The sequence below is a fragment of the Parasteatoda tepidariorum genome, chromosome 9, assembly GCF_982258835.1.
Source record: "Parasteatoda tepidariorum strain Cologne lab strain chromosome 9, Ptep-v5.0, whole genome shotgun sequence".
Lineage (NCBI taxonomy): Eukaryota > Metazoa > Arthropoda > Arachnida > Araneae > Theridiidae > Parasteatoda > Parasteatoda tepidariorum.
The window spans coordinates 92569124-92641212 of record NC_141763.1 but is presented as its reverse complement, the minus strand read 5'-3'; the positions used below and the strand labels follow the sequence as shown (position 1 = coordinate 92641212).

At 30.1% G+C, this 72089-nt stretch overlaps 3 protein-coding genes across 6 annotated transcripts in view; all 3 read left to right on the top strand.

Annotated features, from left to right (window-relative positions):
• Positions 1-7061, top strand: part of LOC107451528 (flavin-containing monooxygenase 5) — an 8549-nt gene extending 1488 nt beyond the window's left edge. Inside the window, exons 3-5 of the mRNA XM_016067664.5 lie at positions 1560-1879; positions 3853-4152; positions 6058-7061. Of these exons, the coding sequence (XP_015923150.3) occupies positions 1562-1879; positions 3853-4152; positions 6058-7044 (1605 nt within the window). The 5' untranslated portion in view covers positions 1560-1561 and the 3' untranslated portion in view covers positions 7045-7061. The remainder of the gene's footprint in view (positions 1-1559; positions 1880-3852; positions 4153-6057) is intronic.
• A 35266-nt stretch (positions 7062-42327) lies between these two features.
• Positions 42328-63231, top strand: LOC107451571 (DNA transposase THAP9). Of its 4 annotated transcripts, XM_087152366.1 has the most exons (4): positions 42343-42731; positions 46168-46252; positions 53198-53396; positions 59006-61140. In XM_087152366.1, exons 3-4 carry the CDS (start codon positions 53307-53309, stop codon positions 61019-61021), a joined length of 2106 nt encoding a protein of 701 aa, XP_087008492.1. In that variant the 5' UTR covers positions 42343-42731; positions 46168-46252; positions 53198-53306; the 3' UTR covers positions 61022-61140. The 4 variants fall into 4 exon arrangements, with proteins under 4 accessions (XP_071042244.2, XP_087008492.1, XP_071042245.2 ...); XM_071186143.2 differs by lacking the exon at positions 53198-53396 and having other exon boundaries at positions 42328-42731; positions 59006-63231; XM_071186144.2 differs by lacking the exons at positions 42343-42731; positions 46168-46252 and adding an exon at positions 51808-52068.
• Positions 63232-69838: 6607 nt separating this feature from the next.
• Positions 69839-71066, top strand: LOC107451580 (uncharacterized). Its single transcript, XM_016067731.4, has one exon. It carries the CDS (start codon positions 70240-70242, stop codon positions 70930-70932), a length of 693 nt encoding a protein of 230 aa, XP_015923217.1. The 5' UTR covers positions 69839-70239; the 3' UTR covers positions 70933-71066.
• Positions 71067-72089: the final 1023 nt, after the last annotated feature.

Here is a 72089-nt window from a genome sequence, read left to right as displayed (position 1 = left end):
TAATAGTTAATCAGTATACTTATATTTATTTACAGTTTTGTTTTATGGCTAGACAGTAGTGTTTACATCGTATTTTTAAACATCCAAGAACAAACTTCTTAAAGAATATAAAAATGAAGCGTTAAATTTTATGATGCATTCTTCTTTTATGATTTTAATAATATTTTGTACAAAACTTCCAATCGTTATTTTTGATTTATGAATGAATTTTTTATTTTATATCATAAAGATGTAATAAAAAAAAAGACTCACGGCAAGTTAAAATGAATGTAAATAATGAAAATTTAAAATAATTAGTCTTTAACACCAGGTATCTCAGGAAATTTTTCTTTTGTTTTTTCCAATTCAAAAATTTCTTATAATTCAATTTGAATTATTTGAAAGTTTTGTGACTTTTACTTTTTATTATGAGCAATTATTATCAATTTTCTTAAAATGTTTAGTCTTCAAAGCACGTAGTGATTTGTTTTTGATTAAATTTTAATTTTTGAATGTATTAAAACACTTTTTTTCGTGTTGATATGAATGCATTTTCAAGATAAAACAAGTGTACTCAAAACTGACTAGTTTAAAAACGAGTTTTCAAATATTCCTCGGAAGTTTAATTTCCTTAAGTTTGTGCAAAAGCCCTTGGTATCAAAACTTAAAAGACCATTTAGGCACGAAAAAAAAAAACTTTATTTGTTTGCCTTAAAAAACTTTTTAACCATTTGATGTAAACTCACGCTTTTTTTTTCTATGGCCCCTATTCATAACCTAATCCGTTGATTTCCTTTTCAAAATAATTAGTTTTTTATTGTATTTTTATCCAAAATTTCTTTCTATGCATATATACTCACTTTTTTTATTACATAATTAATTTAATAAAAGGTTTCGAATATGCTTTAAAATCAATTTATATAATTTTGTTTGATTCAAATTTGGATGGGATTCTAGTAACTTTGCTTATAATAAAGAAAATTTTAACATCTTGCCTATTTTACCATTTTGGGTAACATAGCATCCTATTTGAAGAGCTTAGTGGAAGAAACAGGAAAGTAACATTTTAATGAATTAGAGTTTATGAGCTTTGAAGTTTATACGTTCCTCTTTTTTGTTATTTCGTTTAATCTTTATGTTTTTAGTATATTTGGGAAGACATAACCGATAAGAGTTTTGGTAGTGCGTATTTATTTGACCCTAATTCTTTTAAAACGAAGAATTTTTAATCTTTTTTGTGCGTAATATTTGCGTGTTTTCGTGGAGAGTTTTTAGTACTTTTCAACGAATATAATTTTGTGGGTAAAACTAATATAAATATGCATATGTTTAGGCTTATAATCACGAAATAAAATCTTCAGCACCCTCAATTTTGAACAAATTGGCATCAAGTTTTCCTTATCCCTACTAGGGACAAGGTAAAATTGTTGCTAGAGTATCTTTCTTCTTTTCACTATTGTTATTTTTTTTTCTGCATTCAAATGAACACAAGTATACGAAATTTAAAATAATTATAATTAAATAGTTTTACATGCTGTAGTACTTATTTTTTAACAGAATATTTATTCTTTTACTTGCAGATATGAAGAAAGTGGCGATAATCGGGGCTGGGTCTTCAGGCTTGGCCTCTGCTAAATCATGCAAAGAAGAAGGAATAGCTTTCACTATTCTAGAGAAATCGGGAAAAGTTGCGGGACTCTGGAATTTTCAAGAAGATAATGGACAAGCGAGTGTAATGAAATCAACTGTCATTAATTCTAGCAAAGAAATGAGTGCTTTCAGTGATTTTCCCCCACCAAAAGAGTTTCCTAACTATATGCATAACAGAAAAATGTATAAATACCTTATGATGTATGCTGAAAAATTTCGACTCTTGGAGCATATAAAATACAATCAAGAAGTAAGTATTTATATAATTGTACAGTGCACAGAAGAAAAAAAAACGGACCACCCTGAATAACTTTTGATTTAATGATTGGATCTTCACGTTATAATATTCAATCTTAATGGTTCGAAGGGGTGACCTCAAATATGCTAAAAGTTGAAAAATTTTAGCACACAATTATAAAATTTGTTTATCCAAAGATAATTCCATGCAAAAAATACATTTTAGTTAATATATATTATTTTATTCAATAATAGTTGAAAGAATTTTGAATTGTAAGCTCTAAAATTTTTTAAATCATTTTAAGGTAAGTCATTTTACGTAGCAAATTACAAAATTTGAGCGAAGTTGGTTGAATAGCTCCTGCGAAATCGAATTTTAAATGTAAGACTTTTTCTAAAATTTGATTTCCCAGAAATTATTCAATCGACTATTTGATGCTTCGTTTTTTTTTTTTTTTTTTTTTTTTTTTCTCACTGTACAACTATAAGCCACATTTCTAAACCAGAAAATCCTTGTTATCAAAATAACATGTTAATGTTAAAATAGGTAGTTATCAATGAAATACGGTATAAATGAAAAAATCAAATTTACCCAAAAATTACATATTTGGGTGGAACTTTTCTTTAATTTCTCTACATACATTATATATTTCAAGGGGTATTGAACTGGAGATAGATCGTTCTCTGGTTCAGATTAAAAAATTACGATCTGTGGAGGAATGAATAGTGTGTGATAAGGTCCTCCCTGTGAAACGGGCTGTGACGTGTGTGCGACTGAATTCTTACTCTTGGTCATAGATGGCGCTTGGTCAAGAAATTCACCCTCTGCCTTAAAAATTCACTTGATATCAAGCAGGCTTGCTAGTATTGGCAAATTGCATAAGTAGAGTAGTGGTAGCTCAGGGGATGGCGCGTTCATCTCCCAATGAGTTGAACTGGGTTCGAATCTGCTTATCCTGACGCAAAAGTACAGGAATTCGCTATCTGTTTGCCTCTGTCTTACCGCTTGCCTCCTTAGTGCGAGTCTTGCCTTATAATACGTTAGCTATTATTATTATGCTCCGTTGTAAGTTAAGAAAGGACCATTGCGGTATAGGATTTAATTTAGCATCCACAGCTGCATGTAGTTCTATTTTATTTCGTTATCCAAACTATACAAATATGCATTCAAAGCTTTTAAAGTTATACTTCAAGCAGAAATTTAATTCATTTACGATGTGTATAGCTATATATATAGCATAGTATTATTTTAAAAAAAGGTTATAGTTTCGTAGTCTTACTGGAATCCCAGACTTGGCGACTTATTCCGATAAATAAGGAAAACATTCGTTCTTGAGAAAGAAATAACTTATCGATGTTGCAAGATCATTGGCTCTTAGCAAGACATGCTCTTAACAAATCATGAAAGAGAGAAAGAATTTTTACTTTTGTTTCGCTGTAGATGAAAATCGTCTTATAATCGTTTCTTTAAATGCGAACAGAAAGACGTATATTTTTTTACGATTTTTTAGATATCATTTTTATTAATTCTTATTGCTTGTTAATTGATTATTGTTGTTAATAAGAAAGAAATCAAAAAGGAGGCTGAGCAAACAACGCCGTTTCAAGTGTCGACGATGTTGACCTACGTTCGCACTAGCTTTTTTATGTAAAATAACATGGTTTGAGAACTGATGTCTATTCTTTTATTAAAAGCAAATTATCGGTCATTTAATTTATCTTATTATCGGTCATTTAATTTATCTTATTATCGGTCACTTAATTTATCTCATTATTGAATTTATCTTATTATCGGTCACTTAATTTATCTTATTATTGAATTTATCTTATTATCGGTCTCTTAATTTATTTTATTATTGAATTTATCTTATTATCGGTCACTTAATTTATCTTATTATTGAATTTATCTTATTATCGGTCACTTAATTTATTTTATTATTGAATTTATCTTATTATCGGTCACTTAATTTATCTTATTATTTGAAGGTTATCAATGTAGTTCAAACTCCAGAGTATGATGTCACAGGAAAATGGATAGTCACATCTCAGAACACAGTCAATAAATCTATAGAGATCGAAATTTATGATGGGGTATTGATTTGTACTGGACATCATTCCCTCCCTTATACTCCTAAATTTCCTGGACAAGAAGAATACGCAGGAAGAATTATCCATACTCATTCAATAAGAGTTCCAGATTCATTTAAAGATCAAAAAGTTCTGATTATTGGAACTGGAAATTCTGCATTGGATGCGGCAGTGGAGATTAGTAATGTTGCTAAACAGGTACAATAATTTTTAATTTTTAACTGTTCATCATCAATGCTTATAACTTACCCAGACATCTTGGAGTTTTTAATTAGTTTAAGACCGCCGAAAGAAAAATGAAGCTCTTCCCCAGGCACGCAAGCTCCGGATAACTTTTTTCAATTAGTAGCCTGTGGCCGGCAGAATCTAATTACTTAATAGCCACCTTTTCCTCAAACCTAATGAGTCTGTGACTGATAACGATCGGTCTTTTTCATTTAATAGACATTTTTTGAAAACTTCTTTTTTACTTGATTTAAATTATATTTTCTTTTTTAAAAATTAATATTATAAATAGTTAATGTAACAGTAAAAATAATATAAATAAATAACAAAATTGAATTGAACATACTGACTTTAAAAAAAACTTTATTTAAAAATATTAGGAAATTTCAAAATACATTTAATGCATCAGTTGCCGTTAAAGTGTATAATTTAGTTAGATATTTCATAGAATAACCAAGTTATTTCATGAAATAACTAGACTGGTCAGTTAAAGTATTTAAAGTAGACTGGTCAGGTAAAGTTTTTTGTGGCATAGTACAAAACATCGCAATATTTTTTTGCTGTTCGAGCCTTCATTTTTAACTCGTACATTCCTGAACTTTAAAAAATTTAAAAAAATTATTCTTGACAAATTTATTTAAAACTGAATATTTTCCCTATCAGTAAAATAATTTGAGTCCTCATCGGACCAACATTCGCGAATCTTGACTCATTAAGGGTTTAAAAAGTAGTTATTTTTCCGATATTGGCCCAATATAGAATTGTCAGATTCACTCGATATTTTACGTCCACTTTACAACTAATATATTGGCCCTATATAGAAATATCAGATTCACCAGATGTTTTACGGCTACTTTGCAACCAATACCGGCCCTATGTAGAATTGTCAGATTCACCAGATATTTAATATTCGCCATTCAGCCTATATGGGCCATTCTAGGACCAGTATTAAAAAAAAATCTAGTCATCCCAATATAAATACGCAAGTGGGCGACCTTTGTGCTAAAATACAAACTAAGGTAAACAACGTTAAAGAGCACAAAAATATTATTAAAAGCAGACAGCTGTTTCGGGTGCTCAAAGGGCAACCTTCATCAGTGCAACAGAAAGAAAATTTCTGTTGTCCTTTGAGCATCCGAAACAGCTGTCTGCTTTTAATAATATTTTTGTGCTCTTTAACGTTGTTTACCTTAGCTTGCATCCCAATATAGCTCCCTCAGTGCATGTTCTTAACGCTGTTTTTCCGTGCTCTGACGCCAAGGAAAATAAAAAAGCCATAGTTTAAGTGCCTTACACATGAAGCAATGCGGTGATTTTAAATTATATATATAATCTTGCCTTGAAGAACTATATAGGCTTTAGAACACGAAAAACTTAAATATTTTAAAAGTTATTAAACTTTTTTAAAAATCTGCAATTAGGGGACATTTTCCTACCTAGATGAAAATTATTAAAATCACTGCCTTATTCTCAATTTTTGCAAATTTTTATGAGCCTAGGTAATGCTTCACTAAAGTAGGTTTTAAATATTAAAAAATTAGACCACAAACGCTTTTCATTTTCACAAAACTGTGGCTATTTTCTCCATATCGTAACATTTTGCGCCATTTTCAAAATAAGCGTAGACGACGCTGGCTTTAGATAGTCTAAACTTGACCTAACAGTCCTGAGAAATAGTTGCAAACTCGCAGCAATTAAAAAAAATAGCCTATTATTCGCAAAAAAGCATCATTTTAAATTACGACGGAGCCTTCGAAAAACAGCCAAAAGGAGCCAATTTTGAGCCTAACTGGGGACAAGGTGAAATTGTTGCTAGAGTTACAGTAAATGTTTGACACTTTCTTTTTTAATCTTCGAAACAATTCACTTTATTTATAGGTGTACTTGAGTACAAGACGAGGAGCTTGGATCATGTTCAGACTTGGACCAAACGGCTTACCAATTGATACCCAGTTATTAACGAGAGCACTTGGAACGCTGGGCAATTTTGTTGGGTGGTCACTTTCGAACTTTGTTTTAGAACTTTACTTAGACAGCAAGTTTAATCACGAATTATATAATCTGAAACCGAAACATAGATTCAATGCCCAGCATTTAACAATCAATGATCATTTACCAAATAAAATTCTTAGTGGAACTGTCATTGTAAAAAGTGATGTTCAGAAATTTTCAGAAAAAGGCGTCATTTTCAAAGGGGAAGAAAATGTTACAAAACTGGATACCGTCATTTTGGCTACGGGATACACAATTAAGTTTCCATTTCTCAAGGATGAAATAGTAAATACGACCAACAACAAAGTAAATTTGTACAAAGGAATTTTTCCACCAAACTTGAAGCATCCGACGTTAGCTTTAATTGGTTTGATTCAGCCATTTGGTGCTTTGTTTCCAATTTTTGAAATTCAATCTAGATGGTATGCTCAGTTACTGAACGGAAAAGTGAAGTTTGCGGACAAGAAAACAATGATGTTAGATATAAAAAGGAGAAATCATGAAATCGAAAGACGTTATGTGTTGTCGCCAAGACACACGGTACAGGTTGATTTTATTCCATACATGGATGAAATTGCTTCTCAGTTTGGAGTAAAGCCGAATTTCCTTAAAATGGCTTTAACAGATCCATTGCTGTTTTATAATTGTTATTTTGGACCATGTACTTCATATCAATATCGTCTTGAAGGCCCGCATAGTTGGGCGGATGCTAGACAAGCTATACTGACCACCAAAGAACGAATTGTTAAAGCTTTGGATACTCGCTGCGATACGAAAAAAAGCAATACGACAGAAAAGATAATTTTTATGTATTTTCTGTCAGTTATGATCTTATGTTTTTTATGTTTTCTAATATTTCGTGTTATTAAATGAATATTTTTATTATCTTATACGTGTTTGTTTTTTCAATCTAGAATTAAAAATTTGTTAGTATATTTACAATATCCATACTGCGATGACTCCACGTAACTGCGACAGTTACAATTACTAACTTGAATTCTAACTTTTCATTCGCCCAGGTTTTCATGGTTTCTCGCCCAGGAACAATGTTTTCATGGGGCACATTAGGACCCATAATCCTCATAGAACAATCCCTGACGTCTGTAAGCTACTTGAACATAGTTGCAGACCAGGTTCACCCATTCATGGAAACAGTTTTTCCTGCGGGGGATGGTGTTTACCAACAGGATAATGCACCATGTCATAAGGGTCGAATCGTCATGGATTGGTTCGAATAACATTCCAGTGACTTTCAAATCATGTCTTGGCCCCCAAATTCACCTGACCTTAATCCAATAGAACATTTGTGGTCCTACTTGGAAAACCAAATTCGTGCTGCCACGTTACCCCCTCGCAATGTGTGGGAATTACAGGATCAGTTGGTGAGCGCTTAGTACCAGATACCCCAGACTACCTATCAGCACCTTGTGGAATCAATGCCATGGCTGATGCTAGCAGTCTTGAGGGCTAAAGGTGGTCCTACATGTTATTAGCAGGATGGTCATAATGCAATGGCTCTTCGGTGTATATATATATATATAACTAAACTTAGTGGCGCGACAGCCCATAGGGGGCCTAGGCCTACAGTGCCCATCTCAGTTTTCATGATCTTGGGCTCTGGGGTGCAGGAGCAGATGTTCCGGTCAGGTGGTCAGCCGAACGCGAAACCCCCAGTGTTTGGTTCCCAAGCATGCTTGGTACTTATTTATCATATATATATATATATATATATAGATAGATAGATAGATAGATAGATAGATAGATAGATAGATAGGCCCCAAAACCCTACGACGTTTCTTTCTTCTTCTTTTTTTTTGAAAACTAGAATGACGAAACATTATTTAGGAAATTCTTTTCCTCTGAGATGTGGCGATAGTTATTCCATCACATTGACGAAATGCTCGCTTGGAGCATTTACCAGGAAATGGCTTCGTCAAAAACGTCAGTAAGTTTCGTGAAACGTGAGCATCCAATTTTTACAGTGTTGTTATAATCTGCAGCACCCATTGCCATGCTGATGGGTTTCTGCTAAGAGTTCATTAGTTTTGTGTAATAATGTCGTGTTTACTTTAAAATGTCAATTCTCTCAGTATCTGCGTTTAAAAAATTTAACGCAGACACTTAAAGTACTTTGTACATTCTGTAAATATTTCATGGAACTAAATTATTTATGAAATATTTACAAAAACAACAAGAAAGAAGATAGTCCAGTAAAAAAACAAACAATTACATGTTTATATTGATGAAAAGCTAAAACTAATAATTAAATAGAAAGTACGAAGTATTTCCAACACTTTAATGTAAGAATTTAATTTAGCTTACCCTGTGTCGTAGGTTATACGTTAACACTAGGTTTCTTGAAAATGAGTTTGCAAAGGCATGATAAAAATTAAGCACTTCTAATAGTCTGTCTCGCTTGATAGCATGAAGATCACAGTAAGTGAGAGCTCTGACGTTCGCGCATGATTGACCAATGGAAGGCTCTTTCCAAAATGAGTCTCCAAATACGTCGCCTTTACCTGTAATATAGTTGAAATTTTATTCAATTAATTGCTAATAGGGAACATTCTAAGGTTTTATAAATTTAATGAAACCTCTTCAATAAGTAAAGTCTTTAAAATTTATAACAATTCCAATTCTTGTTGCAATTTATAAAAAAAATGTTTTGTTTCAAAAGGCATATTATTATTTAAAAAAACTATAATGTGCATGTCGTAATCACTTTTGACATTTAGGTAAATAAAAAAAAATTATGGTGGTAACTTTTGGTTTGTTGAAAAAGTTGATGATATTCTGATATATTAGTTTGCCGAAGGTGTAAACTTCTGGTATTTTGAAGAAGTTGATATGATATATAAGTTGAAGAAGATATTTATGAGGTATTTCAATTATTCATTATTTTATTCCAATGTGATACAGGCTATCAATTACATATTAAACACCATAAACTGCTAAAAGGAAAAATCAAATTATGATAAATAATAAAAAAATGTTTCATTTTTGAAAGATATGCAGCTCCAAAGTAAAGAGAAATATTTTTTTCTATGTACATATGAATTATTAAATATGAAAAAAATTGAAAAATGACCCGGAGGGTGTGGCTGCAAGGCTAAGCCCCACAGGACACCTCCGTTTACCCAGGAATAAAAAGAGCGTCATTTATACGTTAGAATAGTTTTCGCCAAGGAAAGTTAAGAAATCAATGTATTGGCTATTAATTGATTTAATTTATTGCCAAGACTCTTTATATATTGAGTATAAGGTTCAATATAAATATATATATATATATATATATATATATATATATATATATATATATATATATATATATATATATATATATATATATATATATATATATATATATATATATATATATATATATATATATATATATTATATTAAACCTCAATACTAAACTGAGTATTAAAGTTCACTATTAGCACAAGCTCTCTGACCCAGTACTTTCATGAGTTATTGATACTTTTAGTAGATATATTCATTCAAACATTCAAAAAAATGCAAAATTTGCATTTAGCTTAACTCAAAACACCATCATCGCTCGAAAAAGCTAACTCGACCATTTTCTAGATAAATGTATCTACTAGCAAGTGGAAAAGAAAAAACATCGGTAGTTCGTCCCATTTTCAAGAAAGAAAATACCAAAGGTGCATAATTTAATGCTTTATTAGAAATCACATCCCTCCTCCATTGTGAGACAGTAGTTTTGGATTTTCTCCTTTAAATAAATTGAAAACAAAGTTATATGATAAGAACTTTCTCTGTAATTAAAAGATTTAATTATAGAACAAAAAGCACTAAGGCACTATGCAATAAAAAAACTTAAAAAAAAGCATGGTTGACTTAGTAGAATAGAACCCTTCTGAGGCATCAACATGAAGACTGCAAGGGGAGCCATCCTTAAATAGGAAAAAACAGGAGAGGAACAAAGTTTGGAGAAATTCTCCTAAATAAAAACATGCTAAAAGTATGATTCATCTGCAAAAATCACATCTGAAATCCTTAGGCTCCCGAGATCGAAGATGCAAACTATTGTGGGCTTCATCACTGGGCATTATCATTACAGAAAATACCTTCATAGAATGGGACTGTCCCAAAAAATAAAATTAACATTAAAGGGTCCAAACAAAAGAGCGCTCTTCGGACCAAACAATTGGGACCTTATTTCCCAGGTTGAGGCTACTCCCTTACATTTTGGAACTTAGAAATCCTAACCGGTCGATAAAAAAGGCATGTCTATTCAGAGAAAGTACACTTTTGTGTATGATTTCTTAACTTAAAATATCGTCTGCACTTATAAATTAGCGTATTTGATATCACCCCATCGAGTCATTAAGATTGAGTTCAAGAACGTGAAAATCCAATCATTAGATCAAAAATTATTCTGGGTAGGGCGTGGTTTTTCTTCTTTTTTTTGCGCATTGTATATTTAGGTAATAAAATTGTACCAAGTGTTTTCCAATATAATGGACCTGAGCCGAAATCCACATGGGGTGACTGGTGGTCAATTTTTAAATCGCCAATTAATATATATAATCGCCCTGTAGCCGGTAGCGTACAGTCCGCAAAAAAAAAAAGATATCACCCTGAATAACTTTCGTTCTAATGATCCGATTTTCACGAACTAAGTGTCAATCTTAATGGTTCCTGGGGATGACCTCAAATATGCTAATTAATTAGTGCTAACTATTAATTAAGTTACGAAATCAGACACAAAAACGTACTTTCTCTGAATAAACATATATTTTTTTTTACATATTTGGAATCTAGACACTTGAATTAGGGGGGGTAGACAAAATTTTAAAACAATTGGGTCGTAAATTGGGTTGCAATAAAGGTTTATATATTTGGCGATAGTCCAGAAAACCGCCAAAAAAAGTCGCCTGCGCAAATAAATATTTTAAGATAACCCTTGACTGATTCAAAAGAGAAACGCTTAATTTTACTAGGTTGCTAGGCAACCAATTTCTGACTGTAAAAAAATTGAAATAATGTTTTGTGATTGCTCTGAGAGGTTTAATTAATAGTTAATAGAAAACACCTCGAAGTTTCTAGGCAATAGACAATTTTTAAGTTCATTTATGTCCAAAAAGCAAAAAAAAATAAATAAATAAATAAAATAAAAAATTCTTTTAATCTCTTTTGAAAAGAAAATTTGAATCGATTTATAAGTTTTCAGAATTTAAATACATGAACTTTTTATCTGATATTATTTAGATTATGCTATTTTTGCTATGTTTATTCGAGGATTTCATACTAAAATCAAATTAACATAACTTATAATAGCTATATACAAAATTTTAGGGATAATGATTTTTACAGCTTTAATCGAGTCTTCTAGGCATGAAAGTTTGAAGAAAAAAAAAGTGCATGAAAAATAAAATGTAGATTGTATAGTAATTCTAATGCACATTCACAAGGTTTTCTGTAATTTACGATTTCTTTTTTCTATAACTCAATGAATTGCTGAATGTTTAGTGGCATTTTAAAAACATTGAAATATGTTATGTTTAAGAATAAGATATTGAAATAATATGTTGCATATTGTATGATTCATTGTTTAAAAAATTGCTTCATTTTGCTAGATATTTACGTTACATGGTTTTCTTTGGATAAAGATGATTAGCAAATAGCATCCACATGTTTCGATACATTCTGAAACTTACGTTCGCAAATTCACCATAAAATGTCGCGCACAGCATATTCTTCAATTACGATAAGCTACATTTACCACCAAATACTGCTACTATGATTATTTTTGTTATATATATATATATATATATATATATATATATATATATATATATATATATATATATATATATATATATATATATATATATATATATATATATATATATATATATATATATATATATATATATATATATATATATATATATAGACATCAAGAAGTATTTTCTTTGCAGTGATAACACTGCTATTGATACCACACATAGCTATTACAAAGTTCGTTCAATTTATGAGCTGTTGAAGCTATACACAAATTTGGCGCGTTTCGGAACTTTTATTTTGATGAAAGAACGGTTCGTTATTTTGGAAAACCCGATTGCAAAATGTATATGAAAGAGAAATCCGTTAAATTTATATATATATATATATATATATATATATATATATATATATATATATATATATATATATATATATATATATATATATATATATATATATATATATATCTGATATGATACTCTCTTTTTAAGATACTGAAATGGGGGCACGAAAACTTAAAAGATTTTTTTTTTCCTAATGCCCGCCTGTGTTAACATCAGTCAATTCAGGCATCTACAGGGCGACAGATATCTGTGTGGCCTAAGGATTCCTAACGAGCATCAAACATTCTCAAAATTAAGTGTTCATTCAGTGGAAAATTTAGTGTTTATTCAATTTAAGAACTGTTCCTTCACTTGGTTATCTTACTACTTATTATTTAAACCACCAAAAGCTTAAAACAATATTATGTAAGTTATCTAAATTTTTTTACATAATTTGCATTTAATAACAAATATGTCGACATGCATTTAATAACAAATACGTCATTTAGCTAAAATTACAAATTTTGAAATTTTTATGATTTTTTTTAAAGACAAGCTAAGCTTAAGTATTCCTTCACTGGTTAGTTTACCCTATAAGATTTTGAGAAATTTGCGATGTTGTGAGAGATGCTTAAAAATGTTGACTGCGTATTTTTATTAATATTTATAAAATATATATTCAAGAAATTGATGAATATTTTATTCCAAATTTATTCATTCGTATGTATATTATTGAAATTTTATCAGTTATTGAGAAAAAAAAAAAAAAGTAATCACATTAAAGAAGCACAATCTGTTGTATAATCATATTCTATCAGAAGCATGCTTTTATAAAACTCCACATTCTCTGAATAAAATGTATTTTATTCAATAAAATGTTTTATTCAAATTTCTTTACTAAATTGCAAATAGAATTTTAGACGACTAAAGAAGAAACATCGTATTTTATAGCTTAAAAAAATAAAAATGAAAAGATAAGCAAACGATCATTAGCGAAAAAAATATGAATGAAATTTTATGCTAAGCGCGCGAAGTCAAGTTCCTCGCAAGTTTATCACATTTTAATATTAATCGCTCCATTTAATCATTTCTTCATTGTCGCCAAATTATTTTTTTAAAAATAATTAATTTTAATTTTTCTCAGCTTCTAATAAATAAAAACAGTTGAAACTTTAGATTTTTCAACTGAAAAATATGTAGATTAATATGGTATAAAAAAATTCATACCTTATAATTCAAAAATTTTTCATCCTTAATTTAATTAAATAATAACAAATAATTAACAATTATTAAAAATTATTTTTTTCGTGAAATTATCTTTGGGTAAATGAGTTTTATGACTGGGTGAAATTTTCTTCGAATTGCTTTATTAGTTTTTAAAATATGACTAAAAACGTAAAAAGTGAAATTAACATTAAGGGGTACGAACTTTGGATCGCTCTCCTGACCAAACTATGGGGACCATATTTCCCAGATTGCGGCTACCCCCTATATTTTGAAGGTTAAAAATCCAAATATGTAAGAAAAAATATATGTTTATTCAGAGAAAGTACGTTTTTGTGTCTGATTTCGTAACTTAATTAATAGTTAGCACTAATTAATTAGCATATTTGAGGTCACCCCCAGGAACCATTAAGATTAACACTTAGTTCGTGAAAATCCGATCATTAGAACGAAAGTTATTCAGGGTGATATCTTTTTTTTTTTGCCGACTGTACATTAATTTCACCCCATAAAAGACAGTTCTTCAGCGCAATCAGAAAATCCACGTAAACGATAAAAAAATTCAAAATTGTGATTTTTATAGATTTGGTATTTTTATATAAGTTACATATTGCAAAGAAATTTTTTTTTTTTCAAAAATAAGTTGTTTTTTATGTTATTTACCTGAAATTCTATTTTAGCTTTCATAGCATTAGCAACATAAAAAAAAAATATAGTTGTTTCCATTTCACAACAGAATACCCTTAAGTTTGATTTTTTCAAAAAGAATTCGCCAGACCGGCTCAAAGAAAGGTTTGAATCCGGAACGGCAAAGATTAAACTATACAATTTGTAAAAAGTGAAGCATAAAAAAATTTGATAAAAATCAACAAAATATTTAACTCGCTCGAACAAGCATTTTATGGCTGTGTAAAAGGATCTTCGATTTTTATCAACTCTTGTCAAAGATTATTTAATACTTAAATGAGGGGAGAAATTGAAAAGATTTTGGCGTGAATAGAGTTGTTGAACGGCAGAAATCTTGGCGGTAAATATTTTCATCGCCTTTCTTTATGAAGAAGCGAAACAGTCGACTTGCTCTGTTTCTCAGGAAGAAAAAAATGGGTACTTATTGCATTCCATTTCAAATTCCTATAATGCGTGTAAAGAGAAATCGGAAAATTACAAACCGGATTCTGAGGCTGCATTCTTCTTCAGTATAATTGTATTTAATATTGTTACATATTTTTATAACTGGCAACAAATTAATATAACAAAGGAGCAATTAGTGAAGGTACATTAACTTTACTGTTGAAGCAAATTTTAAAGTCAAAGCTCTGGAGTTGGTTTGTTAAAAAATAGTTCCTTCGGATTATAGAAAAAAAAATGAAGTTTCTGAAGTTAAAAAAATTATTTAGACAACTATTTGAAACTAAGTTAACTTAAATGCTGCTCAAAATAATATTGTGATAATTACTGACATTTCAACTTATCACATTTGAGCGTTTTTGAACTAATGAAAAAGAACACAGAAAAGTTTTGAAAAATCGATAAGGAATTATTAATAAGCATAGGCGTAGCGTTAGGGGAGCAAACTTTTTATTTTCAGAACACTGTTCGTTTATTTTAAGTTTTCTAAATATGTGCATATTTACTATATAGGTACATATTTTATTTTATAACCGTCGTTGAACAGCTGACCCAATTTTCGGGTTTACGACTACTAATGTCCCACTAGCCTTGTAATTTTGAACCCAATCCAGAAGACAATGGAAGTCCTAGATCAAGTTTAGGGAGAAATTTGCCTTCGTGGAGAAATTTTTGATGGAACTAATGCGCATTTGCGTTACATGGAGAGGAAGACCGCGAGAACCTCCCACGGTTAGCTTGACGGCAAGGGGACTCTAACCCATGATCCGTCTACCACGGAGGATATTTCACGTCAGCACTGTGGTCGGTGCAAGCCGGATGCGAAATTTGTATCGACCAGCCATCGCCGGGATCGAACTCCAGTTCACCGCATTGGAAGGCGAATGCTCTATCCCCTGAGCCATCGCTGCTGTACTATATACATATGTATTTATTTGTATAAAAATATACAAATGATACTTAAAATAATTAACTGTTTTCTAAAAAAAAATTTATGACCCGTCACGCTACGCCTAAGTTAATAAAATATTTTTTGATTCATAAATTCCGAATCTATTTCTATTTATCAATGTAGGAAAGTCAATTAAAAATTTATGCGATCGAACATATGCATCGTTAGTAATACTTTTCTAGTTTCATGAATATTCACTAAAGAATCTCCTTGTAATATGTGCGAGTTCTAGCTCTTTTTTTATAATGACAATTAATTTTTTATAATAGTAACTTTTAATAATCCCATCAAAAAAATAATTTTAATAATTATTTATTATTTAACCATATTTTTTTTATATTTTATGTAATAACAGTGGAAAAAATTTCAATTAAGTAGCAATACAAATTTTTTACATCATTTTAAAGTTTTTTACATCATTTTAAAATTACACACTATAAAATGATGCACAAATTTGTGTAGGTACCTGACCTTTCGAAATGTTTTTCGACTATTATGAAAGAAAATCATAAAAAAAAAAAAAAAATTTTATTAAAAATTATTAGCATAAAATTTCCTTTGGATAAACGAATTTTATAATTCGAGAACATATTTTTTACATTTCGGCTAGCGGATTTAAATCCGTTAAAAATATAGTATATATTAAAAAAATATATATATTTATACAAGAAAAGACGTTTTTGTGTCTGATTTCGTAACTTAAAATATCGTTTGTGCTAATTAATTAGTATATTTAAGGTTAGATTGCATATTAAGATATTGGTATATTTAAGGTTAGGTTCACAAATAATTTAAATTGAGTCCTACTACGTTAAAATCAGATCATGACACAAAAGTTATTCAGCATTAAATGCATTAAAAATAAATAAATAAATAAGTAAAGTGGAATTCCATTTTTCTAACACCTTATATTGAGACAAAAAAAAAACAGCTTTACAATTAAAAGAAATACTTTAATTGTTTTAATTCTTTTTTCCTACATAAACAATAGACTAAACATTTATTGTTGTTAAATATTAAGACAGTTGCCATTTTACAGAATGTAAAGTAGTAATTAAATTTTCAAACCATGGTATGTTACAAAATTAAAAATCGAAATTTTCGCCTAAGATTATGGATATCATTTTTGATTTACTCCATAATTTATATAGAGTATTTGAAACTGATCTGCCTCATCCTTGGATTTTAATAAATTTTAAAAATAATGTGCAGTTTACACTCATTTTAAACAGTTTTTTTTATTTTCTCTCGTATACCTTGTTTATTTATACGATTGTTATCAAAGGAAGAAATATAAACAACAACAGAATTTTTGTCGATGCCTTTCGGATTACGGTAAGATACTTTTTTTTTTCCACTTGAGATTCACACTAGCAATGAAAATGTAGTTGTCCATTATAGTTTGTCTAAAGTAAGAACTCCCCTAGCCATTTGTCTAGACCAGTGGAGGTGACTATGGTAGTTGGGTATAACTATTTCAAGTAGGGTTGTTGGGTCGCTGTTTAGGACATGTTTCGGGTAGGCGAGAGAAAGGGAATCTTTTTCTTCAGTCTATTGTGTTAGCCTTAGAGGGAAGAGAAGCTACCCTCCCTTAAATGAGCTATTCTTGTTTCCATAGCAGCAGACAACCTCAGACTTTGTGGCGGGGGAATTCTTACCGTAGACAAACTATAGGACAACTTAGGTAAAAACTTATTATGGTAGACAAACTACGAAAAAAAAATCGAGCTTTATAATTACATAATTCATGTTATGGTACACATCAAAAGTTTTAATTGAGTTACATAACACTCTAAACTGCCGTTCAATTAAAAACCCAGTGTAAGAGACAAAAAATTCAATGTTTTTATATATTTGGCATCGCTGTATGTTAAACGATACATTGCAAAAAAAAAAAAAACGAAAAAAAAAATAGAATAAAAAATTCAAGAATACATTTTATTTTACTTTTTTGAATTCTATTTTAGTGTTCATAGCATTAACAATAGTAGGAAAATAGCTGTTAAGCCACTTTCCTCAAAATCAATCGTAATCAGCACTTATGATTGTCGTTTATGCAATTACTCGGTAGGTAGTATAACTAATTAGATCCATTTGCCCATAAAGATTAAAAATTAGTATTTATTGAAAAATGTGAAAAAGCTAAAATGATATTAGTAAATAGATTCAACATAGAGATTAGAATGCGGGGACAAAATAAATAAATAAATGCGGAAAACCGAGAAAGTTAGAACTGAAAAAATATTACATTAAAAATTAATTAGCTAAAAATTATAAAATTTTAAATAAAGTCAATTCTAAAAGAGCAAAAAATATTTTTTAATTGATGAACAGTTATAATGTCAGTGCATGAATCCACAGCACAGCGTGTAAATTTGAAATTTTAATGTTTAAATTTAAAAAATTTGTACAGACACTCTATGTTATTTCATTTGAATACCACGTATTTGAATTCCATACCAAGCGTAGAACAACAAAGTTAGTACAATAAATTTTTTAAATACGTGGAATTCGACGCACAAAACTATTTTTCGCTACTATTTTGTAAATTCTGAAACGTATTTCAAAGCGACAAATTTGTCGCCTATGCACCTCATTTTAGTGACATTTATGGAACATTTGGCGACAACTGTTTACATTTTATGGTATATCAATGCTAGAAACCAGAACAAAATATAATTGCTACCGGCCACAGGGCAACTAAATGTAACAAATGGTGATCAAAAAATTGTTTGCCAATCGGTACCTGATAGCCACTTTTTTTCGTCGAAAATGCACCCCCTGTGAATTTTATTATTATTATTATTTACTTAATTTTTTAAAATATGGAATTTTATAAATATTTTTAATACCTAAAACTTACTTATTCCACCCCTGTTTCTTAAAATTTTTTCTTCAACTCTGGGAATTTACCATGTTTTGAGAAATGCTTCAAATTCCTTACATTATTAATGTTCATTCTGTTTTAAAATTTGCAATATTAATAATTTAAAAACATCATTTAAACTTTTTAATTTTAGAAAAACCCATCTTTTTTAAAAAAGTAGCCTCAGGCTAGCAAGGGAGATTTGTGATTTTGCTACATATTCCGAAACCATATTGCGACACTCACCAGTGCTAGTCATTGCTACCCATTTATTATATTTTTTTCTCCCTTAAAAAATCGATTATTTCCATAAAAAAACAATAAACGTTTTCTAAATTATATAATTAATGTAATTTTATTTAGGAACAATTTTTACATAACATTTTTAATTTAGGAACAATGTTAACATATTAATCACTAAGAAATGAACAATTGGGTACTTGCAACTCGAGAAGAAGACGATCACTGATACACAGACACGTAACCTATGACCACAGCGCCAGCTGATCGTTTATAAGCAAGAGGGCGTGTTTAAAGTCGAGCTAAGTTTCGCCACATAGGTTAGAATGTTAATTAACGTGAAATTAATGAAATACAACGCCGTATTGCACATTAAATTTGTTAAAATCTAATTATATCTCGTCTACATGTTTTATTTAACTTAGATTTGATATTTGTTTATGTATTTTATTGTGACAGTGATATATTTTTGTTTCGTGTACCTGGAAATTTTAATACATAATTAGTTTGTTTATGTTCTTTGAGCCTGTCTTTGAGTTAAGAAATATATAGTGAAAGAATTAAAATCTTTGTGAAAGAATATAGAATGTGTCTCTTAGGAAAATTGATACTTGACCGGCTTGTCTTACTCGAAATAGTATGGAAAGAACATTTGCTAACATAAAAAAAATATCACGTTTCAACAACCAATCAGGATCGAGATACTTAACCCTCGTCACTTGTAGGTATCCAGTTACCTATATGATCTTTGTTTCGTGCAATTTACGTTAAAAGAATTTTTTAGCATCAACCAAATAAGTTTTCATTAGTTGAAACTGAAATAAACTGCGAAAAAACGACAAATGTACAGTTTTGAATTACTTACTCAAAACCATAAATCGTATAACTATATTGCTTTGAAATTTTGAGAAAGTTCTATAGAAGCTCTAAATATCATCAAGCACTATTTCTCCCACTTTAATAAAGCCTTTATTTTTCATTCGTTTCTGAAAGGTATAGTGCTGTCGAATAATAAATACAGTACAAAAAAAAGTACAAGTTGCTAAGTACAAAAAAATATCAGGAAAACAAAAATCAAAGATTTAACCTTAACTCAAAGATGGCGAGGAAAAGGTCTCTTAAGTGTTTTTCAAAGTTGTTTCGCCTAGGGAAATAAAATAAAAATCTTCAGTTTTGACGCCTTTACACTTCACGTAAAGCTATAAACTTAAACTATAAATACATCTTATTGTCATAAAGAATTATTAGGGCGTTAGAATGTGAGCTGTAGACAAGATTTCTGATTGGTAAATAAAAAAAGTAAACATCGTGCGAGGGATGAAAGTTTCTTTATTCACAACTCCAGAAATATTTCGTGGTATTTCTCTGGTCACACAACCTCATGAATAAACTCACCAAATCTCAATGCGTGATGAACCTAATGAAAAAAAGAATTCTGAAAAAATATTGCTTTCAAATTATTGAGAAGCGCCGGTTGCCATAGCAACGCATACAATAACGACTAGTGAGCACTGTTTTTGCTTCTGAACAGAATAGATTAATAACTTAACAAGCGTCTAGGGGCAGGACGTTTCCATAATACAAACGAACCAAGGAAGTTAACAAAAGGGGAAAATAAACTCATTATCGAGTAAACGTTGATGACTGGGTGGAGCACTTCGCACTTGCTTCTCAAAAGATCGCACTTATCAAATTTTAGCAGTGTTCTCTCTATTATTTTTTGTTATTTATTTATTCAAATTTTTATTTATTATTTTTTTGTGTGTTGAGAAACATATAATAGCAACAAAAAAAATAAAGAATTTCTTTATTGACTTTGTTGGGACACTGGGAAATGAATTTTTTGATCTCTAAAGATCGTTTTGATCCAGAGAGGGGTTGTTCTCAAATATCAGGGGGGAGGGGGGGTTTCAAGAAATTCTGTTCACGTTTGATATGGAAACAAGAAATGTGGCATCAAACATTCTGGTTAACATTTTTTAAAAAAATAGTGAAAATCAGCTGCTTAAATGCAATTATATTAATTATTTTCATATTTTATTAATTATTAGTATCATTTTATTTTATTTATTTGTACAAATTAAAACTTGTTGAATATATTTTGTCACATTTTGCAGATTTATGTTTCACACCTTCCATTGCTGATAGCGAAGAATACAAAATAATTAACATCAAGCAATCTAAATATGTATGCTTTAGAAAGAGATGGTTCAATGCACCAAGGAGGCGAATGAAAAAAAATCCTCAAAATCTTCTTTCTTTCCGTTTTAACATTATGGAATCGTCCTCCCCCCAGCCGCTTGTAATAATGCAAATGTCTTAAGAATTTTTAAAGTTTTTTTAAAAAACGCCAATTTGGCAACGTTTTTCCTCGTGGACAAAAATAATCAAAATCAATGAATCTGAATTTTTGAAAATAAGGAGCCCAGATAATGTAACGTAGGAGTAATTTTTTTTTAAATAATAAAGAATTAGATTACAAACGCTTTTCATTTTCACAAAACTGGCTTTTCTTAATATTGGCTTTTTGCACCATTTTTAGAGTTAGCATACAGAGCGCTGTCTAACGGTAAGGTAAACTTGGCCTGACAGCCATGAATAACTGTTGCAAACTCACAGCAGTTTTAAAAATGATGTATTATTAAAAAAATAAAAATAATAAACTTTATTTTATTCATGGACAAAAGCCTTTGAAAAGCAGATTATTTATGGAAAATAAATTGTATGACGACAACTTTCCTTTTATCTCCTGTTCGAGAGTCCCGCAGTGGACTGATCGTTAAGACACGGTTCCCAGCAGATCACCGAAGTCAAGCATCACTGACTGCGGTCAGTGTGCGGGGGAGTGACCACTTGGATCAGTCTGCGTAGGGACCGAGGGTGTGCGGTATGGGTCCTCGTTAAACTGTTCTACCGTAAAGTGCTCGACTTCGCGTGCAGGTCGTCGGGCTACCGAAGCGGAGGTGCCATCCCCTCTGCAGAGGATCAAAATTGTGATGGCATGTCTTCGGATCATCCTCAGGGATGATTCCCAGACCGTCGCCAATAGCCCATTGTGCAGCTCTAGTGCGACATAAATGAACAAATCAATCAATCAATCTCCTGTTCGAGAATCATTAACGAAAGGAAAATGACGCAGCTCAAATATACAAGTCGCAGTACTAGCTGTTTATTTAAATGTTTATTTTTGACCAAATTATCTACTGCAATTTTCGCAGTAGAAGATCATGTAGTAAATTTGATCTTTTAGTTCAAGTTGAAAAGAAAAAAATTAGCTTTTTTGCTCCATTTTTAGTGTTAGCATAACGGTTAGGTAAACTTGATCTAACAGTCATCAATAACTGTTGCAAACTCACAGCAGTTCTGAAAACAGCTATAAATAAATAAGCAAAAAAAATAAATAAGTAAAAAATAAAAAACGTTATTTTATGCGTTGACAAGAACCTTCGAAAAACAGATTAGCCAAGGAAAAAGATACGAGAACAATTTGCCATTTATTTCCTGTTCGAGAATCATTAACAAAAGGAAGACGACACAGCCCAAATAAACAATTCGCACTGCGAGTTGTTCATTTAAACGTTTATTTTTGTTGAAATCCTCTACTGCGAATTTCGCAGTAAAGTATTTGTTATCTCGTAAATAAGTTCGTTTAGTTAACTAGAAAAAAATCATTCCATTCATTAAAATGAAGACGCTTGGCATTGCTGGATCATGTAGGAAAAATGAACAAAAATAAGATTTTGAGAAAACGCTTCGGCAGCCCAACGACCTGCACGCGAAGTCGAGCACTTTACAGTAGCACAGTTTAATGAGGACCAATACCGCACACCCTCGGTCCTTACGCAGACTGATCCAAGTGGTCACCCACCCGCACACTGACCGCAGCCAGTGATGCTTGACTTCGGTGATCTGCTGGAAACCGTGTCTTAACGATCAGTCCACTGCGGGACTAGATAATTTGATAAAATGATCTAACTACAATGAAAATTCCAAATTGAAAATCCTAAGGGGGAAAAAAAGAAGATTTGAAGTAACATAACTAGCCAAGACTCTTTGCGGAATGTAGCGCCATGAAAGAAGAAAAAGAATATGCAAACATGATTTTTATTTTTTTTTTCCTCTTCTTTTCAGATCAATCTCATAGCTACTAATATCCTATGGAATATGCTTCTAGCGCTGATTTACTTCCTTACATGTTCCTCTTATGCGGTAGTCACATTTGCAAGCGTTACAATATTGAATTTTCTAACTTCTTCAAATCAGCCGACAGACATGGTGAATAATCTGGACCTTAATGGAACACTGAATGGAAACGGACGAATGGAACCACGTGAACAAAGTCTGGACTCTGGACAGACAACGCAAAGAAGTAGTTAAATGGCCTGGGGAAAAAGAAGGTAAAACGTAAACATAGTCTATTTCCACTATGATGAACAAATGAACCATAGATATAGTGAACAATTGGTTAGAATGAACGTTGAACATTATTTAATAATCAGATTAAAAATTTCGCTTTGAGAAAGAAATACGCTTGCAGAAAACCTATCGATAATTACCTAGTTAATAATTACCTAGCAAATTACGTGCTATTACAATCACTATTTCTAACGATACTATAGTTCGTTCACCAGGAGTTGGCACTTGGCTCCGCCTTCATCACGTGATATCCGACGATACTATTTCGCTACTTTTGGGAGAAGAATGTGAACAATCCTGAACACGGTGGCTATTTGGCGATCGTATGATAAAAATATTTATTTCGCAATCTTTATGTGCATTTTTTAACATTAAATATTTCATAAATTTGATGACATTTCTCTCTTTTGAGTGAACAGTTTATCCATTTTGAGACATTTTGATGAGAGAACAGCAGTTTTTAAATTTAAAATATATTTAATTCGATAGAGCAACGAAAGGTGCAATAGAATTCAGTGTTTGCGTTTCGTACGCATTAAGGCTTGTCTCAATTTCAAGCGCGGAGATATTTCTCCTCTTACTCCCGCTTTGAAATGAACTCAGCGTCAAAAGAGATGGAGCCAGGTGACAACTCCTGGTGAACGAACTATACTAAATATATTTTTCGAAGATTTTCGATGCAGTGAACCATCGTTTTTGGTGGACTTATTACTAGATCCGTAGATAGTAGTTGTTCTTGATGCTTATACCACTTGTCAATTCCAGCAAGCCTGCTTAAAATCAAGCGAATTTTTAAGGTAGAGGAAACGTTTCTTGTATTTTCAGTGGCGCATTTTATAGCAAAGAATATGACTTTAGCCACACATACACGTCATAGCCCATTTTACAGGGAAAACCCAATCATACTCTTTTCATTCATTCACAGATCGTTATTTAGACCTGAACCAGAGAACGATCAATCTCCGATTCAGTACCCCCAGAGGTGTTGATTTGTTATGGGAGCTTGAAGGAATTTGTGACTCCGACAGATTCACCGAGCAGCAGTCACCATTTAATACACGGAGATTCCTCAAGAAGCGGAATTCGAACTCATGTTCTACGAATATGTTCTACCTTCACGAACACGAGCCCAACGTCCTGCCAACCAGACATTTAAATAGTTAATAGACTTATAGTGTGATAGTTATAGACTTATTATTGGGTCCGGAGACAGTCCGACTAATAATCATGCATTCTTTGCTGTTTTTAAGCTTTTTATTTTGCTGTTACTTGATTTTTAAGACTAACGAATATTTAATGCGCCGAAACGACATTACTTTCCGGTCCCTCTAAAATGCTATGTAAAATAGCGTGACATGTGACAAATAGGGCATTGCTTTTTGTGTCATAAAACATTGCACTTCATTTTTTTCTCCTTTGCAGCCTATTTCAAATAGATATTTTTAAGTTGTTCAAAATAAAAGCGAACGTAATGAACTGTTTCATTTTACGATAATTTTATCATTTATATTTCATTTTAAGGAATTTTCACTTTTTTTTTTCCCTTGCAGACGCGGATAAGTACATAGGTTAGTAAAACCCTTACCCGTATAATCCGCGTCTGGCAACTACTTCCAGCCAACCTCAATCAATTATTTAAAGTTTCAAAAGAGAGGAGGTTACAATTTTGTTTACAAATATACAGAAATATTAATTTGTTTACAAATAGACAGAAATATTAATTATAGTTTAAACAATATATATATGACATATAGAAAGTGACAATAAAGGAATTTTGGAAAGTAAATTAATATAAAGGAAGAAAAAAAAGGGTAATAAAAAAAATTATATATGTATATATATATATATATTTAGTTCTCCATTAAAATTTTGATTTATAGGTGTTAAATAATAAAAGAAAGTAATTAAAATGTTATAATAATAAAAAAAAAGTTAAATAGAAAAGATATGCACAGTATTTACAACATATAGGTAGGCATTCCAAAATATATATAATTTTTTTTTATATATATATATTTAAAGTTTTAGAATATTATCATTATCAGAAAGAAAATTCATTACTAATAATAATTTGGTTTTAAGTATATTGTTAGTTATGAATTGTTTTTGCCAAGTTGGTAGATTAGTGATATTCGATGCACGAGTATGCCATGAAGCTGTATAGATGCATTCCGTAAGATAGTGTTCTGGAGTGCCCAGAAGGCCGCACGTGCAGTGATCATTATCTGAGATGTTTGGATATTTAAAATAAAATGGAAAAGGACCATGCCCAGTTAGAAACCAGATTTCTTGTTTAGATGGTATCGTCTTAAAATGATCTACTTTATTAATAATTTTATATAATCTTCTTCCCTTATCTGAATTGTTCCAATAAATTTGCCAAATTTGTGATACAGAGTTCTGAAGTTGATTCTTAAGATGTGAAATCGGGAAGGGATATGAGTAACTTTGTTGTTTAGTTGTCGATAATTTAGCTAGGGCATCTGCATTTTCATTACCTAAGGAACTTTCACTGTAATTTTTTTTAATTTCAGATTCTTACTGCCAGTGCCTGATTTATCATAAGTTCAGAAGTCCGGAGAGGCCCAGACATAGGGCTGCCAAATATCTGATGTCCTTCTAAGTGTTTACAAATAATTTTTGTGTGTTTTTCCTAAAAAATTGTCTATTAGAGTTAAAAGTTAGCAAAAATTAAAATAATTATAAGCTTAAATTTACTAATATATCGTGATTTACTTGCATTCTAAACACTTTATAATTAAACAATACCATTTAGCTTAACCATTTAGCTTAAAGTAACGACCAGAGGACCCTTTTTATATCTGTGTATAACCGTCGTTGCACAACCGACCCAATTTTTTGGTTTACGACTACTAATGTTTAACTCAGTAGACTTATAATTTTGGACAGAATCCAGAAGACAAGTTAATTCCTGAATCAAGTACTGGGAAAAATTTGCCTTCATGGAGGACTTTTTGATGGAACTGACCAGCATTTGCGTTACGCGGAGGGGAAAACCTCCCACGGTTAGCCTGGCGGTAAGGGGACTCTAACCCACCACAGAGGATATTTTACGTCACCACTGCGATCGGTGTAAGCCAAGTGCGGAATTCGTATCGACCAGCCATTGCTGAGATTCGAACCCGGTTTACCTCATTGGAAGGCGAAATCTCTCTCTCCTGAGCCACCACAGTTCACCAGGGGGCCAATGACAGTTCTGTGTCTAGATCAGTCTCTGCTTACTGCAAAAACAGTAGGCAACGTACTTGAACGTGGTTTTTAATTGATTAATTAAAGTGATTTTTAAATAAATTTCTTCTTATTTTGTCAGTCCCGCAGTGGACTGATCGATAAGACACGGTTCCCAGCAGATCACCGAAGTCAAGCATCACTGGCTGCTGTCAGTGTGCGGGAGGATGACCACTTGGATTAGTCTGCGTAGGGACCGAGGGTGTGCGGTATGGGTCCTCGTTAAACTGTTCTACCGTAAAGTGCTCGACTTCGCGTGCAGGTCGTCGGGCTGCCGAAGCGGGGGTTCCATCCCCTTTGCAGAGGATCAAAATTGTGATGGCATGTCTTCGGATCGTCCTCAGGGATGTTTCCCAGACCGACGCCAATAGCCCATTGTGCAGCTCTAGTGCGACGTAAATTAATTACAACATCTTATTTTGTTAAATTAGTTCTTCAAGGATTACGCAAACTAGAGAGACAATCGGGTACTTGCAACTCGAGTAGGTAAGTGATTATACCAAAACCATGTGGTTTAAATCGGATTTAATTGGATACCTGAAAGCGACGTCACGCGTGTGTGTTGAATCTGATTGAATTCTGAATCGATTTACCTACGATGCAGTAATCCAATTAAAAATATTATACTTTAATAAAAACCCTTTTTTTTCTGTTTTAACTCATAAAGAGGATTTAAATTAAGGTGTTGCGAAAGACATTTTTCAAAGAGAAAAATTTCTTTAATTTTTTATTTTTTTTATGAATAGTAAATTTGTTTGGTTTCCGTAGTCTTTTTATTTCTTTATTTTTTTTATTATTATTTTTCATTATTGTTTATTTGTTTATTAATGGACTTTTTTTACGTTGGCTGAAAAGTAGAAGTTTTGTAAGTAGTAACATAATAGTTTATTTTTATTTAATGTTAAATTATGTTAAACTGCAGTAAACTGGTACTTGTACTTCATACTGGGTACTTGTAGTTATAAAACAAATTTTACATGCCTATAACAATAAATCATGTATACAATAAAACAAAACCTTACTTTTAAGTGGTTACATGTAATTTAGATAATTTTAAACTAAATGCAGTTTACTACCCTTGCAGTTTAAAATTTTTATAAAAATGTAAAAATAATGTGCTGCTTTCTCTTTTTTTAATTCTATAACTCTGATTGTGCTACATAATGCTATGAAATGTAAGCTGTCACTGACTTTTACTGGGCAAATAATCGAAATAACTTTTGCATGCAGATTACTTATAACCGGAATTACTAATGCATATCAGTAAATATTAAGTTTTTACCAATTTTTAAATTTGATTTCTAAATTAGTTCGTCGTTTTAAAAAACTGAGTTGGCTGTCACATAATAATGTTGTTGTTTTTTTTTCTATATTTGATCTAATAATATTTTAAGCAATAAATGTTTTATTACTTCCAAAGCTATTCTGGACAAAAAAAATAAAACGTGATTTTTTTTTTTTTTTTTTTTTTTTTTTTAGCTGCTGAAATAAGATTTTTGCCAATTTTTTTTTTCTTTCTTTTTCGTCGTTTGAATTTGCACTCTAACTTTGGGAGATAGTTTATTTACACCTTCCTTAAAGCATAAGAAAAAGATTTCTACTTTTTTGTTATAAATATGAAAAAGCGTGAGAAAGAAAAAAACATTTACGATTTTCATTTTAAAAAAAAATTACTTGCTCTAATTTCGAAAAATCTGTAATACTTGAACATTGACAATAACGTTTCGCAAAACAAACATAAAATATATTTTTCGAATAAATAAAATTGTTATTTTATTAATTACTTTAATTAAATGGTTTAAAATAACTAAAATGTAGTTATAAAACAAAAATAAATCAAAATTCTTTTTGCTGTAAAGATTTTAAGGAATTAAAATTTATTAGCTTCATAATTTTTATTTATTTATTTATTGTCCTGCGGTTGCGCGAAAAGGTTCAAGTATTGAGAACGCTTATACTTTAGTCCGAGCTTAGTAAAAAAGTTGAGAAATTTAAGGGATGATAAATTTATTTTCTCTTACGTTATTCGCCCGATAGATGTCGCTAGTATTTCCAAAAGCCCTATTTCATTTTTTCTTACCTTCAAATCAAATGATACCTCGGGAGAAACTTTTCATAGCAAATTCTCTTTCACCTAAGTCATTTAACATTTAAAGATTAGGTAAAATGAGTTCAGACAAACTTTGAGTAAGCTATGAAGCGGGGATATTTCAGTATCGTGATCTGCTGCGCCAAATACAATCGCCAAGGTGCTAAATAGATTTCAAACTTGCAATTTAAAAAAAAAAATTTAAAAAACTTGTTGATGTTTGTCTGGGGGTGGCTACAACTTAGACCTACCGAGATGTTTTTTTTTAATTTATTTATTAATTTTTTTTATAGAGTTTCTTGCGGGCCAATGCCCGGAAGTTGCCAGGACTTGGTGATTATTCTGCCACAGATCACGATATGGAAATCTTCCCCTATGAGGTTTCAAATACTATGATAAGAAATTTTCAAAATATCAAAATTAAAATATATTTGAGAGGATAACTAAGGATTACGCAATGGGAAAGTTCTCTTCCGAAATTCTGTTAGCATTTTGATGCAAAAAAATATATATATATACATATTTTTCTTAGCCATTGAAACTTTATAGCTTACTCTAGGTTTTCCTGAATTCACATATTCTATTCTTAAAATTTTAAGTTAGTTTTCCAGGCGAAAGCGAATTTGCAATAGAACGTTTCTCTCGTCCTCTTCAGCGAAATCTCAAGCTATTTTCTAAACTATAAAAAGTTTTAGTTTCTGTTTCTAACTTGTTAGTTTTTGATAAACTGGATTCATGACGAAATTCATGTTTTATTTTCTAACTAAATTATTACAAATAGTACTATTTTATTAATTTTTATAAAATTTAAATTTTAACTGAAAGAAAACTTGACGAAGCTGTAAGCATTTAGAACTTTTCTCTTTAAAAAAGTTATTTATAAATATAAAGAAATTTTTAATTATAAAGAAAATCTAATTTTATCTAAGAATTTGGTGATTTTTTTAAAGAATATGTCTTAATAATAAATAAATCTATTTCATCAAAGATTTTTATAAGTCGTTATAACACGGGTGTTATGAAAATCAAGTAACAGAAATATATTTTTGAGGAACAACTTCATTGCGTAATTTTTTATTTTATTTTATTCATTTCTAACAGCTTCAAATCAAAAACTGGAGTTAGTAAAAAATCTGTACAATCTGTTAAATCTGTATAACATTAAATAAATTTTTTTATTATTACACTTAAAAAAAATGTTTCGCCAAGTTTTCCTTTTTTTTTAGTTTCAGACGAGAAAGGAGACGACACTATGCACCTTTCTAATAAAATTCAAAAACAAAAAAAAGAAGAAAAAATTAGCATTAGAATTTACATATATTTTTGTATTAAATTTTTAAACATGAAAGACTATCACCGACAGATTTAGATTTTGATAAGCAAAAGTTCGAAACCGGTATGCGATAATTTAAGTTTAGGACATAACAACAATAGTTTCAAATTACCAAAATTAAAAAAATATTTTTTAATTATCATCAACGAAAATACATTCGAAGCAATCGTAGTAGGATGATGTAGGATGATGTAGGAACGAACAGTCTAAAATATTCTTATACAGTCTACGATTTCGCTAATATCGAATATTCTTTTACAGTCCTCTCGATTAATTTAAAAAATGTTCGGGCTATTAATTCTTTCTTCTCACCGTCAAAAAAAAGTGGCCTACTTCACAATTTTTTTTTATTGTAATAATATCCTTTTAATATCCATCGGCAATCCTAGAAGGAATAGAAAAAAATTCCACACCTAATTCCAGACGATAAACATTTGCCTTGTGATGAGTGTCCAGCTATTTCTGAAATTGAGGGTAGGAAACACATTCCCACCCTAAAGGTGCAATAGTCCCGACAGCGAAACGTGCTGTCCTTCCTCTTGACCCAGATCTTTAGGTGAAAACAGACCCCAGTTTCGGGTCAAGATTCAAGAATGTATTGCGTCCCACTGGGTCAATAAACCCACATCTACCTTCATTCAAGAATCAAAATTCGTGCACGTTTTTCCACGACGTCACATGACGCAGATTCATTGACGATCATTCTATTGAAGTTGTGAATTATATTAGCAATTTGCAAACGATTTATTTCTCGGCACATGAAACTTACGATGTTGTTGTGGAATCAGCTGATTTTAGAAATTGACGCAATTGAAGTAAACAAGCATGTTTGATTTGATTTAGAAAAAGTAGAAGGGAATTACATCATTTTTCTGAAACATTATAATCGTTTGGTACTGGAAAAAGATCGCGTGGAATAATTTTAATGTAGAAATAGAATTTTTGTTTATTCCAGTAATATAAAACTGCTTGTCTTTAAGTCCGAAAATTAATAAGAAATATGTCCACAAAAAAAAGAGTTTTCAATTTTTCCACAACTTGCTGTATCTAAAACAGATCTTGTGAAATTTTAAAATAAGAAAACGATTCCCCAAAAAATTGTTTATTTTATTTATTTGTTAATTTTCTTTCTTTTTTTTTCTTCTTTTTTTGCACTTGCTAAAAAAACTGCTTTTTTTTTAAATTTAAAGTATTTTTTTAATGAAATAAATATTTTTTTTTAAAAAAAAATCTTCAATCGAAATGTAAGTTGCGTAGAATGTTCAAAAATCTTTTACGTAAACTTCTTGGGAAATATGGGTTTAGTAAGTAACTGCGAAACATTTGATTTTTACTAATTCCATATACTCTTTTAATTTGTTGCAAAATCTTTAGATCATTGTCCGATTGCACTTTCTGTAAACTATGATATTCCATTATGCCTATCACATTAACCTAAATTGAGAAATCAAATTTTTTCTTCTTTAGAAAATATTCTACTCTTACTTTCAAAAATTTGTTTATTTTAATCCAAATTTCCTTTCTGAATTAGTCAGATTTCGAAATATTTTTAACACGTGGTGAAGACAAATAAGTTAAAAATTAAGAAATCCCAAAATTATAACTCTCTGTCTCTCTCTCTCTCTCTCTCTCTCTCTCTCTCTCTTATCTTTTCCTTTTACATTAGATATTAACAATGGGTGATAAAATGACAATAAATTCTGCACGTAGCATTGAATAATTTTTTTAAATTTGCGTTGTTAACAAGTACCTCCTGTAGATATTTGAGGGCTCTAACTAGTCAGAAAAAAAAATCGAAATTTTGATTGTTAGATTCCATCAATATAATAACTCTAAAACGAGTAATAACAAAAATGATAATAAAATGAACTAAAAAAAGGAATGAACAAAAGCTTTTTTAACTGGAAAATTAATTTTACCTGGGGCAAAATTCTATAGTGCTGGTTGAGGCGGAAGGACACAGTTATATATTTATTTCACGTTTACAAGTTTACATATTATTTAATCACTTCATATCCATTCAGTAAACAGTTCATCTGCTGTATTTTTCAAAAGTGCACGAGAATTAGCATAAACTTTATCCAAGAAATACACGAAGCAGAAAATTTCGAAATTATATGCTTAACGCATGGGTGGAAAAATGACCACTATGCCTTTCTCCGTGAGTGGTCTTGTTGATAATCAATTCAAAAGAAAAGGCTTATAACTTTGGGATGTATATTTTTATTCCATTAACAAATAATTATTGTTATTATTTTCGGAATGATGTTTTATTAATGATGAATTTTTAAGAAGTTTAAATAAATGTATGGTTCTGATTTAAAAAAGCAAACAGACAGTTTTATATATCTCATTATTTGAAGTTCAATAACTTACAAAAAATTAAAATTGCTTCTACATTGTAAGACGATACAAAATTGCGATTGGCCTTTCTTTGAAGCATGAAGCTTTGATAAAACTTTTCAGGACTATGGTGAAGTCAGTCAACAACAAAAAAAAACGTAAACAGAAAGCGTAGTTGAAAAAATTTGCTCCACGCCAGTTAGTTAAAAAAATGTGTGCTTCTTACCCTTTGAAGCAGAATTTTCATTAAACATATTTTTCATTATTTTGTATTAATTTAGATCAATATAAGCAAAAAATATTATATTTAGATTTTCAATAAATTTTGGTTATTAAAGCGATTTCTCTATTTCCATCAAAGCTTAAATTTTCTAAACATGTGGCTATCTTTCAAACAATAATTTTTAAAAAAAAAATGCTCTTATTTGCCGTTATTTAGATATAAGAGAAACAATAATTCATCATTGAGAGGCATGGTGGCTCAGGGGATAGAGTGTTCACTTTCCAATGAGTTGGTTGGTTGATAAGAATTTCGCACCGACCATGTTGTTGACGTAAAATATCCTTAGTGGTAGACGGATCATGGGTCTCCTTGCCATCATGCTAACCTTAGGCGGCTTTCGTGGTTTTCCTCGCTATGTAACCTAAATGGGGTTTAGTTCATCAAAAAGTCTTCTAAGAAGGCTAATTTCCCCCAATGCTAGATGCAGGAGTTCCCTTGTCTTTTGGAATGAGTTAAAAATTACAAGGCTACGGAGTTAAACATTAGTAGTCGTAAGCCCAAAACATTAGGTCGGCTGTTCAACGACGGTTATAACATAAAATACCTCTGGGGATACTTATCTAGGAGTTCCCTTGTTCTCTGGGTTGAGTTAAAAATAACAAGGCTACGGGGATGAATATTGATAGTTGTAAACCCAGAATTGGGTCGGTTGTTAAATGACTGTTATAAAACAAAAATCATGTCAAAAATAGAATAAAATAATTAATTAGAGCTAACTAGTATAAAGTTATGGAATCAGATACAAAAACGTAATTTGTTCTCTGAAACATAATATGTGTTCAGAGAGCACCTTACATTTTTCTCTGAATAATACCTCTTTTTTTTCTCTCAACAGATCCGGATCTTTATCTTTCAAATTTAAGAGCGAGGTATGCTGAAGTCAGAAAAATGGGATACCATTTGTTCAGTCAGGAGATTGATCACAATTATTTTTCATAATTATTTATTTTAATTTAATAATAATAATCGAAATTTCTTTAGAATGTATTGCGTACAAATTCTTACATCATTTTAAATAATGCAATTCTAATTGACATAATCTAAAATTTTATAAGGAATTAAATTCTCAAGTAAAAATAAATATTCAAAAGACGACTATTTTCGAGTTTTATTATTTCTTAGAAAATTATTTTTGTCGATTTCGTCTTAGTAAAATTTTCCAATTTTAAATTACTTAGTTCAAATAGAAGTAAAAATATGTGTTCCAGATGCGGTCTGTTTGTTCGAGCATTATTAAAATGATCTCACAAAATACTACGATTTGTTTGTTCAATCATTATTAAAATGATCTTCAAAAGAGTAATATTTGTTCGAACATTATTAAAATGATCTCACAAAATGTTACGATTTGTTTGTTCAATTATTATTAAAGCGATCTTACAAAGAGTTCTACTTGTTCGACCATTATTAAAATAATCTTACAAAACGATATGATTTGTTCGACCATTATTAATATGATCTCACAAAATGTTACGATTTGTTTGTTCAATCATTATTAATATGATCTTCAAAAGAGTTCTATTTGTTCGACCATTATTAAAATGATCTCACAAAATGTTACGGTTTGTTTGTTCAATCATTATTAAAACGGTCTTAAAAAGAGTTCTACTTGTTCGTCCATTATTAAAATAATCTTACAAAACGATATGATTTGTTCGACCACTATTAAAATGATATTTGTTCAATCATTATTAAAATGACTTTTAAAAAGAGTTCTATTTGTTCGACCATTATTAAAATGATCTTGCAAAATAGTAAAATTCGTTCGACCATATTTAAAATGATCTTATGAAACAGTACGATTTGTTTAGTCATTATGAAAATGGTGGTCTTAAAGAATGGTACTATTTGTTTGATTAATATTAAAATTATTTAACAAGATAATTTACAAGAATTTTATTAATTGATTCAACCATTATTAAAATATGTAATTAAAATAAAATAATCTTAAAAACATTATATTTTGCTTGAAATTATAGTAAACGAGTTTTACAGGAGTAATTTGTTTTTCCAAATTGCTCCACAGATAGTGTATAATATTAAAATAAAAATGAAAACAATAAGAGACTGCATTATTTGAATCGTATTTTCCAGATTTAGGCAATCTGTCATATTTTGATAAGAATTCAATTTGAAACTGAAGAATGGAAATCGGTCGTAAAAATTTAAAGAAAGTTCGCTTTTTTGTCTTTTTTCATACCTTAAAATATTGTCTGGACAATTTAATTAGCATATTTAAAGTTATAATCTCAAATCATTATGATTTCTTCTTTGTAGATAAAATCCGATCAGTAGACAAAAAGTTATTCAAGCATTCCTTTTATGATTCTGCGCATTAAAAGAAATGTACACTCTCTTAAGTTTCTAGGTCTCTCAAACTACATTTAAAGTTTAAAATTGAAAATTGGAACACGATTTAAGAGATGTGCCTTTTACTACAGAATCAATCAATTATGACTTTAAAATGTTCCATTACTTGTAAGTATTTAACATTGCGTTTAATTTACTTTAATAAATTATTTCTTATATGAATTTTAAATCTTTTTGAGTCTAGAATTTACATTAAATAAATGTCGAAATACATAAACACAAGAATTAAAAATAGAAAATTTGAGAAGTCTTATTTGAATAACTCTTAAGTCGATAATTGATAATTTCTAGAATTTCTCAACCAAACCAAACTTTTAATTCTTGACGAATGCGTCCTTGACGAAACTGTGAAAAATATGTGGTGTATAGCAGTGGTCCCCGATTCCCGGCGCAGTGAACCAGTCCCGGTTCGTAAAACGCCCAAGGAGCATTAAATTATTTTCATTTTATTTACTGTGGTGTATTTTTCTCGGGTTTATGGAGGAACTTCTGATGGAGGAAAGGTTAACTGGGTGCTGAGAACCCTAAAGCTGCAACAATACTACGAATGAAGCTATATTTTGTTTTGAAGGCAAGTTTAAATAGAATTAAATTAAAATTATTAAATTAAAACCATTTCAAATATGAACAACCAACATCTTCCTAAAATGGCCGCAGAAAAAATGTCAAACGGTTATACCAGTCCGAAGCAATAAAAAAACTGAAGAGCACTGATGTATAGGATATTAAAAATTACTTTGGTCAGAAGGGGGTTAAGAAAAATGTGTATAACTTTCTCGTAAAACTATATATTTAGAATATTTATGCACATTTCATACTGTCACGGATCATCTAGCTTAAAAGAAATCATTGCGATAAAAACTATTTTTATAAATGATCTCTAAACTCGTGCTGAGAAATAATGAGGATATATATAGTGTTTTATAAGGGCAATGGGAACAACTACAGTGCATTTTGGCTGCTAAAACAGCTATTAAACAAGTAACCTTGACCTTGCTACGGTCTGATCTATTTTAATAACAAGACTCACTGTTGTTTTTCCTTGAAGCTTGGTGATTCTAGAATGAATTGCTACATTTTACCTCAAATGAATAGCTTACTTTATGCTGCACTGTGGAATTATAAATTATAGTAAACTATATAAATAAATGTTGATTACCTTATGAATAACTTTTTTTTTTTCTTCTAATGATTGGATTTTCACATACTAAATACCAGTCTTAAGGGTTTCAAGGGGTAATTTCAAACACATGGCTAATTATCTAGCGTTCACTGCTTATGAAGTAACAAGTTTAGATACAAAATCCTACACAATCTGGGCAAACACGATTTTTTTTAGAGAAAGGAAAAGAAAAAAAAAGAATGTGAGTGAATGCAATTTTAATTATTCGAAGATCTAAGCAGGTTGTTCTAAAATTCGACCGACAAATTCAGAGGTATGAAAAGAGACATCAAGGGAGTGAATACTTACTATAAAAATTAATATTTCCGTACCGGCACCAGCACCAAAAAAGTAAATCGCCAAGTTTTTTTCTTCTTTTTTTTATAACTTCCGTACAAAAGTTTTAAAAATTATTAAAAAAAAAAGAAGAAAAAAAGAAAAGAAAAACGTAACAGAGGAGGACGAACGTGAAGAGCATCTCGTAGCCCACCCTGGCGAAACCCAGGGCTAAGGAGAATAGAAGGGCTAGTTCACTCCGCTCTTAGAGCTGAAGCTACGATTTCCCTCCTCATGACGTCACTGTGTCCACAGATCTCAGAGATCGCAAGCAAAGATATAATAACTTTGCATCTTTCTCTTTGTAAAAATAGATTTTTTCTGGTTATTAGCTTTCAAACTTTACGTAATTAACACATTATTTCCGTTCATAAAAACTTTTATTATATTAAGAAAAATACCATTTTAAACTTATAAAAATGTTTTACTAGTTGGTGAAAATGACAGTATAAATAATTTATTTTAAAAAGACACTATTAATAACTTATTTTAAGGCTGAACGCTCCGTTCTTGAAGTAAAAATGCGAACTTTGCGCCAAAGTGACGTCACTAGAGAAAATCGGAGGATTGGCGCGGCGAGAGTTACTTCAAAGGAGTGAACCAGCCCTTCTATTCTCTTTAGCCCTGGGAGAAACCACTACATTTATTTTTAAGTTTTTGGAAGTTTTAAACCCATTTTAGTGCCTTGGCGATTGTAATTAGTGTGAACCTGTACCGATATGAAAATACCCCTTCCCCTCATAAAGTATGGGGTTGCAAACCACATTGAGAGGGTGGAAATTGCAAGAAACACGTGCAGGCTGTTATCTTGCTTTTCTGCAACAAGTCTTTCCCCAATTGCTGCAAAATAATGCGGTTGCAGTTCAGCGAGGCATACCGTTTATGTAGGATAATTCACGCATGTGGTTCATGTATGATGTCATGGACATTAATTTGTCCATGCATGCAATTAACTGCCCATTCCTAAGAAAGTGTATTGGACACGAGGGGCCTGTTGCATGGCCTCCGCATCGCCGGATCATCTTAATCTCCGTGACCTTTTTTTTACGGTCTCACCTTAAACCACTAGTCTACGCGATGCCTACGAACACACCGAAGGATCTCATAACGTGGATTGTTGTTGCTTCGACAGACATCAAATGCACACCTGGCATCTTCTTGTGCGTCTAGGAATCGTTTTTACGTCGTTGTAAAGTGCGCAATATTTTCAGAGAAAGTCAATGCGAACAACTCATGTTCTAAGATAATCTTTATTTTTGCGAACTCACGTCCTGCGTTAAGTTTTCATTGTTTGACGAAATTTATCTTTCTTCTGAAATTGTCGGTCGAATTTAGTAACACCCTATATGCTAATTTGTAAGTGCATATGATATTTTGAATTATAATCATGTACACAACAATGTACTTTCTCCGAATAAACATGCCGTTTCTTTTTCAGGCGAATTTCGATTCCAGATGCTCAAAATATGGGTAAGAGCCACAATTTTGAAAATATGGTCCCAATAGTCGTTCAGAAGAGCTCTCAACAGATTGCAGATTCAGCCGGCCAGGTGGCCGAGCGGTTAGCGCGCCTGACTGCGAAACCAATGGCAGCGGGTTCGAATCCCGCTCTGGGCATGGATGTTTCTCTCTCTTGTGTTGTCCTCCGTTGTGTGTGATGAGTGAATGTGGCCCACCCTATGAACGGGTTTGTGGCAGTGTGGCGTGGGCAATGTTACTCGCCTCCGTGACTTTGGTTCACAGGTGTCCACTGGGTAACAACTCTGGCATCTTCTAAGGCGAAACGAATAAAGTTCAGTGCCTGCCATTCGAAAAAAAAAGAAAAAGAAAAAAAAAAGATTGCAGATTGAGACCTTTTAATGTTAATTAGCCTTTTTTCTTATGTCGTTAGCTTTTTAAACTTACAAGGGAAACTAGGGAAGTGTGACTCGTCAATTTTGAAATAAACTAGTAGGATGTATGCCTTATGAAGAATAATTTTAGGGGGCAACATTCGTTTCGGCCCATAGAGGGTCCTATGAGAGATAAAAAATAATTAAGCATGTAGAAAAATCGGTATTTCATTACTTCAATGCAGACTATTAGTTATTGTAATTATCTCATTCTCCAATTAATTTTGTGCTACTTTCTCGTACTATATAATGCATATTTATTGTCAAAATTGATTTCGAAAATTTTATATATCTGTAGTTTTTCAGAAAAGAAAAAAAAAAAAATTGGCATTTTTAAAAAAAAAATTTGGCATGAAATTTTTTAAATTTTTTTTTTCAAAAAATTTTCAAATATTAAAACTAGTAAACAGTAATAAATTTCATTCATATGAGAGTCGAAATATAATACGCATTTTCCCAAACTGATGGAATTTTTTCATATTTAATGTGTATCCAAAAATGTGATTTATAAAAAAAAAAAATTTTTTTTCATATTGTTAGATCTTGCAAAAAAAACTGAAATAATTTATGCGATTGCATAAAATTAAATTGCATTTATAAAAATGTTTTCAAATTTGCTGGGCGGGAAATTTGAACTTAAAAAATGTTTAATATTTCAACTCGATTTTTTTCATAAAAGATCAACTGTACTGTATACACAAAATTTGAAGTGATATGTCACTTTAAGTGGAAAATTCGTTGATATCTATGTCCTGTGAATTGTTCAATATTTTGTCAAAATATTGCTATCTTTATAATATTATTTTTATATCTGATATCCTAGCTAATTTTTGAAATATTTAACTTTAAAAGTTGGCTTTAGCTAGGATATCAGGTATAAAGATAATTGTACGTATAATATTTCAAAAATAGCAATGTTTTGACAAAATATTGAAAAATTTTTTTCATTTTTTTACCAGTTGTGCAATAAAAAAAATTAAGAAAAAAAATGTGTCTATTAAAGCGACAAATACTTACAAATTTTGTTTATATAATACAGTTGACCTTTCAAGAAAAAAAGAAAATCTTTGAAAACTGAAATATTTTTTTAAGTTCAAATCTCCCGCCAAACAAATTTGAAAACATTTTTATAAATGCAATTTAATTTTATGCAATCACATAAATTATTTCAGTTTTTTTTGCAAGATCTAACAATATGAAAAAAAAAGAATTTTTTTTTTTATAAATCACATTTTTGTATACACATTAAATATGAAAAAATTCCATCAGTTTGGGAAAATGCGTATTATATTTTGACTCTCATATAAATGAAATTTATTACTGTTTACTAGATTTAATATTTGAAAATTTTTTGAAAAAAAAAAATTAGAAATTTGATGCCAATTTTTTTTTTTTTTTTAAAAATGCCAATTTTTTTTTATTTTTTTTTCTGAAAAACTACAGATATATGAAATTTTCGAAATCAATTTTGACAATAAATATGCATTATATAGTACGTGAAAGTACCATAAAATTAATTGGAGTATAAGATAATTACAATAACTAATAGTCTGCATTGAAGTAATGAAATACGGATTTTTCTACATACTTAATTATTTTTTATCTCTCATAGGACCCTCTATGGGCCGAAACGAATGTTGCCCCCTGAAATTATTCCTCATAAGGCATACATCCCACTAGTTTATTTCAAAATTGGCGAGTTACACTTCCCTAGTTTCCCTTGTTAGCGAAAACCTTTTGCACACAAATACAACTTGGTGAACCAAAGACAATTGCACGTAAGAAATTAATAATTGTTCACTATTTTTCATTATTTCATTTAATAATGGTTAAAAAAAAACTTGAATTGTAAATGTATAAAAATTTTTATTGACATTTTAAGTTATGTAATTCTAAATGACAAATTCCGAAATTCAAACAAAATCGGAGGAAATAAAAAAAATGCGATTTTTCTTACAATTTTATAACTGCATATTGTTCAAACTTTCAATATTCCTTTTCTCGGAAAACGCAAATTCTCTTTTTTAAGTTTTCTTTCTTTTTTTTTCTAAATAATTATCTTATAATATTCTAACAAAGAATTTTCAACTTAATTTTCAAATTAAAATTAAAAATTCAAATCAAAACAAAAAATATTATAAGGAAATAATTCGACGCTTACAAAATAAATAATACAGTGGTGTAGTGTAAACATAGGACAGGGACAGAACAAAATCACTGGACTGGGTAGGTTCGGCGAACAAGATCTTTTGACAAAATCCCTTTTCCGCCAATTGAGCAATTCTTTTATTAATTGAATAACTTGTTTATAATCTAAACAAATTATAATTTGCGAAATGATTAGGGCCTTCAACAAAATTTTCGTATTTATTCTGATATATAATATGGTAGGGACTCCAGACTAGAAAGTTTAAGAAACCCTGGTAAAAAGTTAAATTTAATGACTAATGTAAAACTAATGCAGAAAATTTGTTTTCAAACATCTCTCCTTGACGAACTAATAAATTTTATTACGACTTCGCCCCCTGTTCGCTTCGATCACCGACACCAGTAGTTATTTCTTATTCATTATTGAAGATCAAGGAAGAAGAAGTTTTCGGTTGCAATATGAAGATGACTATATTTTAGTAAATTAATGACATGGAAAATCTGTACCTCCCCACCACCGTGAGTTATTACTTAGTGAAGATGGGGTATGCTGTGGAAAAACAGTTCCTGTCCGTGCGAAAATTCGTTTTTTTTCTTCTCAGAATCAACTTTGTGTTGTCTTATGCCACTTTTTTTTTAATAACCGACGTTGAACAGCCCATCCAATTTTTGGGTTTACAACGACTATTGTTCAACTACTTAGACTTGTAGTTTTGAACCCAATCCGGAAGACAAGGGCACTCCTGGATCAAGTATTGGAAGAAAATTTCGAGGGAGCTAAATTTTTCTACAACAATGGATAACTAACTAATTATTATTTAAAGGAAGAAAAAAAAGCAAAAATAAAAGCACTTAAATTTCGGAAAAAGGAATATCGAAAAAAAAACTCTCGTTTAAGTTATAAATTAAAATAGTACCATTAGCACATCAAATTTCAACACTGTAGCTGCATTTCAGCAAACAGTAGATTAATCAACAGGCTCCTTTTTTCGCAAGTTTAACCTTTAATAATTCTCAAATTAATAATCGAAACGTAGTTTTTTATTCCATTGAACTCCTGGTACAGTTTTCTACAAATCTTCGTAATTTCAAGTTTTTAAGTGTTATAGATTTAGAGCAGAAAAGCAAAATAATCGGAAAAAGTTCTCAAAAAGAGCACTTAAAATTGCTATAGTTTTCAAACAAATAGGAGTTCCGAAAACGACTTTAAACAAATATAGCCCTTTCAGCATGCCAAATTTTAATTCTGTAACCCAGACAGTTTGTAGAGCGGCACGCATGGTATTTTTTCCTACATATTTAACAGTATATAATTCTCGAACTAATTATCGAATGTTAGTTTTCTTTTAAATTTCTTCTTAATTCCTGTACACTTTTCTATACAATTTAAAGCTTCAAAATTTCGCAGTTTGTGTGCATTAAATTAAATGCAGCGTTAAGTTGAATCAAACAGCGGCGGTGTTTTCGATTTTTTTATATAACGAGGTTTTTAGGATAGAGGTCTAAATTGTACTTTCTAGACAATGTCCAAATTTCAGAACCCTAGCACAAACGGTCCTGAAGTTATAAGAGATTCGAATTAGCGGTCCGATACTAGGTGTGAGTAAACTGAAGAATTCTGGGTAAACTAAACGCAAAAGAAAAGTTGAAAAAATTCGAATATAAACAGAATTTTTCACGAATATAAAATGCATAGCTGTCGTTAGCGAGGGGAACGTTGGGTACATGACCTCTCCCCTTAATAATTAAAAATCTCTATAAGTCCCCCTCAATATTTCGGGCAAACAGAACATTTTTATCAATCATTTTAAATTTTTTGAAAGTAGAAACAAGAAAGATATTAATCTTTTTATAAAATTTATTTTGATATGAGTGAAATTTAGAGTGTGGCAGTGTATTTTAATTTCGTCCATCTCAAAAATAGAGCACTTGCGATGCTAATGGTAATATGAAATCTTAAAAACTTAAGTCTTTAGTCTCAAAAATAAAACATTCGAAATAATAAGCCTGCTCACACTTCGGCTTCATGAAAGCAAAAGCGACCGGCGGAGAGATACACCGGAAACTCAAAAGATTTATTCTTCATCCGGTTTTGAGACAGATTGTTTGTTATTGTTTACATTCGGTTCCTTTTTCACGTGGAAATGTCAGATTCGGAAGTCCAGTTTATTAAAACTTCCCGAGGCGGGCATCTGTTACTGTATAAACATAATTTGTACCGAATACAATACAATAAGCCAACCGGTGTATCGTATTGGAAATGTGCAGAACAAACTGATGGGGGTTTCTGTAAATCGAGGGTCGTTTTCAGAAACGGTGTTATCACGAGATGCCAAGAAGAGCATAATCATCCTCCAAACATAAAGAAATTAACAAGAATGGCCTTCTACAATAAATTAAAAAGCCGTTGTGAGACTGAATCGTCACAGTCACTTTCCAAACTTTATAAGTAAGCCATTCTTAAAAATGTTATAAATACACAGCTTGATTTTCTTGATTGTTTATTATCCTAATCTCCTTTTTTGCGTGTATATTTTGATAGTAAACTAATAAAGCTGCTTATTCTACTTGAATTTACAGTAGGACTGCATTTTTTGTTGGCAGCTTCTGCTTTAATCAACGAAATTCCCAGTTTTTATATATTTTGAAAAATTAATAAGTGTCTAACTTCCAACTCGGCAAGATCTTTCAATAGATGGCTTTATTTTTTTTCTAAGCTTCTCTTGCTTTAATCAAGAAATATTCTAGTCTTAATATATTTTAGAAATGTAGGAAATACATACATAGCTTTTCCTTCTATTTCAATTTACAGTAGACTGAATTTTCTTTCAAAAGGTATAACTCATAGCCACCCTTAAACAAATATCTACACGTTTTTTTTTTTTTTTTATTGCAAGTTTGATAAAATTTAATTGCAAATTTAAAATCTATTTGGCACCTTGGGCTTCCCTCCCAAATAGGTGAACCGGGTTAAAATCCTGTCAATTGCTGGTTGATTCTGCCCCTGGCTCACACCGACCACGTTGTTGGCGTACCTATCATCAGTGGTAAACAGATTGTTGATTAGAGTCCCTTACCCATTAGGCTAACCATGAGAGATTTCAACATTTGTTTTATCAAAATTTTTTATCACTATGTAGCATTAAGATATTAAAAACATACAGACACAATCTCAAAATCTTACACCCTCAAAAATTTTGTTTGAAGATAATGTTTTGTAAAATTTAATTTTTTTTAACATAAAATGCGTAGCCAATTTCTTTTAATGCGTAATAAAATGTGTAGCCAATTTTTAGGAATATAGATGCATGATATTTTATTTAAAATATCTTTTTTGCTCAGTTATCTTTAAAACTATCTACATTTTAGATCTTGTTCTAGTCTCGCAAAAAATAAAAAGCAATATTTCTGACGAATTTTATTATTTCGTGTGAATAAAATTAGCTTAAGTAAATTTTTGTTAATGAAATTTATGCCTAGCTGCCAACTCTATTGGATTTGGCCTGTTTCTCTTAGTCTACTGGTTTAATAAAAATTCCCCTGGTTTTAGTACATTTTAGAAAATTCCCTAAAATTGATGAAGTTTCCTTAAAAAAAATCCCTATTGAAATAAAAGTTTTGGGCAGATTTTTGCTTGCTTGAATATTAAGTAAGTGTTACTAATACATTATGAAGCGAGCCTCATTTATAAAAATCAGTTAACTATCTTTGATAAATTAAATGCCTCTATTATTCAAAATTATGAGTAAACATAATACATAACATTTCAAGTTCATTTAATGTTAATCATAACTGGAAAATATTGAAATTTTTCTATTTTGATAACTATAAAAATCCTTAAAATTCCCTAAGTGTAAAATATTTATTACATTTTGCAACAAATTTATATTGTTCATGAAATATATATTGTTTCGTTAAATCTACTGGATTTTTTTTCTCATCCATGTTGGCAGCTATGAAAATGCATATTTGTAGACACGATGCGTTCAAAGTAATTTTAATTAAAGTAGTTTTTACTAAATATGTGTTAACTTTTATTGCCTGTCATTTTGTTAGTCTTGATTTTGGATAGTGTAACTTGAATTATTAAAAAAAAAAAATCTTTGAAGGATTTTTCTAAATCTAAAAATACATTTAAAAAAAATTTAAGATAGTATTAACTTTAAAAATTAAATAAAGTAATGCTTTTAATATTATTTCTCTGAATTATTTTAATTGTCCAACCATTAACTGTTTTTAGTGGATCAATATACCCCATGTTTTGGGTTTCACTAAAAATCATAATTATTTCTCTCTTAGTCAGATAAATTTCGCAACTACAAGTAGCTATTATATTAAAAATCTAATCTGTAAAATATTTATTCTTGTAAAATATTTATGTGTTCTGTTTCGATTGAAACAATTTGAAGAGGGTAAAGTTTTATAATGCTAAAATACAACTTGTTGGTATAAAAATAGTACACTTTAACTGAACCATGCGATTCTGACATAGGATTTGTAGACTAGTAGTGCAACATGTTAATGGAGAAAAAAAATTATTTAATGGTTTTAAAATAATTGAGCCTAGTCTAATGTACCCCTAGCTCTAACCTTTCAATGTCTTTTCCTATCATTTAAATCCATTAAAAAATGCTATTTTAGGTCTTAGAAGTCTGTGTAATCTAAGATAATTTAGTTCAGTTTTTTTTCCATAAAAATAAAATTAAGATAAATGTTAAACTTTTTTTTTGACTACAAGCTTGTTAATTTAAATAAATAAATGTATTCTAAGGGCGTCTGCAAAAATTTTCTCTGAAGAGTGCAGTTCAGTAAAATATTTAAACAACAATGCATGGATATATTTTATGTTATGTTCATTATAATTTTCACTTTTAAGCAGAGCTCATTCTAGGCAGAAAAAAGGGCAGGGTGCAAAAGTTTAAAAAAAAGGGCATTATTATTCTAAAAAGGCAATAATTTCTTTCCATGTTCTTTACACGTTCTATTAAGAAACATTGTCAATTTTTTTTTTACTTTACTAAAAGTAGCAAAGCAATCGTATTAATTACTAATTTTTATTAATAAATTAACATATATATATCGAGTTTATGAGCTAATTAGCTTAGTAATTTATTTAAAATGCATGCACATATTAATAAATAATAAATTTACGTTTTTAAGTGTTTGTAGTTATGATTTAATAATTAAAATGATTAATAATAATTATGATCTAATGATAGTGAAGTAACTGCAAACTTTCAAAGACAAGTGCAACAAAGGAGTGTAATGGCTATTTTTCCTTTCTCATATAAATCTATGTATTGACAGCAATGACAAACTAAATAAAAAGAGTTGAAAATAACAAAAGTTTAAGAAATCCATTGTAGATTTTGGGGAAAAAATAAAGAAGGGTTGAGTAAAGAAAGGGCAAAAAGTGTATGGAATCTATTACATCAGGGCACTAATTTACTTCAGAGGCAACAGGGTGGATTCTTTTGACTAAAATTGCAGCAGGGTGCTGCACCCTGTTCACCCTGCCTAAAATGAGCTCTGTTTTAAGAATTTATTTAATGATATTAAATTAAAAGTTTTTGGCAAAATTTAAATTTTTAGCACAATTTCTTTTTAAAAAAATTGTATAAAAATAATGCTTGATTTTATTTATATTTATTCAAAATATTTAAGAAAATTGTGCATAAATATATTTTTTGAAAATCTGAATAATATTTTCAAGGAAATTCACAAATCTACAAGTCAATATTTTCAAGGAAAAATATTTTCCAAATTTATAAATTCTGGTTTCTGGTATTTATTCCAGTAAAGATTAATTCTTGATTCGTAATTGAATTTCAAACTTCAATTTTTCATTTATACTTAACATTTATACTATTTCATTCACCTTTCAGGGAAGAAGTTGCAAAATTCGCCCAAACAGTTGAAGTAGCATCATGCCTGCCCAGTATACAAACTATCCAAAAACCTATTAAAAGGGTAAGAATTCTGTTAGTGCCACATATGTTTTGAAAAAAAAAATATTTTAATTATCATTTCTCTATTGTTACAGTACGAAAAAAAAACCGGACCACTCTGAATAACGTGATATAATCAGCTGATCTTAACGTTTCTAGATCCACTGTGGCAGAATTTTTACGAGCTCTCTTCGACAAAACTCTCTAGCGCTAATATCTTTCTGCAAGATACTTTTAATAATAACAAACATATATGTTACTAGTTACTAATTTAAAATAACAATAGCTCTGTGTTTACAAGAAAAATATATAGATAGATGTAATATATTTTAATTAAATGTGTAATAATTTTTTATTCTAATAATATAGGTCAGAGGTCGCCAAAGTGGTCTATATAGACCCCCAGGGGTCTATTTAACAAAAGCGGGGGTCGATCTGAGACAGGGGGCGAATGGGGGTCGATCCGAATCGAAAGGGTCGATTGTGGGTCGGAAAAAAAAAACAGTTCTCAATACGCAAATCACACATACCTAATTAAGTATGTAAAATTTGTGAATTTTTTTTATAATTGACTCAATATCAGTTTCTTTATAAAACATAAATTATTAAACGTATATTTATTGAGGTGAAACAAGTATTTACGTACCACCACGCAGTGGCACGAACTCAGCGCAGTTTATATGTCATATGCATATGTGCGCTTGTCCAAATGACACGTGTGACGAGCATTGACGTTACAAATGCAAATATCATACGCAGTTTCAGCTATCTTTGCAAACTGTGTTGAATATTTGCAGTGTCATTAAAACTTTTATAGTTTTGGATAATTAGTTATTGTTTCGATAAAACCATTCGTTTAGTTTAGATATCAATTTTAATTATCAATGCACAAAAAAGAAGGTAAGCATTAATAATATGGATTAGTACAGCCCGCGACAAAACTATAGCACACTTTGTATTTTTTTACGAAAATTACAAAATTGACCAATTTTGACGAAAATTAAAATTGACCAATTTTGAACCCTATATAGCGAACACCAGGCACACCCATCTCATTGATCAAGAAGCAGTAAATCTTCAGTTACTTTACTTAGTATATCTACTTATGCATAATTACTTATTATTTAATAATAAGGTATTTAAATTTCAATGTTAATATATTTTTCATAAAACTATTGTTACACAATGTACTATTACTTTAATAAATGCTTAAAATCATAAAATAAATGTACAAACACAGTATCTAATAAAGTTTTATTTTAATTAACAGAAAATTACTTTGTGGGGGTCGATGATCAAAAATGTTTGACGACCCCTGATATAGGTGATATTCTCGCATTTTGTTGGTGGGAAAAACGTTCTAATTATTTCCTTCTTTTCATTTTATAAATAATTATCTCAATAAAAAATAATAAAAAATCATTAAATTCGTAGTAGTAATTGCCAAATAAAGTTCGATGACGAAATCACGCGAATCGGACTCCTGGAAAAGGGGTAACTCAAATGAGTATTCCGTTTCGAGATTAGGTTTTTGAATTAAATAGTATCGAATAAAAATTATCAGATTTAAGAACTATGGAGAAATCAATAAGAATAACTGCCAAAAATTCGATAGAATTATTGCCTTAAAAAGTAAATACTCAAATGTACTATTCGAATTTTCCGTAATGTTTGAAATATATCGGGATATAATCTAAATACATGAATCAAATATTTTCTGTAGGAAATTTCTGTACAAAAGAAAAGTAATTTAATTTTTTCAAGAAGAAAAATCTTTCTGCAAGAACAGTGTGTCGCACACTGTTAATCGATCAATTCTGCCACTGGGCTTAGATCTTTATGTATCTATCCAGATCATGAGTCAGAAAAGCGTTTAATGCTTTAAAATTAACTTTACAGCAAATAATATAAAATACTGAAAGTTACAACAATTTTTTATAAACCATGTTAAATATTTAGTTTTAAATTTTGATAATCAAACAAATATGATACTATTTTATAATATACTAGAATTAAATTTAAAAATTTAGCTCATGTTTCCTAAAAACGTCATCAGTTAATTTAGTAAAAAAATAAATGAATAAAATATTATAACCAACTTAGCTTTTAGTGTTTTTCTAAAGTTTGAAACATTTTTTTTCCTAAGTGTAGATAATTCCAGTTCCAGTCTCTCCAGTTAATTAAAAATTCCTTTTTATTTATTTTATTTTTTTGCCATTAGGAGAAAGAATGAATGAAATTTTTATGCATATACATAAATTAATAACTGCTTAATTATTCCTTCAAATTATACCTTGTTTTTTCTCACTCTTGAGAATAATATAAATCTGTCCTACAAATTAAAAGAAAAAGCATATATGAATAATACTTTTCAATAAAAAAAATATATTAAATGAAGTTAAGCACTATTTGTTTTCTGAAAACCTTCTCAATTAGATTGATACAGGTTTTCAACTTTCTCTGTGGAAAAATTAATGTTATTGTTTTTTCTATGTAAGAAAATAACCTCATTTGTTTCAACTGGTTTTGGTCAAAAAGAAAAGATTCTTCAAAAATTATCAAAATATTGAAAGAATAAATGTTTTTTTAGACCTTCAGCTATGAACATTATGACATTATCTACATTTTGACATTATAATGTTATAGTTTTAATATTTATTTTTAGGTTCATTGAAATTAGATTAAAAAACAGTTATAAAATTTCTTTTCTTTTTTTTTTGTTGATTATGTAAGTTTATTTGAAAACAAAATAAGTAAAGAAAGGTAAGAAACAAACACAAAAGAAATAAAGTGAACAAGTCACTTTAGATTCTTTATGTCTTGCCGATGACAACAAAATTTATTATACATTACGATTAAAATAAATAGTTATGTTATTTTTAATTTTTTTAGACCCTCAACTGGGAACTCTAGGTTTTGACATTTTAATGTTATAGCTTCGATGTTCACTGAAATTAGATTTTAAAACAGTTATAAAATTTCTTATTTTAGTTTCTTTCCTTTTTTTGTTGATTATGTAAGTTTATTTTAGAAGCAATGTAATAAATAAAGGTAAGAATCAAACCAAAACAGAATAAATAAATGTAAAGAACGAACGAGTCACTTTTGAATCTCTATGTCTTGCCAATGACTACAAAATTGATTATAGTACACTATGTTTTTAAAAAAAAGTAACACCAGGGTCCTATTTTGTTAAGAATATTATTTAAATAAAAAAAAAATTACAAAAAATTCTTATTTTTCATTCGAACAGAAATTTGCGGAATTTGTTGCAAAAACAAAAGAAAAAAAAATGACGCCACGCCGCGAGTGATGAAAGAGCGTAATGGACAACTTGTCAACTTTTCATTTTGAGACGTAGCTAAGTTAACTGTGAACCGAACTTAAAGCCCAAACATAAGTATTTTTCCTAATATTTACTCTGAATATAGATGGTTGGTCGTGTAAAGCAAAGCACAGATGACGCTAACGGTTAACATTCGTCGTAACACTTCCAGGTTACCAATTTCGATTGATTTTTACGCCAAGTTATAAAAAGCGCTCTATGCAATATCATACCCTCCAACTTATGAAGATTTTGAAAATAATTCTTTCTAGTGGTAGCGAACCAAAGTAGAAATTTTTAAAGCAAATGGATCTCTCATAAAACTTTTATCAGAACCTAAGAATCTAGCCATATGGCCTGCACTTTTATAAGTAATAGTGGACAAGTTACGCTAAAATTAATTTTTTTTTAAATATTAGGACATTAATTTTGCTACCGTCTGAAAAGAAGATTTCTGAACGGAAATTCCGTAGCAGTTGGAGGGTATGCAATATTGTTATACTTTGTGTTTACAATATAACGCGTTCTTTCAACTTAAATTTTAACGAAACAAACAACTAATGAATTCGGAAGACTCCACAAACATGCTATGACGCTATACAAAAAAATAACAAACGGCGGTATTTTACACTTAAATAGCCAATAAGAGATAATGCTCAAAAAATGGCAAACCTTTTACACTTTTTTATATTGTGATGTTAATTTTCTTAAATTTGTTTTAGGCTTGCGATCTGTTAGACTTTATAAATTACAGAAAATTCATATGAATGGTAAAATTACGCTTAAATTTAAACATGATTCAAAATAATAAAACTTCCTAGAAGATTAAGCCTGTTTACACATCACCTCGTTAACGTAACTTTAGTGGAGGGATACACCGGAAGTTTTCTGAATTTCTTCCGGTTTTAGAAAATTTATCATTGTTTACATTCAGCCAACCATCCATAAACAAAAACCGCTTTTGAAGCGTGCGAAAAGGTTTTGCGTTTTTTCTTCCTCAAACATACTCAATTGAACCTCTTTCCTGTCCTTAATATGAGGCAAATATTTACGTTGAAAACGAAACAATTAAGATGTTTCGCTGCCTTCTAATTATGTATTAAATGGACTGCATTTTCTGCGCATCTAACAATGATGGAATGGTAATTCAGTGTTATGGTAGTGTAGTCGAACAAAAGCGCACATTTGCCAAATTTCCAACATTTTTCGAGACTCTTAAATATGGGCTACATCTACCTTTTCTGTTAATTTATGCGTTTCTCCTTGATTTGGGGACAGACTCCTTCGACTTGTCCGCTCGCCTAACTCATTAAAATCTCATTTATCTTCCCTGCTGTGGGAGCAAGGTCAATAATCATTATGTTCCCTAATACACCATTCCGCTTCTGTTAAATGGAATTGCTCCGGTAATCAAGAGAAGTTTTCCGTTTTAATTGAACTAAGGGGAAAATATTCCCTTCCATTAAATACCACCCTTGTAATTCAGGCATAGGTGCTTTTCTGTTACGCATTACAATACCGAGAAGGTCAGAGTACCGCAATTGTGACATGAGAAGTCTAAAAAATGACTAATAAGACAACATATACTAGAAATGATCAAACCATAGATCTTCTTATGCATTTTTCTAAAGAAAATTATTGTTTTTTCAAAGCTTTTTTACAACTAGTTTCAACTTTGTTGAGTGTGATTCAATCTCACTAAATTGTAATAAAAATTAGACAATGGATGATTAAGAGAGTAAAATTATTTTCAATTTTATTTGTACCATATTAGAAACAAGTTCCCATTTTATTACAGTTTAAAATCGTAGTATTTAACGCACTGGAAAATGCTACAATTGCTCGTAAACAAGTTTCACGAAAAAATGCAAAAAATGTTCCTTTAATGTTACTGCGAAGAGCTTTCAAAGCCTCTTTGTTACAGCAGATAAAAAATTATGTCTAAAAATGTCCCTTGAAAAGAAAAAGAAGAAGAAAAAAAACAGTTGTAGGGCAACGACTCAAATTTCTTTCCATAAAAACATGAGAATCCCATACATATAGCTTTGAGATTAAACCTTAGGTTAGGTATTTCAAATAATCATAAAAAATTTTTTTTCAATAAATTTATTCTCCTTGGAATCTTATGAGTTATTTCTTATTCGCCGCTTTGCATCAATTAATGCCTTTATCGTGTCTTCATCAGTTTAAATTCGCGTGGAGCATCTTCGAGCTACCTAATAGAGTAAAGAGTATAGGTAGAGATGACATGAGAAAGTAACAGTGAAGCCGTCACTGTAACCGGTCGGCCATATTGGTTTATGCAAAACATTCGAATGCTGCTATCTTCTGCTCGTTGAACTTGCTGATCAATGTTATTTTTATCGTTTTTTTTATTTCTCTTTAACGATTTTCTTTATTTTACCTTTTAAACATTGAATTAAATATATTTTGCTTGTGAAAATGACGAGCTGCGTTGCATACGGCTGTACGAATCGATGGACAAAGAAAATGACTGGAATTACATTTCATAGGTAAGTGTAAAATCAATTCTCTTATTCATTTTCTAATTTAGAATTTTTAAATTCTGTTCTTACAATAAACTGTATCTTTAATGTCAGAAGACTAAAGATTTTTTTTCTTCTTCTTAACTATTAGCTATTCATTTCAAACCCAACCTTGATTCTTATAAATTTTTATTGAAACGAATCAAAATAGAAGTTCTAAGTGGCTTATAGAATATCAAAATAAAATACTTTTCACTGTAAAACTGATTATAGATAAGATTATGAGATTTCGTTTACTTTTATACTGCTTAATTGACAATTAATATGGTATAATTATAGTATCAATAAGTAGAATGTGTTATTCGAATTAGTGGAAATAGATAATGGTTGAAAGTATTTATTTTACTTGCTACAATATTTTTTTGCTTTTATGAAATTAAATTTAATCTATCATGAACAGTTTCTCAAATCATTTTGTGTGTTTTCTGTTATTTACTGTTATTGATTATTATTTCGTAATCTAAACATTACAAATCAGTACTGTTGCTTTTCGAACTGTTGCTCTGCTATTAAGTGGAATTTAAAAATATGATTATAATGTCTAGTTTGTCAACAATTTGATTTTTATTCAACTGCTATTTTATTTATGATCACTCTTGAACTGATGAATGACATAAAATTTTTTTAGAGCTTTTAACACACAAGCATAATTTAAAAAATCCACCCAAATTGTTACTTTTTTTTACTTTTATAACCTTGGTAGAAACCTTTCCTTAAATTTTATAATAGGAAATCCAGTGAACTATAGAAACTGACAAAAATCCGCCACACTCTCATTTTGCGAACTACTTAAGTTCCTGCATTTTATTGATTATTAATATGCTTTTAAGTTAATGAAATAAATTAAAAGTTCCAGTTGTGGGTAATCTATATTTGAGTAGTGGGTTTTAGTTGAGCATAATAGACTGAAAACAGACTATTTGTGCTACTGCATTTATTTTTTTGAAATTATCGACTGGATTAACTGTAATTATCAAAATTTTAATAAAGTTGTTTCTAATTGTTAATTATAAATCTTTTGAGTCGGTTCTTTAAAAGACTTAGATAATTAACGAGTTTTTATGTTCATGCTTTTAAGTTGGAATTTTATTTGCAGTTTTCCTAAAGATGAAAAACGTAAACAGTTATGGATCAAAGCTGTGAGACGAGTTAATTGGAAGCCTTCTTCATGTAGTAAATTGTGCAATGAGCATTTCTCAGAAGATATGATTGACAGAACTTCTCTCTCTTGTGTGCGTCTTAGACCAAACGCAATACCATCAATTTTTCCTGCTTTTCCACCTCATTTGAAAAAGGTAAATTTCTTTGTAATGCGTTACTGATCCATTTCTTTATATTAATATTTCTTAGTTTCTAACTTGTTATTTTTTTTTACATTGCTTTAAATAAGGGGTATGGAAAGTAAGGACTAATGCAAAATTGTAAATACTTTGTACAAATTTCAACCTCTATTATCCAGATTTTGATTAATCGATCTTATAACAAAATTCGATTTATTCTTCTTTTTAATTGGGGAACAGTGGAAAAAATCATACCTTGTTTACCATGCGTGGCCCCCTAAAAGTATTACCTTGATATAACATATTCTGAAATTTATAAATATAACTAAGGTATCTGAAATTGAAACAGTTTTATTATTTTCGTGAGATTTGTGTTCATGTATTAGAAGCTGTTTCCAGCGTAAATAAAGAGATTTTGACCAGTCAATCGGCTAGCGTATCAAACCAAAATAAATCCCCCCCCTCAATTAATACAAAACTTTAACATAATAATTCAAATATGATGGCACTTGGTGACATTGGGACGTATTTGAAATACTAAATAATTTCAAGAGGTAAATGAAATATTTCAAATAAAAAAAGAACTTTTTAATATTTAATATATCAAAAAAAATCTTATAGAAAAATCGGAATCTCATACAATGCCTCTTACGTGCTTTATAAATATAACTAATTAATGTATATTTAATTTAGTATTATTAAAATTAGCACTGAGATTTTCTTTTATTTTAATGTGAAGTGAAATATAACTTAATGGTAGTTCAACTTAGCAAACTTTCAATTTGACGACTAAGTTTTCATTTTCAAAGTTAATGTTACTGTGAAAATTTAATATTAATTAATTTCTTATATTTTATTCAAAAGTAAAAAAGTGTTCTTCATCATTTATTAAATAAAAAAGATGTTTCAAATTTATATTCTTTAATACTTACACTGAAAATCATTTTTTAGGAACATAAGTCCAGAAAACCACCTTCAGCTTACATTAAGGAAAAAAGTACTTATAACAATACAGTTCTTTCAAATAATCCCTCTACTTCCAATGAAGAAATTATTTTAAGCCAATCTCCAACCAAGGAAGCTTGTAAAAGAAAAATTGATCTATTATCAGAAATTATTGAGAGTAAGAATAAAAAGATTAAAGTCCACCAGAAAACTAGACGGTACAAGAAAAAAATAACATCCTTAAATATCCTTTTCTCTGAATTGCAAAAGAAAAAACTTGTTGATGAAGATGCAATTCATGTATTAGAAACTGTTTCCAGTGTAAACAAAGAGTTTTTGACCAGGCAATTGGCTAGTGCATCAAACCAAGCAAAACCTAAAGCTTATTTAAATGAGCTCCGAGCTTTTGCGTTAACTCTGCACTTCTATTCACCGAGAGCGTATGAGTTTGTGCGTAAAACCTTCAATTTAGCCTTACCTCATCAAAGAACGCTGGCTAGATGGTATCAAAGGATTGATGGGGAACCTGGTTTCACAGATGAATGCTTTCATGCTGTGGAATTAAAAATAAAGAACACTGCCTACCATTTATACTTCAGCTTAGTATTTGACGAAATGGCCATACGCCAGCATGTTGAGTTTGATGGAGAGAATTTCCATGGGCACGTCACTCTTGGACAAAATGAAAATGATGATTCACTTCCGTTGGCTAAAGAAGCCTTTGTTGTATTACTCGTATGTATAAATGATCATTGGAAGCTGCCTTTGGGATATTTTCTAACTGCTGGCATAAATACTAGCCAGAAAAAAACTTTACTAAGTACTTGCCTTACTTTGCTTCACGAAATTGGTGCAGATGTAGTTTCTTTGACCTTTGATGGACTAGCTACAAATCTGACAATGACAAAAAACTTTGGATGTTGTTTAGAGCATGAAAATTTGATAACAACATTTCAGAATCCTGCTAATTCTAATAGTTTTATTTCAGTTTTTTTGGATCCTTCTCACATGTTAAAGTTAGTCAGAAATACTTTTGGAGACAAGGGAAGCATTGCCTATGAAAATTCTCTAATAGAATTTAGATTTATTAAGGAATTAAACAAACTTCAAGAAAATGAAGGTTTACATTTGGCTAATAAGCTAAGGGCAGCTCATGTGAACTATTTTAAGCAAAAAATGAAAGTGAAACTTGCCTCACAACTTTTTAGTAAAAGTGTGGCTGATTCAATTGAATATTGTAGAGTTAAATTAAAACTTCCACAATTTGAAGGAAGTGAAGCAACTGTTGAGTTTTTACGCATTTTTATTGATTTGTTTGATTGTTTAAACACTAGATCTCTTTCACAGTATGGTTTTAAAAAAGCTATTAATGAAAAAAATTTTAATGAGATAGAAAGCTTTTTAAGAATGGCTGATTCTTATATATCCTCATTGAAAGTTTGTAAAAATGGCAACAAAATATTGGATTCCAATAGAAAAACTGGGTTTTTAGGTTTTAAGATTTGTATCAAAAGCTTACTGAACTTAGTTCAGCGCTTAATCTTTTCTGCTAAAACCCCATTAATTTTTTTCCCATGTTACAAAGTCAGCCAATACCATTTGGAGTTATTTTTTTTCATCTATTAGATTCCACGGTGGAAACAACAACAATCCAACAGCACGCCAGTTTCGAGCAGCTTATAAAAAGCTTCTTGTTCAGTCACAAATACATTCGTCCACCAATGGTAACTGCATACCATTAGATGAAATTAGCATTTTAAGTGTGCCAAATTTTCATTCTTCAGAAAATGTCATCAATTTAAGCACTTCTTCATCTGATGAAACTTTGATAATAGATACTTGTGAACATAACAATGTGTTTCTATATAGCTCATTAAGTGAATGTTCACAAGATATTGTGTACTATATATCAGGTTTTGTTGCAAAAAAAACTGCAAAATATTTTAAAATGTGTAACATGTATAGCATCCTTAACTAAGATGGAAACACCCCAAAAATTATCTTTGATTTCTTTCAAATCCAATGGTAAACTGGTTCATCCCAGTGATGACGTTTTTATTATTTGTAAAAAAAGTGAAATGGTTTTTCGGCAACGTAAAGAAAATAGCTTAAACTTAAAAAAAATTAAAATTGAAGTACTTCAAAGTGTGAACTGGAAACATCTATTTATAGATTTAAGTGACCATCAATATGACAATGATCCGCTTGATAATCATGTTGTTCATCTCGTAAAAGCAATTGTCAGTCAATACCTAAGTATAAGAATGAAGTATTATTGTAAAAATTTGTTTCAAAATTCTCTTTCAGATAGACAACTTTTGGCAAAAACAATATTATTCAAAGGACAGTAATTACATTGTTAAATTTAGAATTACTCAAATTATAAATCATTTGATTCATCTTTATTATTGGCAGATTTTTACAAAAGAATTTCATTTTACATGTTGCATAATTTAGGTTTTTAAAAATGCCTAAATTTTACTTGAGCTTTGAGAACTACATATGGGAAAGATGCAAAACTAATTTCATTCTAAAAAGCAAGGTTGATAAAAATCATGATTTTATTTAAACAAATAAATTTGCTTAATGGTCTTACAGATTCATTGATTTAAAAAAATTTAGTGAATAAAAACTCTTATTGTTAATTAATTTACTCTAATAATTATTAAACTATTCATCATTTTCAATATTATTGCAAAAACCATTTACAAGATCGTGACAAATTAAAGTATTAATTCAAATTTTTTAACATATGTATGAAATGTTTTTTACAACTCTTATTAAAATTCAATTCTTTTCAAAAAATGACAATGCTTCAATTGAGGGATATAATTTATGAAGGGAAAGTTTTTCTTCTAAAATTAATAAATGCACGAAAAAATTGTTAACAATAAAGTTACGTTTTTTTTTTAATTTTTGTTTTTTGTGTATTTTTAAATGTGTGTATAAATAAGTGTATATTTTTAAATTCTTATCACTTGTAATACATTTAATGCAATATTTTACTATCGAATAACCAACATATATTATTCATATTTGTGAGTGAAGAATGACTAATAATATTCTGGTAGTACTTACTTTAAAAAAATATGGAAATTCATGGTATATAATGTAAAAACAAATAAAATGATTTATTTTTCTTTTATGTCTGTGTATTTTTTAAGAATAAAATAGAAATTCATTATTATAAACTGAGAAAAAAGAATTTCAAGTTCAGTATTATTCTATTGAATAAAATAAATATATAAAATAAATATAATAATATAGAAAGCGTTTAATACAAATTTTTTAAAAAATATCAAATTTTTTTTTACAACTTTTATTAAAGTATTAAAATTCATTTATTTTCTATGATGATTCAATCAACAAAAAATGACTGCTTCAATTGAGGGATATAATTTATGAAAGGGAAAGTTTTTTTTCTAAAATTAATAAACGCATGAAAAATTAACTAACAGCAAACTTTAGTTTTTTTCCTCCCTTTTTTAAGCATTAAAAAAAAAAAAAATAGTTTAAAATAAAAAGCTTTTCAATTTAAACTATTTTTTTTTTTCATTTATGTGTCAAAAAAATAAATCTACATACATAAAATATTAGATTTTTTGGCATAAAAATGATTAAATTTAATCTTTAGTTATGTTATTTATATAAATATGAAATTGTAATAAAGGATTTTTTTCTTGTAACTAAAAGCAACTGTTTGACACTCGAAAACTTCCATTTATTAGCCATGCAACCATAGGCTACAACGAATGCTTTGCATAATCCAAGATGGCCGACAGTTACTTCAGTTTCTGCTCATAGGAGGGTGGGAAATGGCATCTCTACTTATACTCTTAACTCTATGTACCTAATCGAAATTTCGCTGAATCGAAATTTTGCAAACCTGTTATGAAAATAGCATACTTCCAATACCTCTACTCCATACGCATCGAATAATTATTTTCTTGCTTGAACAGTATTTTTACTTTTTCGATAATGAAAAAGTAAGATATGTCAAAAATTTTGCTTTTAACTTTATATGAAAAGGCACTGACCAAAAACTACTTCGAAGAATCATTTGAATTTTCACTAGCAATCCTTGCTATATCAGCTGTCAAAATATATAATATAAGTAAGTCCTCTGTGATTTATAAACGTTGAACAGCGGACATAATTTTGAGTTTACGACTACAAATGTTCAACTCCGTAACTTTGTAATTTTGAACCTATTCTGGAAAACAAGGGTACTCCTGGATCAAATATTGGAAGAAATTTGCCTTTGTTAAGGATATTTTGATGGAACTAACCCACATTTGCGTTGCATTGTGAGGAAAACCTCCTACGGTTAGTCTCACGGCAGGGGGATTCAAACCCATGATCCGTCTACCACTGAGGATATTTTGCGTCGGCAGTGTGGTCGGAACGAGCCGGGTGCGGAATTCGTATCAACCAGTCATCGCTGGGATTCGAACCCAGGGCGCCACATTGGGAGGCGAGCCACCCCCATCGCCTGAGTCACCACGGCTCAAGTCCTCTTTTAGGAGAAACGAAGTTACTTTCCGTTATATCTTTTGTTTTGTTTCATTAAGGCTTTGTTATTCTAAATTTCTTTGATGGACGCTCTTCTTTTGCTCAATATATATATAATATACATTACAATATCCTCCTTAATTCTTGGAATTTATTTTTTCTTTCAGTTTCGGAATAAAGTGAAGAAAAAGAGCTCATCATCTCTATCCTTACAGAACAATGATAATTCAAATCTTTTACCGGTTGGTACAGGTGAAGTTATCATACCCGATGTTGAAATAAAGTGCGCCGAAAGTCCGGAGATGGAAACAGAAAGTGAGGCGTCTCCAAGTCTTAAAAGCAATTCAGAAACCATTGTCAAGTCAGAGATTGTCATTGAACCAGAGATCACATTTTTCAATGATTTATCATTTCATCCATCATTTGCCGATGCTAGTAACCCTTCGAAAACTCAGCTCGGAGACCAAACGCCAAGTGCATATCAGATGAAATCGTCTAATTCTCATACAGATATCCTCTCACATGGACAAGTACAAGAAGATATCCCGTCATCGTCACTTAGTTTGAAAATTGAAAAAGTTGAACCTGACGTTTCTGCGTTTTGTGATGTGAGTTCTGAAAATAAAGACACATATTCTAGTCTGCCATCTTTCACTTCAGTTTTAATTTCCTCAGATCGTGAAATCTCCTCGAGTAATGAGTCTATCCATCATAAATTTTTTACTCGCCCAGAGGATCCACCTCTCCCTTCGATTTTAGATGTCGCTGGTTCTGAAAGTTTACTAAAAAATGAATCAGTTCAAGATACAATGCCTTCTTCTATAGCGAACCCTTCATTCTCTACAATTTTAAATGTTAATGGTCCCCAAAACTCATCACGTGACAAACCGATTCGACCTGAAATTTCTTCTAATAAAGAATCGACATCAGTGTCTCAAATTTTTAATAGTTCTAGTCATCGAAGCTTATGCAATATTGAACCTATCCAATCCTTGAGCGTATGCAATAATGAGCCAATCCGATCAGGAGCTCCATCTCAGTTAGGTCCCCCGTTCCCTCCTAAGGACAAATTTGACTTCTTCGGTGAGTTTATTGCAACAAAATTACGAAGTCTAGATCCAAAGTCGTGCGTTTACGTTCAAACTACTTTTACGAATTTAATATTTAAAGCTGAGTTAGGAATGTTAAACAAAGACGAAAAAAGTACTTCCACTGTCAGAACAAATGATATTCAAAAAAATATAGAGGATTCATCCAGAAAAGAAAACATCCAGCCTGAAACTCAGCTTCATGGTGAATATGCAGATTTTAATGTTACTGATCGAGAAAAATCATTGAGAAATGTGAATAACCTATCTAGAGTTTTTTTTCCTATGGAAGAACGTTCATCCCCATCTGTTTCAAATCATTCTTGTTCTGAAAACTTGTTAAGAAACGTATCCACCCAACTTAGAATTCCTTCTACAGCAGACCAATTATTCCCTCCTGTCTCAAATCAGACAGGTCCTGAAAATGTATTGAGAAATGACTCAACGAAACCTAGAATTCCTTCTACAGCAGATGAATCATTCCCTCCTGTCTCAAATCAGACTGGTCCCGAAAGCTCGCTGAGAGATGAGCCTTGTTCAAATCACGCTGGTCCTGAATCATCACATACAGAGAACCCACAACCGCCAGGTTTAAGCGCTACTGAGCCTGAAATCACTTCTATCGACAATTCAAATCGAACTACATTTTCGTCTCACACGGGGCCTCCATCTTTAACTCCAGTTCAAAATCGTGAAAGATCTTGGAGTGATGCGCCTATTCTATCTAGAGTTCCATTTCATTTGCGTCCTAGAGATGAATTTGACGCCTATGGGGAGTACGCCGCTTCAAAATTACGCAATTTAGATGCGAGATCGTGTATATTTATTCAGACGGCCTTTACCAATCTCATTTTTGAAGCTGAGTTGGGAAGATTCTTAAGCGAGGGTGAACGAAACATGTTTGCCAACAAAACAAAAGATATCCTACGGAATATGCCACCTGCCAAAGACTCTGAACTTAATTACCTGAATAATATTGTATCCAATTTGACTAAGTACCATCATAATAGCCATTCCACATTCACGCCACCTGGTGTAAATACTGGTGAAGTTCCCTTAGAATTCATAAAAAATTTGCATTATATTTATAAATAACTGACGTGTATTTTTCAGCTGGTTCATCATTCTGTATTATTTTCTATATAGTTCTTTAAGTGGCTTCTAGTTGTGACCGAAGCGCCTAGGCCTTAAGTCAAAAAGGTGGGGCTAAGAAAGCTCAGCCCCCCCCCCGCTCCACCCCAATAATTTTTCGAAACTTATCAATTTTTAAAATGTCTTTTCTTTTCTTTAAATTTCTTAAAGAGTTTATTTTATATTTCTTAAAAAAAAAAAAAATTTTTTTTAGATGGTTTTACAAAATAATTTTTATACCCAGTAGCAGAAATAGTATTTTGGTCTGGAATATAAAATAATCCTAGTTTTAAGAAAGTTAAATGCAATTGAAAGGAACAATCTTTTCTTTACAGAGTTTGCGTTAACGCATTATACTGTTTTGACTACTAAACCATTATTCAGCTTTGACTAAACTTTCGAGTCCACGGTCTCCAAAAAATTTCTTAGGTTTTCTTTACATCCGGTTTTAGCTTTTAAAACATCGATTGAATTGGTAAAGAAAAAAAAATTTCAGGTGCACTAACTAGCCAAAAGTATCCGGACATCCGGTTGTTATGGTGGAGGAAGCATAATGGTCAGGGGGTGTTTAACCTGTGTCCATTAGTTCCTGTGGTCGGAAACATAAACTCTGAGATGTACGTGGACATTCTGGGCAATACTGCACTCCCAACTCTATGGCAGTATTTCGGGGAAGGCCCATTTCTCTTCCAGCAGGATAACTGTTCCATTCACACATCGAGGCTTGCTCAGACGTGGTTTGACGAAATGGGTGTTCTAAAACTGGACTGGCCTTCTCGGAGCCCCGATCTAAATACCATAAAACACCTATGGGACGAATTAGATTGCAGATTACGTGGCCAGCCAAATCGACCCTCCTCACTGCAAACACTCACTTCAGTTGTGGTGGAAGTCAATTCCTATGTCCACTCATCAGAAACGGGTAGAAAGTCTTCCCAGATGTGTGCAGGCTGTCATCGATGCAAAAGGGGGACCAACATCATTTTAATATGTGCCTCGGGACACTCGACAAGTCCATAACACTGGGTGTCCGGATACTTTTGGACAGATAGTTTATAACTTAGGTTTACCCGGTGATAATGTATAAGCTTTAAAAACTTAGGTTTGAGTTTAGTTCTTTTTTTATTTTAATGTAATTAATTACAATAAAAATATCGAATCTTTTTAAGGTTGACTGTTGCTGAATTTCAGTTTTTCATTTGATAAATTTAAAATTTATAACGATTTTAATCAATTCTTTTTAAATACTTTCTTTTAGTAGCGCCGCTATTTTATCACGTATTAGACATTCTTGCATTTTAAAATTTACAGACCCATAAGTGCAGCATATGAATTCAAATATTTTAATAAACACCCAGCGGGTAAATTTCAGAATTTTTCTATGGTGTTGCAAATCGATACAGAAGTTTCTGCTACTGGACTTTCATAAAAGTAATATCTTTGAGACTTTTTTTTTGCTTTATGTTATAATAGAGTTCAGTGAACTACTAATCAGTTTTCGATACTATTCAGTGAAACAACATTAAAGTGTTTTAATTGCTGCAATTACTATTATTACATATAATTAATGCAGTTTTTTTAAGCAAAATAAAAAATGTTAATGATCGAATTTTTTTTTCCAACATTGTTTAACAATTATTATGAGCTCTTTTTTTTCTTCGGTCAAACCTTTTAGCATGGTTTTAATTTTCTTTTGTTTCACTGTATCCAAATTGTACACTGAACTCAAAACACATTTTGAATTCGAATTTTATTTTTAGATTTAGTTTAAGCATAAATTTTTGGAGAAATTTTGAAAGATTATTCTTTTACTTTCTAATCAGTTGTTACCAAAAAAGAAAAAAAAATTATATTCATTTGTAACAGAATATCCTTTTCTTTCATTAATACTGAGTACTATTATTTGTATCGTGCGAAGTTTTGACAAATTTTACTAGAATGTGCTCTATAAAATTTCAAGAGATACTCAATTTTTTAAAATTTTGTCCTCCGACTTTAATTTATTATGTGATTCATTTACAGTTTGCGACAAAGCCTTTTTGTACAAACTTTTTTATTTTTTTCTTCTATTTTTTTGAAAATCATTGTTGTGTTCCCCTTTACATTTCTCTGTGTTCTGTTGTTGTTGTTTCTAATTCCCATTGTATAAAAGTACATTAAAGTATTTATGACGATTTGTGTTGTGTTATTGTAAAGTTATTTCATGAGAAATTATTGCTGCATCATTTAATTGAAAACTTTCACATGAGTTTCACTTAAACTGAAGGTGTAAAATGCAGACTGTGTCCCTCAAATGTCATATGCACAATTTCTGATCTAGCTGAATATTAAAATTTGTTATTATTATTATTTTTTTTTTTTTTACTTTTTTCAAATTCATTTTAGTAAACTCATCCAAACAGTTAAGTGCTCAAAATATCAGAAAACGGTATACTTTTAGATCAAAACTTACAGTTACTTTTGATCTGCTAGATCAAAAGTTATCGTACCCTGTTTCATGGCATTATAACGTAGACTAAGATGCGATTTTAGTGGCACGAAGGCCTTATCTTTAATACCCTAACTTATGCAGTTGAAATCTTGGGTTAAAAAATGTATTAACTCATCTCCGAATATAAGTGCCTCTTTTTTATTCATCATTTTATTTATTTATTTGATGAATAAGGATTCTTGACCCTCAGAATAAGAGAGAGGGTGGCCACGATCAGGAAAATATGGTACATGAAAATTTAGACCCCTTTTTGTGTATTTCGCCATCCCAAAGACGTGTCCCCTTGCGCAAAAGAACTAATAAATCGATATCTTTTAAATCTTGTCATTTAAAATTACGTAGTTTAAAATGGTGTAAAAATTTGTAAATGAGAAATCGCAATGACAGTTTAATTTGACAATTAACAAATTAAGTTATACAGTTAAAAATAAATTTTTGCTAGAATGGATAAACGAGTTTTAGAATTTGAAAAAAGTATGTGATTCGTTTGAACATTTCCAAAGAAATAACAAAAAACAAAACTAGATCCGGATTTTCGGCCGCTCTTCTGATCAAGTTATTGCGACCATATATTTTAAATCTCGACTCAGTAATCCAAATCCGTCGGAAACAAAGACATGTTTATTCACAGAAAGTACATTTTTGTGCCTTATTTTGTAGCTTAAATTATCGTCTGTTCTAACTAGTTAACATATTTATGATTTGACCCTCAAACCATTACATACTAGTACAGGCTAGAGCCGTCCCAGCAAGTTCCCATCTGACTCGGATCATACGCTATAGGTTTCGCCATCCATTGATGCCTATGGTTTAAGATCTTTTTCCACAGAATCAATCCATCTAGTACAATGGTCAAAAGTAGAGCACTATAAGTTGTGAAACTGCTATAGTCGCTACTTTTTTCGTAGTTTGTTGTGTAGTGTGCTACTTTTTGTAGAAAAAGTAATGAGTACTGCGATACAGTATTAAGGCTCTAACACTTCGAATTTGAAGGGCTCAAATCTTCGCGGGCCCGTCAATGGAAGCAATGAAAATGACCTTATGGCTGCAGCTGAGCGGTAATAGAAATCACGTATTTAAAATCACATGTAACTAATTTATTAGCTAGCCACCACGAAAAATAGATAATTAATTACTTCCGTCACACTTTCACATGCGAATGCAGACTCATGAAACATTGATGTTATTTCAAGGGAACGTATTCTCGATGTGCTTAATTTTTTAGAGGAAATAAAAGAGCATAGAACGATTTAAAACGGAACGGAGCTTTCACACATATTCCATATACTGGTATGATGTTTAAAAAATGGTCCAGTTTTCAATTCAAAAGATTAAAAAATTCTCAAATTTGAAATACATGAAATTTTTGGAAAATTCTTTCCATTATCTGAGAAAAATAAATTTTTTATTATGCCAATTAATCAATACTAACAATTTTAATCAATACTAACTTTTCTAAGTCATTGTAAGAATAACATTTTTTAAAGGTAATAGTAAAATTTTTCTAATCGTAACATTAAAAAAATATATTTCAAAGATCAGTATTTTGTAATTAAACTGTTTCCCCCGTCCCCCCTTTTTCTTTTTCTAAATTGTTTGAGCGTAAAATATGAAGTAAATGTAAATTGTCAATAGTATAGATGAAATAAAATTGTTCTTGAGGATAAAAATAAGGAATCTCGTACATTTCATATGGGATTTAGCTTCCAGTCGATTTGGGAAAATTTTTAATAGTACAAATCCTTCTGATCAAAAGTACTCATAGGGGCCCACGGAGTGTTTAACTTCCATGTCACGTAGGTATGAAGAGTCTCCGACAAAAAGTCAATTTTCAAAACTTCGTATCTCAAAATCTGTTTATTTTTTAAGATTGGTCCTTTTAGAACTTTTAACTAAAACATCAAAATTCCAGACAAATCGACTGAAACTCAATTCCAATATAAAATAAATTTATGAAAAATATATCTTACCAAATCATAATTGAAGAGTAATAATGTTTATGAAAACTATGCTATCTTTTTAAGCATTATTATTTAACATTTTTATAAATAAATGTTCTATTAGATATCTTAAATTCTTTTTGTACTTTATCTACCAAAATGTGTTGGGGAAAAAAATTGGCGTTTGAAATAACTTGAAAACTTATTATTCTTTGGGTCGTAAAGTTTGCAAAGAAATAAAATTTTTAAAAAATGTAATAAAATTCTATCTCATTCTGTTTTCTATTTGAAGCAGATAATTTTTTTAATTAATTTATTTTGTCTGAGATAAGAGACTTCGTATTCGGAGAACAGTGAGCTCAAACCTCGCAGACTTCGAACGAGCTAGGAAGAGAAAAATGACGTCATTTTGACGTCACGTTTCTACTCCTAGGGAAAATCTGAAACCTCGCGCTTTCGAACGGATTTTGCTAACGGGCTGCGATCTTCATTTCTCCTCCCATCTATCGGAAAGCTTTCACCTAACAATTTGCTGGTGAAAGCGATTCGAACGTTCGAATAGGATGCGTTTAACGCTGGGATTAAATTAGATTTCCGATTTCAAAGATAATTTTTACCCAGATATTTTATGATTTTTTATAATCATTTACCTAGATATTTTATGAATATATTTCAGACATAATTTTTTCTCTCACAAATTTATTATTTCATATAATAAATGGATTAAATAATTAGTTTCGGTTTCTAGCAGAACTTATAATAAAATCTATAATAATCTTGCACGACATAAAACGTGAAAATTTTTTCTGTTCCAAATTTTTGTGTATTCTTAGCCATAATATGTTTAATATAATTATTGCCATGTTTTTATTAACTTTTATTTTAATTACCTCGTAATATTTTCAAAATATCTGCAGAAAAAAAATGGAATTTTTTTCTTTAAAAAATTGGTGAGTTATGACTGAGATTAGTGCCAAATAAATAAAAAAGATTACTATAACTAAATCGTATAAAATTTAAATAAGAATTACTATAAATTGTATGCTTATTTTTAATCCGCTATGCAATTTTCTATCAGAGATTTGAAAGAACTGAAGCTTTTAGAATATGATCGGTTTTGTAATTTTTATAAAGTAGTTGATTAGTTTAGATGCATAATTAAGAAGCATAATTTATTTATTTTCACTTGTCTTTTGAGTTGGGTAGAATATAAGTGGGTAATAAAAAGCATGGAATATGAAGAGCGGAAATTTTTTCGATATAATCGTTTTTGAATTATTATTAAGTTGCAGTTAAATTTAGATGCATAATTAAGAACATTTTTATTATTTTTTTTATTTTTCTGTTCATACTTTAAATGCGAAAATTTCATCTTTTATTTTCTAAGACAAAAAGATATTTTTACTCTTATATCTATCTATAATGCCAAAATATATTCGACAATTTATTTTTTGAAAAATTATCTATTATTTTTAGGAATAAAATTTGTTAAGATTAAGATTAAAAAAATTCTAAAATCACCTTTTTTAAATTTTTTTTGTTAGAAATAGCATTAAAAAAGCAATTGAATAAGAAAAGCGTTTTAGAGTTATTTCTTAATCTTCTGTTTGACATTTGATCTTTTTAAAATAATTACTCCTTTAATAAAATGGTAAGTAATAAGTTTTAGGGTGGAAAAAAAACTTAAGCATTATTCTCTTTTCTGTTTTGAGATTCTCCTTTAAGTATCAGCTAAGTTATTCTAAAGATATTCACTTATATTTATTTGTTATTATTAAACTAGCGTTATTATGTTTTTATTCAAGTAATACTTTAAATTATCTTAATGTATGCGATTAATTCTACTTCAAAAAGCTTTTTTCGAATTTTTGCGGCGTGTAAAAAGAGAGAAATTTTTTTTGAATTGCTTTAGCAAAATTTATTTATATACAGAATGGTAAATCATAAGAAAAAAATATCCTGCGTCAATCAGAAAAACAATTGAGAAAATTTTGTTCTTAAAAATGTGTGCAATAAAAACTAGTTGATATTTGCATCGAGCTAAACTACTAACACTAATTTGTGATAAAATAAAATCACGAATAATCCTTATGGCTAGACCATTTTCCATTGCTGTACAATAGAAACTAAAAGTTCTAACTCCCAAAAGTTCTAACAAAGTTCTCATGACTTGGCACCCTTGTCTTCTGAGTTGGATTCCATATAAGAGCATAATAAAAAGACCGGAATATAAAGAAAGAAAACTTTTTTAATAAAATTGTTTTTGAATTAATTGTTTTAAAGTTGCTGGTAAATTTAGATGCATAATTAAGAAACCTTTTTGTATTATTTTTTTCCTTAATTTTCCTGTTCTCAATATTCCAAGAAAAAATTATTTATATTTCTAGTCTTATAATTATGACATCGAAATATACTAAAAAATTTGTTTTTTAAAAATTATGTAATATTTTAAGAAAAAAAATTGTTAAAATAAACATTAAAAAATTTCTAAAAAAAATCACGTTGTTTTAAATATTTTGTTTAAAATTTGTACTAAAAAAATTCTAGACTAAAGAAAACTTTTTAGTTATTTCTTAAGCTGTTGTTTGACATTTGAATTTTTGAAAATACTTATTGTTAGCATTACAAATTTTAGGGAGAGAAAAAATCGAGCATAATTGTTTTCTCTGTTTTGAGACTTTTTTTTTAAATATTAGTTAAGTATTAATAATTTGCTAAGTATTATTAATTTCTAAATATTAACTAATATATTCTGTTTTACCTGTATTCATTGGTAATTATTATACTAATCTTTTTTTGGTATTATTCGAATAATATTTTAAGTTATCCTATTTGATGCAATTAATTCGAATTCAAAAAGTCTCTTACAAATTTATGTGGCACTTAAAACAAATATTTTTCCGAATTACTTTTTCATAATTTATTTACATACACAATGATAAATGATAAGGCAAAAAAAATAAAATCCAGCATCAAATATAAAAACAATTGAGAATATTTTGAAATTGAAAATGTGTTTAATTGAAAGTATTAAAAATACTTGTAACGAGTTAAACTTTAAAAACGAATTTGTGATATAAAAAAAAATCACGAACTGCCCTTATGGTTAGAACGACAATAGTGGAATTGTGTAACTAATAGCTCTAGCATGAAATTCTTAAATAAAGTACAACTACTTGGCATCCTTGTCTTCTGAGTTGGGTTTAATGTAAGAGGGTAATGTAAGGCAAAAAATTTATTGCAGAGAATTTTTTTCCAAATCTAGTTCAATAAAACACAACGATTGAAAATACCATTTCCAAAAAAGAGATAAATTATTAAATTTGAAAAATAAATATTGCATTGTTTGAGTTGCGAATTGTAATTTATTATAAAAAATATTATAAAAAAGAAGAAAATAATGTTTTTCTTGAAAAAATAGCTTACAATTATTAAAATGTATAAGTTTGCAATTGCGAAAAAAAAAAAAAAAAAAAAAAAAAAGAGGAATCATAACAGAAAAGAAAGTGAAAAATTTAAAAAGCAGTTTCTTTTAAAATTGTAAAGCAAATTTTTTTTAAGATTATTTAAACTAACAATTATTTAAAAAATGCTAGTTTAAAGTTTATTTCATGCATTCTACCGATTTATTAAAGTTTATTTATTGCGCGTTATTTTGATACTTATTGTAGCTTTAAAACTAAAAGATTTTAGTGTTATAAAGTATAAAGCTACACATTTTATCAATTGCAAATAATAAAAAAATAAAAAAAATTATAAATAATAGAAGGTAAGAAAGTAATCATAAATATAATAAAAAATTTATAAATAATAAAATAAGTAAAAATAGAAAATTGCAAAATTTTGTGAAATTAAATATTAATCATTAGTTCTTTAAATCTAAAAGCACTCGATAATATACATATAATTTCTAAAGTTTCATAATCTAGTATAGGTAATAAATAAAGATGTATTGGATTTGTATTATTTGACGTATTATTTTTTATTTTAAGAATATTTCTTTTTTTTGGCAAACTGTTAGTAAATATAGTTATAGGTAAATCGATTCTCTAATAATAAATACAATAATGCAAACAAGTTTAAAACGAATACTACATATTAAATTCTTGAAGAAAGATCAAAGATTAAAATATGTAGATATTTATTTTAGACTATGTATGTAACTGTCAAAATGAAAGAAGAATACATTCTCTTTCTGAAAGAACACTGTAAACTCTGGGATAGAGGTCACGACTCCTAAGCGAAGGGAGAACGATTAAAGGATAAACAAAAGCCATTGGTCACTTTCTTAGAACTATCGATACAAAACGTCACTTCCTAGGGGGAGGGTCCGAACCTTTCTTCGAGGGCTGGGATTCCCTTCACCGCTCTCTTCGGGAGTTGCGAGGTTTGGATTTTGTTTTACTATCGGACGGTGGTATAGAATAGACTCCGGGGAATAGTGACGTCACCGTCCGTGTTCAAAAGCTGCGAGGTTTGGGGTCCAGGAGAACGATTATTGAGATTCTATCCAATAATGTGTGACGTCACAGTAACAAGATCTAAACGGATTTCTAGAAAGTTAGGTTAAGCAAAAATATTTGGCTTGAACAGTTAACAAAGAAGATGCTGGCAGCCTCACTTTGTTTTGATAGTTGTGAGCATTTCGTTCGATACTTTTCTTAAATTTTGCTGTGTAATAATAACTATATTTACATATTATATTTGGCAATGAAATTTTTAAATTATTCGTGATATAAAAATAACTAACAATGCCCGGTAGTCTGTTCATTAAAGAAGAAGAAGCTTCAAATTCACCAACAAGCACTTCGTATACATCTGCTGTATCATTATCAAGTCTGAATCGTGATGGATCCCGTAGTGCTTTTTCTCCCTATAAACCTACTACTGTTTTGACAAATCTTCAACGAGGTAATGTACAAACACAAACTTTGTCTGTTTTGCCTGAAAGGGGTATTCACCAATTAGCTGCACAAGGAGAGTTGTTTATTCAAAATACAGACGATAAATTTGATGTGGATCAAGCAGATCAAAATGGATTTACTCCTTTAATGTGGGCAGCCGGCTATGGTCAGCTAGACACAGTGCGTAAGCTTATAGCCATGGGTGCTTCAATTTTATCTGTGGGCTCACATGGTGAAAACTCCCTTATACTTGCGAGTTCTTCAGGACATGCTTTAATTGTGAAAGAACTTATTAATCATGGTTCTGAGCTAGATTATAAGGACAATGATGGGAATACTGCACTCATGTACGCTTGTTATAATAACCACGGAGGATGTGTTCAAGAGTTGTTGAATGCGGGAGCAGATTTAACCTTGATAAATGAATCTTTAGAATCTGCTTTTGACATTGCTATTAAACGAAGAAGTAAACATGCTCAAGCAATTATTGAAAAACACATGTTGAATTTACTTCATTCAGATTCTGATAATCATGTGTAATGAATATAACTTATTATTTATGCGAATAGTTCTGTAAGTTTATTAAACTAAAGATTTAGATTGTAAGTCTTCAGAATATGTTTTTAACATAACTGTAAAAGAAGTAATAAAATCTGCTCTAATTATTTATAGACGATGCATTGTTTAATTCAGGGGAGCACAGCTAATTTTGGGTGGAAGTAAAATAATTTACAAAATAAAGTGTTTAGGTCAACATACACTTACTAAACATGCTAACTTATTAAACTACTACACTTACTAAACATACTAAACAACATACACTATATTCTGATATTAAAGAGAGTATATTTTATTATTCTTTCATATGAAATTTGCTTTTGTTCCACTTAATTAGAACAAATTATATTTTTTTTATATTGCTGTTTACTATTTTTTGAAAGCTGCCTGGTATATGTATACTGTTCCAGAAAATATTCAAATTTTTTTTAGAAAAATGTTGTCCTGATTTTTTTTTTTTTTGGTTGACTTCCCAGCCTTATATCTAAAAGTTTGTTGTGTTTAATTTTTATTCATGCCTGCGATTGCAGCTGATGGTTTAAATTGAAAGTACTAGTGTGTTTATTGCTGTGTATGAGTGGTACTAACATCTGAGCTCTGTTTCCCACAATGAGTAAAAAAAAAAAATCTTGTTCTTTTTAATAGTCTTGTATGATACATGAAATAATTATGAGTTATTAAAAAAAGTGCTTCGATTAATCTTGCATTTTTGTTCATCTTTCAAAAAAAATATTTTCTTCTCAAGTTAAGTTCAATTTTAAAAATTTTTTGATTGAATTAATCCATATTTACGTGACATGGAGAAGAAAACTACGAAAACCTATAATATTCAATTTAGCCAGACAGCAAGGGGACTAACCCATGATCCATCAACCACTGTGGTCGGTGCTAGCCTGGTGCAGAATTTATATCGTTCTGCCATTGATGGGATTTAAACCGAACCTAGGTTCAAGTCATGAGACGCGAGTGCTCTATCCCTTGAGCCACCATGACTTTAAGAAATATTGTGAAATATTAAAATTTTGCAACGATATATAATTGATATTAAAATTTTGGAATCACCCATCATTATTATCAAACTATTCGGGTAAGCATTAAGAGAAAACAATTCGTTGAGTTGACAGCATCCAGAAACACGA

What these genes read in the sequence shown, in the direction of transcription:
- LOC107451571 (XM_071186143.2), top strand. Translation starts at nt 42,427, where the DNA reads ATGTCAGATTCGGAAGTCCAGTTTATTAAAACTTCCCGAGGCGGGCAT. An exon ending in TCACTTTCCAAACTTTATAA is followed by an intron (nt 42,732 to 46,167) that starts GTAAGCCATTCT and finishes TTCACCTTTCAG; the next exon opens with GGAAGAAGTTGCAAAATTCG. An exon ending in TCCAAAAACCTATTAAAAGG is followed by an intron (nt 46,253 to 59,005) that starts GTAAGAATTCTG and finishes TTTTTCTTTCAG; the next exon opens with TTTCGGAATAAAGTGAAGAA.
- LOC107451580 (XM_016067731.4), top strand. Translation starts at nt 70,240, where the DNA reads ATGCCCGGTAGTCTGTTCATTAAAGAAGAAGAAGCTTCAAATTCACCA.